Here is a 72,089-nt window from a genome sequence, read left to right on the forward strand (position 1 = left end):
TGGGTTCTAAACAGAAACAACACAGTGAGTATGAGACTGTTAAGGAGCATGAGAAGGCTGCAGACGAAGTGATTAAAATCGTACAACAGCAAGCCTTCCCCCAGGAGATAAAAATGCTTCAGGGTAAAAAGGACCTTCCAAACTCAAGCTCTCTTTTCCGTCTCAACCCTATCTGGTCTGAAGGACTTCTCTGTGTTGGTGGGAGATTAAAAGAGTCATCGCTCTGTCACAAAGTCAAGCACACAGTCATCCTACCGAATAAGAGCCACATCAGCAAGCTGATCGTGTCTCATTTCCACGCTAAAACGTGCCATTAGGGTCGAAGCCAGACTTTAATGGAGCTTCGGGCCAATGGATTCTGGGTAATTGGTGGGAGCAAGTTGGTTGCCAAGCTTATACACACTTGTGTGCTTTGCAGAAAACTGCGACGGCCGACAGAAAGACAACAAATGGCCGAGCTTCCCGCAGAACGTGTCGAAGCTTCAGCACCTTTCACGCACAGCGGCATGGATTGTTTCGGTTCTTTCATTGTAAAGAGAGCTCGCAAAGAATACAAAAGATACGCCTTAATTTTCACATGTCTGTACTCTAGAGCTGTTCATATTGAAATGCTCGAAGATTTGTCAACAGACTCATTCATCAACTCATTGAGATGCTTCATCAGCCTGAGAGGAGCTGTTCAACAACTTCGCTGTGACCAAAGTTCTAACTTTGTTGGCACCGGGAATGAGCTCAAGGAAGCACTTAAACAGTGTGATACTAAGCTACTGGAAATCTTCCTGACTTAGAAGCAGTGCGAATTTGTCTTCAATGCTCCCTCTGACAGTCCTGCAGGTGGTGTCTGGGAACGCCAGATCAGAACTGTTCGAAATGTGCTGAATGCCACCTTCGCACAGTGCCCAGGTCGACTTGATGATGCCTCCCTCAGAACACTGCTATATGAGGCCATGGCTATTGTTAACAGCCGTCCATTAACAGTGGATGGAATCAATGATCCTCAGGCACTGGAGCCTATAACACCGAATCACCTCATTATGATGAAATCTAAAGTTGCTCTTCCTCCTCCTGGAGTATTTGTCAAGGAGGACCTGTATGCGACAAAGAGGTGGAGAAGAGTTCAGTATCTCATTGAACAGTTTTGGAGCCACTGGAAAAGGGAGTATCTGCTAAACATATCCTTGAGACAGAAATGGCACTCACCTCAACGCAACCTCCAAGTAAATGACATTGTCATTTATAAGGATGACAACCTCCCAAGAAATCAGTGGCAACTTGGACAGGTGATTGAGACCGATCAAAGTAGTGATGGCTTGGTTCATCGAGTAAAAGTTTAAGTTGGGGAGAAGAAATCTCATAAAAAACAAGATCCTTCCTCCAAGCCCTCCGTTATTGAGAGACCAATCAAAAAATTGGTGCTCCTTCTAGAGAACTAACTATAAGAAAGCGATTGATAACACTGCACAAACTGCTCTGTGGTACACCTCTGATAGCTTAAATTCAGGCTGTTCATTATTTATTTATTTTCCAAAAAATTTTAGCTATGTGAGTCAAGAAATCCTGCACAATTCATTTACCCTTTGTATGTTTGTTCATTCATTGTACTAGGATTTGGTGGGAGTGTAAATGTCTTATATCCTAAAGCAATAATTTTTTCTACACAGTTTATATATATATATATATATATATATATATATATATATATATATTATTTTATTTATATTTTTTTTAAAGACATTATAGTTCGACAGTGTCACCTTATCTGTTCAGGCTTTTATTTTGAAAAAGCGCTGTTCTTCTTCTTTGGAAAGTTTGGATGTTTTTTATGCCGCTAAAACTTCCGGTTATACTCTCTGCACAATGTGCTTGCGCTTCGTCGGAAGAACAAACTCCAAACTGTGATTGTGTGTCGAGTAGAGAGCATGGTAGCTGATGGTGTAAACTCTTTGAATTAGCGCCCTTGGAGAAGCGGAATGAGGTATGAAGGAAAATGTGTGGAGTTTGTATTATCAAAAAGAGATTTGAGAGAATGTCAATGCTTAATTTGTTTATGGGTTTATTGCACATTTCATTAATATAAAAGCATATTCTTTCTGTGAACATTTATAATATAATGTATTTCAACTAAAAGAAGCATTTGATATTTCATTTGTCATAAAGGCTTAAAAGCATATTTCATATTGGTTATCTGTTGAAATTATTTGTATTGTTTGGAAACATGATTCATATGTGAACATAATGTATGTGCAATTTATTTGTGAAGCTACATAAAAGTATTTGTATTTATTCTGTAGTTTTCACGGTGTTGATGTTGCATGGTGCTCGTTGAGAAGAAGAAATAAAATGACACCCGTTTGAAACTCTCTGCGTCTTGATATCCAAGGGGCCGCTACACTCTGTGCACTACCTTTGTTGCAGGATATTCTTATAAACCGCTACAGACACTTGTGAGACACCAGACACTTGTGAGACACCTTCAATATATGTAGCTAAGCCCTGCCCACAATTCACACCTTAAGGAAGCCTGAAACTACTTTTGATTAATTACCTGAGAACAAATTGCTTTAGACCTACTTCAATCACACTGCACTCAACACTACCAAACAGCAAAAACTAGGTACAGTATACAGTATGAACTAATTGTGTTTTCAAAAACATTACAAAAATTAAAAACCTACCTTACCAGTGAAGAAGAATCCAATTTAGAAAACTAAAGCACACTAAAGTTTGAGCTAGATCCACCTTCAATATATGTAGCTAAGCCCTGCCCACAATTCACACCTTAAGGAAGCCTGAAACTACTCTTGATTAATTACCTGAGAACAAATTGCTTTAGACCTACTTCAATCACACTGCAATCAACACTACTGTACCAAACAGCAAAAACTAGGTACAGTATACAGTATGAACTAATTGTGTTTTCAAAAACAGTACAAAAGTTAAAAACCTACCTTACTAGTGAAGAAAAATCCAATTTAGAAAACTAAAGCACACTAAAGTTTGGACTAGATCCACCTTCAATATATGTAGCTAAGCCCTGCCCACAATTCACACCTTAAGGAAGCCTGATACTACTCTTGATTAATTACCTGAGAACAAATTGCTTTAAATCTACTTCAATCACACTGCAATCAACACTACCAAACAGCAAAAACTAGGTACAGTATACAGTATGAACTAATTGTGTTTTCAAAAACAGTACAAAAGTTAAAAACCTACCTTACCAGTGGAGAAGAATCCAATTTAGAAAACTAAAGCACACTGTATGTAACATCATAGGTTACATGGCCTATTCTATGTTGTACATTTTCCCCTAGGTGCAGCGACTGGAGTCCAGTCCCTGGAGACTGCAAAGCAATGTGATGATTCAGGGGCGCAAGCCTGTAGTCTATGAAGAGTGGCCATGCTAGTGAGCCATAGCTTTTTCATTTGATTCTCCCACATAGCATCTCTCTTCAAGAAACAGTTTGTGACCTCTCTCTCCAGCTTTTCTAGGGCCTCTTGGAAGTAGTCCTCCAACTCTGCTAAGTTAGCATCCATGGCCTGTCGAAAATTGGTTTTCATGTTTAACGAACAGTTAATGGATTCTTTGAAATCATGCCTTAACGTGCCCACTTTTTCTGAAAGAGCCAATAAATCCACCTTACACTGATTTACCTCTGTCTGCTACTGTCTGATATTAGACACATGATCAACAACATCATCAACAGAAGGTCTATCAGATATATACAGTGACCTAATTAAGGACGTTATCTCTGCTGCAGGATTATGGTGAGTCAAAAAAGAACCTGCTAAATTTACAGGATCATCTTCCTGTACATAACTGGTAACAAATGAGTCGGGCCTAATGGCACCACTAGCATTAGCGTTATTGTTAGTATCAGTGATGGTAGCGTCCATCCTGCTCTACAAACACACACAACACCGGAAAATACACAAAAAAAAGATTCCCTGTATGTACATACGATGTATGTAACGATTAGATTTGTTATTAATCGAGTAACACTAAATCAAGTTCTTTTATCTATCTTCTGGTATGATAATAGGCCTAGCAGAGCAAGAAAAGACAAACAACAACAATGACAACAATTAACCAAAATCCGAAGTGTAATATTTTGTAATATTTACAAAATAGATGCAACTACAAAAAAATGTATATGTGTGTGTGTGTGTGTGTGTGGATAGATGGAGTAAAATGTTTAGAGTCCGGGTTATTTATGAACGTTATTTTATGAATACAGGATAAAGCTGTATAGAAGATGAGTGAGTGAGTTTATTTAATAGACATTCAAACTATCAGGGCCCGGTTTCTTGAAAGCTTCTTATCGCTAAGTAGTTCTTAAGTTGTTCCTTAACCTCTCTCTTAATGTTATGGCGCATTTCCCGAAACGTTCTTACGCTAAGTATCTCTTAGGTAGTCACACATTCGTAAGGTTGGTCTGGACCAACCTTAACTCATTCTTAGCGTAGTTTCGGCTTAAGACGCTAGTCGCCACCACTGAGCAGCAGTCTTTATAAATCAGCGGTGTATGGAAGCACATTATGGCACGTTATCATACATACATATTATACTTTAGACCTGTTTATGAATTTTATTTTATTTAATATCAGAACTAATAGAGAGACTTTTAATTATCCTATTTCATAATGTGACTAATGCTTTAAAATTGGCGATCACTTTTAATATTGAACAGGTGGCAAATAATTTGGCAGTGATACAGCGTGTTGTTGTGTTAAACTGAAGACGACACCGTCCGCAGAGCCGTGTGGTTCATGAACATCTTTCCTTTAGGGAAAACTTCAGCCCTTTTTATATTTTGCCTGAGGTGGATATTTAAAAAAAAAAAAATTCGCCTTCCAAGGCAACAGATTATGGAGCTTCTTGACTTGCTCAGACCTGCACTTGCCAGGCCAACGCGTCATACTTAGGCTCTACGTCCCGATGTCCAGCTGCTTGCTGCTTTTTGTTTAAAATGTTTCATTGATCATTAACCATCATTTATGACTGGATGGACTTTTCTTTTGACACGTTTTATTTTATGATGAAATTTGATTTAGTTAAATGAGAAAATAAACATGGGAGTTTCAAACCCCGCATCCTTTCATTTTTCTGAGTGATTATAATGCTTTATACCCCTATCTCACCTATGCGGCCGTAAGTATGGTTCATCGTGATTCAGAGCGAGTTTTTGCGCTGTGATTACGTTTCCATCTTTCTGTGTGATTAATTAAACATGTTTAATTAAACATGTTTATTTTTTTGGCAGTCCTCGTGGAAGCTCCCGGACCTTGCAGAACTTCGCGGAACGTTAAAGGAACATCGCGTGCAATCGCGGCAGCTCACGGTGCCTAACATCGCATCTCATCGTGTGTCAAGCCGCATACAGTAGGTGAGATAAGGGTATTAGGCACCGTAAGTCGCCTCTAGTGCCCGCCCGACGTTCCGCGAAGATCTGCAAGGTCCGCGAGCTTTCGCATGTTAAAGATGTTTATTTTATTTTTTTTGCACGGTTAAATGGAAACGTTATCATGGCACCAAAACTCGCGCTGAATCATAATGAACTGCACTTACAGCCACCGCGCGAAACCGTGTAGGTGAGATAGGGGTATTAACCTCCACTCTGTAATCTCATCGATTCATTCCATAGTGCGCTATAAAACCCCAACCACTGACATGCTTTACATTGTTACTAAAGCTGGTGAAGGGTGTTGTCAGCTGTTTGTCAATCAACTATGATTGTACTGTATATTCGGTTCGTTTCACCGCCACAAATTACATGAAAATATAAGCAACAGTTTGGTGATTTAATTTATATATTTGTCTATTATCCCATGCTATTGATAAGTTAACCCATGTCGAAATGACCATTATTAAAATAATTTAGTGCAATGTTTAATTTGCATAGTAAGTGCTGTCTTTCTTAATGCTGTCATGCAAAAGGAGTCAAAAATCGATTCCTGAGCAACTGATGTCAGCTAATTCAGGACCTTCACTGTAGACAGCGCCTTGTAACATCGGACGTAAGAGGCAGCGACTTAAGAAGACTCCTAAGAGACAGTTCGAGAAATACACTTAGAAAAGTTATCACTTAACGTAAGATATATTTAAGAGTCTTATTAGCGCGCGAATAGTGTGCGTTATCGAGAAACCGGGCCCTGATCCTTTTCATGTTTCCAGAGAATTAGACAGCTGATGAAGATGAAGAGATCAGACTCTGGAGCAATTTCTTAACTGTATCAGGAATGATGAACTATGCTGTGAATGTTGCTGTCACAGGTGAGTTACAGTGCCTCACAAAAGCATTCATCCATATTTTGTTATGTTACAACCAAAAACGTAAATGTATTTTCTTGGGATTTTATGTGATCAGTACACAGTGGCACATAATTGTGAAGTGGAAGGAAAATAATAAATGTTTTTCAGAATTCACCACATAACATCTGGGTACCGTTTCATGCACTTTGTTAAACAAAGTGTGTTTTTTTTTTCAGTACAGTCTAAAAAACTGGGAAGCCTGGGTTCCCTTGACTTTCAGGAGAAAAAGAAAAAAATACACATAAGTATATTGCAAGTTGCAAGTTACAATACAGGGAGCCAATGCAGTGTGGATAAGATAGGGGTGATGTGCTCGTATCTTCTGGTTCTAGTAAAGACTCGCTGCATTCTGGACTACCTGAAGCTTGTTTATGCACTGAGTTGAACAACCAGACAGTAAGGCGTTACAATAGTCCAGCCTAGCATGATAAAAGGTGGTGATAAAAGCATGATTTTTGCAGAAACTAACTAACTACAGTGAACCTCGCATTGCAAGAAACGCGGTATGTGAGCGTTCCGCAAGACAGAACTTTTAATAAATTTTGACTTGGAATACGAATAAATCTTGGTTTACAAGTACAGAGTATTATGTATCACTCATGCGCTTCTTGTATTGACGCCAAGCGTCATGTGATCACCACTGAGCCAACGGTTTTTCTCTCTCTTGAGCTGGGAAATTGTGGGTAATCATCTCCCCTGCTGGGTCTTAGTGTTCGTCTCTTACTGGTATAATCAACATCCGTGCACGCGTGTACTATTTACTACTATTTAACACTGTGACCACGTGTATGCGCGTAAAATATATTTTATTTTGTGTCTGTATCCATGTGTGTACAGCGTGCATGTAAAGCAAAAGCAAGTCTCATTAGAGATGTTAAAGATCCGTTTTCTCTCTCTGCTCAAGGCTCAGCCTGCTCTGTGTCTGTGTGCACGCGTCACTGGACACTGTGCTTCACACACACACACACACACAGACCCCTTCTACTTTCGCCTTCACAGACACACACTCTTTCTCTTGCTCTACACAGAAACACTAATTTGTTTTATTTTGACTTTACAGGAGTGATTCCGTTAGTGTGTCATTCAATCAAGTGTCATTAGAGAGATTTCTTGTTTATTTTTTTCGATAAAACAGTGTTTCCATTGTGTGCACACACGTTTGTGTGAAAAAAGTGGAGAAAGGGTAACTGTGTAAGACAAAAAGGGGTAGAAGGGGGAGAGTGGAGCATACGTTAGCTTCACACACACACACACACACACACACAAAAAGCGCCTGCGCACACAAACGGAAACACTTATGCGTCGGGATTTATTTTTACTTTTTTTAAAGGTAAGTGCAGGTTAATTTGTTTTATTTTTATGTTAGGGCCGTGGAATAATTTGAGTTTCCATTATTTCTTATGGGAAAATTAAATTTGGTTTACGATTGTTTTGGAATATGAGCTGCTTCCGGAACGAATTATGCTCGTAATCCAAGGTTCCACTGTAATTCTGCATCATTTAGTGACAATGTATTTTTTTCTCTTAGCAATATTTCTGAGATAAAAGAAAGCTATACTGGTAATATTATTTACATGAGCTTTAAATGACAGATCGGAATATATAATCACACTGAGGTCTTTTACATCCCTTTTACAGTGCATCCGGAAAGTATTTACAGCCCTTCACTTTTTCCATATTTTGCTATGTTACAGCCTTATTACAAGATAAATTAAATTCATTAAATTCATAAAATATGAGAAAATATGCTTGAATTTAAATGATCAGATTGTTCCTGATTAGTAAGCCATAAAAACTCCCTGAGATGGCAGTAGGAATAAACCTTGAGAGGAACCAGACTTAACAGGGAACCCATCCTCATTTGGGTGAAAACGGATAGCAGGATTGATCTGCAGTCATACTGTGTGAGACCGGAAGTTCCGTATAACAGGAGATCCATTAATATGGAGTCCAGTTCGTTATTGGAGGCTCAGGTAGACAGTAGGAAATTCCAGTCCTGAACTATCGCGTGACTGCAATCACTTCCTCAGAGAACAGCTGTTTGCATCAGCCGAGGTCAGGACCGTATTCATAGTAAAGTGGAACCGTCCCCAGTCACCACACATCCCAGGCAGACCACACAGGCCAACCATGTGACGAGATGTCCAACCAGAAGCGGGACACCAGGATGAGTCAGACAGGCTCAGGAGCAACATGTGTAGCTTGACAGAGAGAGAGAGGGCAAAACAATTATGCATTCATTTTATCAAACAAGCCACAACAATAAAAACAAAGCTGTTGCTGTTTACTTGAAAACAAAATCTACTCTAACACGATCATACTTGTAAGACTTGGCTTTAATAAATCTAACAGCATTTGCTTTTATTTCATAAACTGTTGATTTTCAAAGAATCTTGTCTAGTGTAGAAAATCCCAAAGAGATTGACAGCAGATTCACAGCAGCAATTCATCTTTAGCAGGTTAAAGTCTCACATCAAATACACCTTACTAACTACAAAACCTCCTCTTATGATTGTAATATTTCAATAACTTAGCTGAGATACTGTAAAGTTTTTAAAAAAGTGTAGTAGAAGAGAATTAAGCTTTTCTGTCGCCAGGAGAGTGTCAGTCAAACACACACACATTGCCTGTCAGAAAGGTCTCTGGTTTATTAACAGCAAAAGATGAGGTTTTTATATGTTTGACCAAACGCCTGTGCCATCGACATATGTTACTACAAAGAACATGAACCTTTGTAAATGCCCTGGTGAGATCCTGAAGAATCAAAAGAGAGGAAGATAGAGAGGTGTCCGTTCAGAGACAGATCACAAGATGTTGGCTCGAGTTAGGGGGAGAGGGGGAGGAGACAGAGGGAGATAGAAAGAGAGGGAGAGAGAGAGACATAAAGAGAGAATAGGAAGGTGAGCATGGGAGCGTTCACACCATTAAGAACGGATGCAAGAGGAGACAGGAAGATAGCAGCAGGAAAGATTTAACACGTTAATATCAAATCTATAAGGAAGAGAGCAAGAGAGTAATAACAACTCCTTTACATACTGTATATGTCTCAGCAAAACCTGATGAGATAAACCATCTGATGAGATTTAACCTTACTAAAGTTGAGCAATGTGTGCAGGACATAAGAAATTGAATGCTAATTAACTTCCTTCTGCTTAATCCAGATAAGACAGAAGTTCTAGTCATAGGACCGCATACAGTTAGAAGTAAGATTCTAGATCACTCTGTAACTTTAGATGGCCTTTCTGTTCCATTTAGTGCAACAGTAAAAGACCTCAGTGTGATTACAGATTCCAGCCTTTCATTTGAAGCACATGTAGATAATATTACCAGGATAGCATTCTTTCACCTCAGAAATATTGCCAAGATAAGAAATATATTGTCACCAAATGATGCAGAAAAACTAGTTCATGCTTTTATCACGTCTAGGTTGGGTTATTGTAATGCCTTACTGTCTGGTTGTTCAACAAGGTGCTTAAACAAGCTTCAATTAGTCCAGAATGCAGCAGCGAGAGTCCTCACTCGAAACAGAAGATACGAGCACATCACCCCTATCTTATCCACATTGCATTGGGTTCCTGTGAAATTTCGCATCGATTTTAAAATACTACTCTTGACGTATAAAGCATTAAATGGTCTCGCGCCACAGTATCTGAGTGAACTGCTAGTGTCTTACAATCCACCATGCCTACTTCGATCAAAGGATGCAGGCTGCTTGTCAGTACCGCGTATTATTAAAACCACAGCAGGGGGCAGAGCTTTTTCTTAAAAAGCCCCAAAGTTATGGAATAGTCTTTCAAAAAGTGTTTGGGACTCTGACTATTTATGTAAACCCAAGTGCGGGATAGTTTTTTCAATGCGCATGTGAGTATGTTTGGATTTGTTTTGCTTGTATACATGTATGAAGCCCGCCGATTAATAGTAGCAAGTTTGTTACACCAGCACTGTATCACCTGGGATGAAAAAGTGAGTTGGCTTGTCTGTAGGCAAAGGGAGAGAAGCAGAGACATTACCATGAACACTGTTCAGTTTTTCAATGAGTGCTTGCGTATAATCGGCAACAATCACGCCCAGATCACCTGTAAGGGAAACACCGGGGTTACCTTTTACCCAGGGGGTGGGGAATGGTCGTCCCATTATAATCTCAAATGGTGAAAGTTTGGTTGTAGAATTGGGTGTCATTCTAATTTCACACAGCACAGACAGTAACAGGTCAACCCAGTTCTTACCTGTATCCATCATGGCTTTGGTCAACCTATCTTTGATTGTTCTGTTCATCATTTCTACCACACCAGAACTTTGGGGATGGTAGGGGATGTGAAATTTTCAATCAATGCTTAAAAATTTACACAATTTTTGTGTCACTTTGGAGACAAAGGGCGTGCCATTATCACTGTCAATAGATGTTGGAATACCGTATCTAGGAATGATTTTTTACTATTTACTACGATTTTTTCTACTATTGTTGCATTTTCTTTTGAGCATGAAAATGCCTTTACCCATTTAGAAAATCTGTCCACAATTACAAGCATAAATTTAAGATTTCTGACAGGTGGCATGTGTGTAAAGTCAATTTGTAAACATTGAAATGGTGCAATAGGCATTGGCAAGGCATCATGTTTAACATGTTGTCCTTGTGTATTTGCACGAGCACAGATCAAACAAGAATCTAATAGAACAAGTGGAGCCTGTTTAATATTGGGAATGCAGAATCTGTCCTCAATCATACGGATTCCCCCTCGTTTTGCAACATGTAAAATACCATGAAAATGACGCACTAATAACGGGAGGACAAATGCTGGAAGAGCTATACAGCCAGTCTCATGCGGTATTAGCATATCGCTGACAGGTGAACCCTTACAGGAAGACCAAAAATGTACATCTTCGGGTGATGAATGGGTTTGCAAGAAGGCCATGTCAATGTCAGATGACAAACTTGGGACAGAGACATGGGACGTCAGAGAGAATACTGTATCCCTACAAACCTGTGGGGACAAAGGTGCTTAATTAGCGGCCCATTTGGCAACTTCATCAGCTAAACAATTACCTAAAACCTCTTCAGAGTCACCAGATGCATGTCCTTTGACCTTCACTATAGCTAATTGCGATGGGCGTAAACTAGCTTGTAAAAGATCAGTTACAAGAGTAGCATGTAAAATAGGCTTTCCATCAGCTGATTTAAAACCTTGCAAAGCCCAAGTCTTCCAAATTGTGTGTGACACCATAAGCATAATGTGAGTCCGTAAAGATAGTAACAGGTTGATTTTTTAAATAGGAGACATGCACGAGTAAGAGTGATAAGTTCAGCAGCTTGAGCTGAAAAAAGGCAACGAATAAGCTTCTAATACAATATTGGGCAGTTGACAGATAGAATAGCCGCAATATGTCACATTATCTTCGAACAAGAGCCATCAACATAAATATGCGTGCCATGCTCTAAAGGAATGGAAGATAAATCGGAGCATACTGCCGAGGTAGTGATGATCTCATGTAAACAGTCATGATCAGCCCAGTCTGGTTGGGTCTGATCAGGGCCACAGAGTGTCATGAGACGGTGTAAGAGTACAGCCAGAGTGTTGGGTGTTGATATTGGTTTAATAGTTAGATCATGTGTGGCACAAAGAATAGCTTCGTATCCTGAACGACATTGAGCTGTCATGTGCTGTGTTTGAATATTATTAAGGATTGTTGTAACTTGGTGAGATGAGTGTAATACTAAGGGGTAGGAGAGAACAATCTTTTCAGCATCCGTGACAATGAGAGCAGAGGCAGCCACAGCTCACAGACAAGCAGGAAGTCCTGATGCTACAGAATCCAGGGTTTTAGATAAGTATGCAAATGGTCGATAAGACCCGCCATGATCTTGGGGTAATGTTAATAATGTTGATAATGTTCTTTGTCCCTGGGCGATTGTGAATCCCAGATAGGAGACCTGCGGTAAGCAAAATTGAAGCTTAGTGAGTGAAGCCTTGAATCCAACATCAGCCAGATGTGTCAGCATGCGCAGTGAATGTTTGCGACATAAGTCCTAAGTTTTAGCTGAGAGGAGGATGTCACTGGCGTATAACAGAAGGCGGACTTTCTCGGGCAGGGTCAGGAAAGCCATGGCAACTCTTACAACAGAGAAGAACACAGCTGGAGAGTCTATGAACCCTTGAGGAACACGAGTCCAGGTCAGTTGTTGGTTCTTGAAGGTGAAAGCGAATATAGGCTGCGTCTGCTCACTGACAGGGACACTGAAAAAGGCAGAACACAAATCAACTACTGTACAATATGAATGACTTGGAGGTATTGATGTCAAAATGGATGGGACATCTAAAACAATAGGACTGGCAGGAATTACAAAATCATTAATTTTGCACAAATCTTGGGTAAATCTCCATCCTTTTCCACCTGCCTTTTGTATAGGATTAACAGGTGTATTGTATGGAGATTGGGTAGGAACTAGGACACCTTGTTGTATTAATGACAAAATCACTTTCTCAATACCTGTCTCTTTATCTTTTGAAAGAGGGTATTGTTTACAATACAAAGGTGTAGGTGTTTTAAGTTTAGCTGTGCATGGTGTTGTGCAAATTGTGCCCACTTCATTAGCATGAGTAGACCACAACCTTGGAGGTAGAGAAGACAAGAATCAACCTGTGGGATCACATCAGAGAACATAGTCAGATTATTAGGGGTCTTTAAAACGGTTTTGTCCTCTGTAAAAGATATACAACAGCCTAATTTAGACAGTACATCTCCTAGTAAATTGAACGCGATGAAGGTATCACAACAAATCGATGACGGAAATGGAAATTTGAATCATCTGGGCTAGTTACAGGAAGTCGAAAAGTTTTAGGGCATGAAATTGGGACCCCATCAATCCCTACAGAGCTGATAGTGGATGCTGAAACAGGGCCGCGGCACTGAGAACCCCTAAAAGAAGAGCATGTAGCTCCAGTATCTACCATGAAAGGATAAGGAGTACCATTGATATTTAACATTATAATGGGTAGGTTTTGTGGATCATTATTCAGTACCAAGTTTAACATACTTACTGTGGGGTTCCTGCTCTGTGGGCAGCCCTAGGGGCGAAATTTCCATTGTGTTTTAACAGGTGTAGGTCTGGTTGGGCCCATAGTACCTGATGGGGTGGTCTGATGCATTTGGTGAGCCTGTGAAGTAGAAGATACATACCCATTTTCCATATTGTTATTTTTTTTGTCTACAGTCATGTGCCCAATGTCCTTCTGCCATGCAATAATTGCATATTGTCTGTTTGCATTGCCGTTCCCAGTGCCCTAGTTTATTACAGCATTTGCACCTGGCATGTTGGCTTTTGGTGGATTGTTGTGAACCATAATCATAAACAGTGGCAAGAGTTTAATTAAAGTTTCCGCTGCAGTTGGCGATAAAGGCACCTGCAGCATCCAGATCAGGCACTATCCGTCCCAGGAGTTGTATGTCAGGTTCATTTCCGGTTCCTGCTAGAGAAATTTCGAGTGTTTTGGCAGAATTAGTGTTCATATTATTAACAAACATAGTTTGAAATAGCTGTGTGAAATGTGGAGGAATAATATTGTGGCAATGTGGGTGATGGGGTCGTCTCATTGGCTCACAGGTAGGTGATTTGTCACCCACGATAGCCTATCAGAATGGTTCCTGATAGTATTTAAGGCTGGAGTTATTTTACCTGGTATACATCACGACCAGGACCGCCCCTACAGTGTGCGCGTGGACAGAAGGTGTGTGTTTTGTTTGTAGCTATGTGGCTAATGGAAAGGTGGGCATACACATTAAAACGGCGATATTTCTTTTTCCCTTAGTGTGCAGAATGGCCAATTAGTATCCGGTTAAGTCAGACTGTCCACTCTTTGTCAAGTTGGTATATGCTCATTATGTGCTGTGCGTTTTGGCGTTGAGTAATGTTAACCAGTGTTTGTGTACTGCTTAGCCATGGAGTTTTCTCTTCGCATGCGTTCTCCTGCCTGGTATTTTGTTGCGAGCTGTGAGTAATGGTACAACTCGTGTGGCACAACAAATCGTCTTGGTAAGTGAGTTTCGTTTTTTTCTGGTTAATGGAAAAGATGTATTTTAGTAATAGTCCTTTTTCTTAGTGTGCTATGGATGTCTGACGTGGTGCCAGTAAATCGCAGAAGTACTAGCTCTCGGCATTGATGACAGACGGCGCTGCTGTTTTCTTCTCTGGTGTTTCTCCTACTGTTTTCTCCTCCGGTTGTTCTGTGTTTCTCTTTTTGTTTTTTGTTTATTTTCTTTGTAACTGTATAAGTGATTCGGAGTTGCCCTGCTACTATTCGAGGGCCTGGTTCTCTTTATCCGTTTCTTTATATTGTGTTTATTTTTGGTTAAATTGGATGTGTTTTTGTTTATGGTATTATTAAATGTTATTTGTGTTGGTTCACCTCGGGCACTGTTGGGCTGGGAGGCTAGCTACCTAGTACTGGTGGTAGTATAACTGTGTGGAGTTCAGTGCTGATTGTATTCCCGTTTCACTTTGGGTGAGTGTGTGTGGATGTGTGTGAAGTGCACTTTAGGGTCTGTACCTCATTTAGCCTGCCCCTGCCGCTGGGAAGCCTGTGCCTGAAATTTCGCTTGTTTTGTTCTTTTTTTTGTAAGTATTTTCTTTTTTTCTTTCTTTTTTGTGTGATGCCCGTGCACACCGCACACCTCTGCCTAGCATCCTGCTCGCCAACGTCCAGTCACTGGAGAAAAAGCTCGATGACCTCAGGGCCAGGGTACAGTTTCAGAGAGACATTCGGGACTGCAATCTCCTCTGCTTCATCGAGACATGGCTGAACTCAGCGGTGCCGGACCACGCCATCCAGCCGGTCGAGTTCTTCTCGGTTCACCGCATGGACAGGACACGGGACTCGGGGAAGTCAAGGGGAGGCGGCGTGTGTTTAATGGTGAACAGCAGCTGGTGCAACAGCGCGAGCGTTGCTGGTGCAATCAGCGCTGTTTATATTCCACCACAAGCGGACACGGACACTGCCTTATGCAAGCTGCATAAGACACCCACACAGCACCAGTGTCCTTTCGCCCCTGGTGGGGCAGGTGATATGCTGATAAAATTTCAGCACTATTAATGTCTCCCGCTACAATAAGCGCACTGTCCCGGTGTTGTGTCTGGTGCTGTGTGGGTGGGGATGACGCCGCCATCTTCCTCTTGCCAAAATACAAACAAAGGCTGAAACAGGAAGTTCCGGTTCAGAGGGAGGTCGCGCGCTGGACGGACCAATCGGTGGCCGCGTTGCAGGTCAGCGTGTTTACGGAAGCGGTTGTGGGATTCATCGGGAAACTAACGGATGATACCATGGAGAAAAAGACTATTAGAATGTTTCCCAACCAGAAGCCGTGGGTGGATAAAACGCACCGCTGCCTACAACACGGGACTTGTGTCGGGGGACATGGAACCGTACAAGGCTGCGTCATATAACGCCCGGAAGGCGGTGAAAGAGGTGAAGCAGTGCTAGGGGAGAAAACTAGAGTCACAGTTCCAACAGAGAGACTCTAGGAGCCTGTGGCAGGGACCAAGGACAATTACGGACTATAAAACACCAACATCCGGTATGACAAATGCGGACGTGACTCTGGCAGATGAGCTGAACACCTTCTATGCTCGCTTCGAGGCTGCAGCTAAAGATGCTAGCAATGCTAATGCTAGCGGCGCTAACAGCTGCAGACAGGAAGACACTGCCAGCACCGGAAACGCGCTTATCATCACTGAGCATGACGTGAGGAGAGCCTTCAAGAGAGTGAACACCAGGAAAGCAGCAGGACCAGACAGCATCTCAGGTCGTATTCTCAGAGCCTGCGCAGACCAGCTAGCACCTGTGTTCACTGAGATATTCAACATCTCTTCATCTTAGTCAGTGGTGCTTCAAAGAGTCCATCATTGTTCCTGTCCCGAAGAAACCTCATCCTGCTTCTCTAAATGACTATCGCCCTGTAGCCCTCACCTCAGTAGTGATGAAGTGCTTTGAACGCCTGGTCAGAGACTTCATCATTTCTTCACTACCCGACACACTGGACCCACTACAGTTTGCTTACCGTCCAAATCATTCTACAGACGATGCCATCTCTCATCTCCTCCACACATCACTTACTCACTTGGACACTAGAAGGGGGAATTATGTTAAAATGCTCTTCGTCGACTACAGCTCTGCATTTAATACCATAATTCCCTCCACACTCACCACCAAGCTGGAGCACCTGGGACTCAGCTCATCTATGTGTCAGTGGATCTCCAACTTCCTAACTGGCAAACCACAGGCAGTAAGGATGGGCGGACATGTCTCAGCCTCCATCACTCTCAGCATTGGAGCCCCCCAGGGGTCTTTGTAGTCATATGACTGTGTAGCCACTACCAGCTCCACCACCATCATTAAGTTTGCTGACGACACCGTCGTGGTGGGCCTGATCTCTGATAACAACGAGATGGCCTACCTGAAGGAGATTAGGAATCTGGAGAACTGGTGCCAGAGGAACAACCTCCTTCTAAACGTCAGTAAAACAAAGGAGTTGATAGTGGACTTCAGCACCAAGCAGGAGATGAACTACCAGACCCCCGTCATCAACGAGAGCCCAGTGGAGAGAGGGGACAGCTTCAAATACCTCGGTGTTCACATCACGCAGGACCTGCCATGGTGCAGTCACATCAACACTGTGGGGAAAGGCCCGACAGCGTCTCTACCACCTTAGACGCTTGAGAGACTTCCGACTGCCCTCCAAGGTGCTCAGGAACTTTTACTCCTGCACCATAGAAAGCATCCTGACGGGAAACATCTCAACCTGGTTCGGGAACAGCACCATGCAGGACAGACGAGCTCTACAGAGCTCCCTGACCTGCACTCCATCTACAGCAGGCGGTGCTGGACCAAGGCCAGGAAGATCGTGAAGGACCTCAGCCATCCCAACAATGGACTGTTCTCTCTGTTGAGGTCAGGAAAGCGATTCCGCTCCCTGAAGGACAACACAGAGAGACTAAGGAGGAGCTTCTTCCCGCAGGCAATACGGTCTCTCAATCACAATCACACCACCACACAGTACTGACCACCACATATGGTTTTTACACACACACTGGACATTCTGGACATTTGTTTACACTAGTGGCCACTGCACAACTACACTTCGTGGTCATCCAATCACAAGTCACTTTAAATAAATCACTTTAAGCATATTTGCACTGCATAAGTCACTTTAAATATGTGGATTGCACAACCATGGACATTACCATTCTTTTATTACCATTTATTCCGCTGCTCTTATTGTTCAACATTTCTTCATATATTCTCCATATATTTTCTATATTGTGTATTTTTGTGTACAGTTATTTTATTTTTAACTTTTATTTGTATATTTTTATTTTATTCTTTCCTAGTTAAATTTACCCTTCATTTTAATTTTTATATTTATTTCCTATTCCTATTCTTTTATTTTTAGGTCACGAGCAGTTGTCTAAGCATTTCACTGCATATCGTACTGTGTATGACTGTGTATGTGACAAATAAAATTTGAATTTGATGTTTATTTTTGTGAGTACAGAGTGCCCTGTTCAACCTATATTGTGCGTGATGGCGATTTGATACCTAGCATTGCATGCTATTGTGTTTTAAATTATTTATTGCAAACTAAAATAAAGTTTTAGACATTTGTACACGGGTCTCTCTCTGGGTCATTTAGCCTACGAACCTGTGTTCCTTACTTGGGTTATTTCCCCGGTTAACCTCGGGATGGCGTAATCGGTTTCAAAAATACTCTACATCCTTCCCCCTACGGTGGCCCAGAAGGGCAAATCATCTTTCCCGTACATGTGTGTGTTTTTTCCCTTGTAAGTGTGTTTTTTTTTCCCTTGAAAATGTCCGCTTTTTCCCTTATAAATGTCGTTTTTTTTCCCTTGAAAATGTCCGCTTTTTCCCTTATAAATGTCGTTTTTTTTCCCTTGAAAATGTCCGCTTTTTCCCTTATAAATGTCGTTTTTTCCCTTATAAATGTCGTTTTTTCCCTTATAAATGTCGTTTTTTTTCCCTTGAAAATGTCCACTTTTTCCCTTATAAATGTCGTTTTTTCCCTTATAAATGTCGTTTTTTTTTCCCTTGAAAATGTCCGCTTTTTCCCTTATAAATGTATTTTTTTCCCTTATAAATGTTTTTTTTCCATGAAAATGTCCGCTTTTTCCCTTATAAATGTCGTTTTTTCCCTTATAAATGTGTTTTTTTTTTCATTGAAAATGTCCGTTTTCCCCTTATAAATGTCGTTTTTTCCCTTATAAATGTGTTTTTTTTCCATTGAAAATGTGCGCTTTTTCTCGTGTAACTGTGCGCTTTTTCCCGTGTAAATGTCTGCTCTTTTTCGTTTGTGCGCAACTACTTCTTTCCCGTGTGAGAACTCTTTCTCCAGTATTTTGCAAGCTAAAAGCTAAAGCTAATGCGCAAAGGACTATGGGAGTGGGATCAAAACGCAACTGAACACGGAACCTTTCCGGATATCAGCTCCAGGACTCAACATCATGGAGTATACAGTGAATTATAGCGTGATAAAGTTATAATTTTCACTAAATTTTCAACTGCACACACTTACCAGGTAATGTTTAATATATAAAATTAATCAAATTTTACTGTTTTAGGCACTAATGATAACTTTGTAGCAGTGTTAATACTATTGGAGTGTTTGGGGGAAATGCTGAGCCGAGTGTAAATGGCAGTGATTAAAAGGAATATTATCTCATTTAGACCATTAAACACTGATGTAAACCATCAGCTCCATGGCATCTCTGTAGTATACATCCACATATGGATTTATAAGCAAGCTAATATCACTATGCTAACCGCTAGCGCTTAGCATGGGGAAACTAGCTTGTTTATTAATATATATTAGTTTAATAGTGTATTTGGACACATATACGTGATGTAAACAGTTAGCTCTATTGTTTTTGTAAAATGCCTGTCCAAATATGGATCTATAAGCAAGCTAATATCACTATGCTAACCGCTAACGCTTAGCATGGGGAAACTAGCTTGTTTATTAATATATATTAGTTTAATAGTGTATTTGGACACATATACGTGATGTAAACAGTTAGCTCTATTGTTTTTGTAAAATGCCTGTCCAAATATGAATCTATAAGCAAGCTAATATAATTATGCTAAGCGCTAGCTTACTAAAAGAGCTAAGATAGCAGCAACTATTGCTAATTATCCCTGAGCTGCTCCTGTTATGTGCTAAATGTTACAGATGGTTAACGAATTGTTGTATGTAGTTTATTGGAGCTCCTGAGTGCCATATAATGTATACTGCTGTATAATGTAGTGGTTTTATCATAGCTAGAGATCTTCTGAATAGTTAGTTATGTGCTTACACAATGTATGTAACAGTCAAGAAAAGGGGCTTTTGTTCAGGTTCTATCTATTCTAGTCATTAAAGTCATTAAATATATGTTTATACTCCTTATAATATGTATGATTGTGTGTTTTTCTTCTCACAGTGACCTGTGTGTAAATCATCAACTGCCTGTGTATCAGCTGATTTCTACACCAGCTTTACATCCTGAGCAGAAGGTGAGTGCTCTGAAGTATTTACCTCTCTTTTTAAGAACACCACTGAGCACATCTTAATCAGGGGACAGGGACACATTTCTCTTCATGAACATGTGTGTGTTAATGAATGGTGGAGATGGGGCCAAATTTTGCAGCAATCCTTAATAGCAAAACCAAATAATTGGTTTTAATACACAGCATTACTAAAAGCTTGCATTCTATGAAATTTTGTGTGCGTGCCTGCCTGCGTGTGTCAAACTGATGTCATATGATGTCAAACATCATGAAGTGATATTAACTTGCTTATAAACCCATTTGTGGATTTATATTACAGAGATGCCATGGAGCTGCATAGTAACACCATGAAGTCTTTTTACTAGACACTTATAATAACATGTCTTTATTTCTCCCCTGTTGTAGATTGTCGTGGAGAGGACGGACCCTTGATGCTCTGCCTTTTTGCACCAACAATACATACATGTATTTTATTAATTTGTAAATAAAGTCTTTAATATAATTTTATAGTTGAGTATTTATTTCTAGTTTGCTTATTATTTAGCAAAACAGTTAAAGTGCATGTAAAGCATTGCTGCAAATGACACTGAATAGAATCAGATGTTACTCCACTCTGTGTGAGGGTACAGGCTTATATACAGTATGTGATTTTAGCATCAATAATGTTTTTCTACTAACTAAAGCATGCTGCCTTGGAGATATCAGTGACATCTCTGTTTCAGTTCGAACAACATATTCCATAATTTCCATATTCCATAATTTATGAATACATTAATCCCATATGTTCAGCAGTTAAAACAGAGGTTCTTAAACAGGTGAGGTTCCCTTGTGAATGTATTATTTTTCCCTTGTTAGCGCATTATTTTTCCCTTGTTAGTGTATTATTTTTCCCTTGTAAGTGCATTATTTTTCCCTTGTTAGTGTATTATTTTCCCGTGTAAATGTATAATTTTTTTCCTTGTAAATATATAATTTTTTTATTGTGCTCTATGATTTTTTTCTGTGTATGACGTTTCCCTTGTGAATGTGTTTCCCCCCCAATAATTTTAAAACTTAAACACTTTTGCACAATATTCTAATTTTTTTAGATAAACGGCATTTCAAATGACAGACTCATTGTTTACATGTGTATTTTAATTATTGGTCAATTTATGATACTCTTATTCTTGAACATACATTCACTGTACATACAGTAGATATACGTTGCCACTATTCATAAGCCTACATATTTTCAAATAGTTGGTGTTTTTATGTAACCCATTGCATTAAGCTGTTAAACATGACACCCTGGTTATGTTTGCAGATCACACTTGAAGCATTCAGCTTGAAATTTATCATCTTTCCCATGAAACCTAAGGTCAGGTGAGATGGCTGGCAAATCAAGCAACAACATGGTCAGTGAAATAGTTGGTGGTAAAGTTTGACCTTGAGGGCCTACACTCCTTCTGGAAGGTGTAGATGATCATCTTCTGGACAACTTGTTAGGTCAGCAGTCTTCCCCATGATCGAAGTGAAATATTCTAATATTTTGACATACTAGATTTTTGATTTTCATGGATCATTTAATCATTAATCATTTAAATGAAAACAAAAGGTTTTACTTTTTGAATAACATAAAAATGTAATTTTGGAAATGCACTATAACTAAATGTATGCAGAGGCGTTTGTTTTACAGTTGAAGGAGTCCTTCGCTGTAAAATGTTTAAGAACCTCTGTTTTAACTGCTGAACATATGGGATTAATGTATTCATAAATATTATGGAATATGTTGTTCGAACTGAAACAGAGATGTCACTAATATCTCCAAGGCAGCATGCTTTAGTTAGTAGAAAAACATTATTGATGCTAAAATCACATACTGTATATAAGCCTGTACCCTCACACAGAGTGGAGTAACATCTGATTCTATTCAGTGTCATTTGCAGCAATGCTTTACATGCACTTTAACTGTTTTGCTAAATAATAAGCAAACTAGAAATAAATACTCAACTATAAAATTATATTAAAGACTTTATTTACAAATTAATAAAATACATGTATGTATTGTTGGTGCAAAAAGGCAGAGCATCAAGGGTCCGTCCTCTCCACGACAATCTACAACAGGGGAGAAATAAAGACATGTTATTATAAGTGTCTAGTAAAAAGACTTCATGGTGTTACTATGCAGCTCCATGGCATCTCTGTAATATAAATCCACATATGGGTTTATAAGCAAGTTAATATCACTACATGATGTTTGACATCATATGACATCAGTTTGACACATGCAGGCAGATACGCACACAAAATTTCATAGAATGCAAGCTTTTAGTAATGCTGTGTATTAAAACCAATTATTTGGTTTTGCTATTACATTTACATTTACATTTAGGCATTTGGCAGACGCTCTTATCCAGAGCGACTTACAAAAAAGTGCTTTAATGTTTACAACATTGGATACATACTTACACTGGGTTAACTAGGTTAATAACTAAGTACCATTAGTCCAACACAACTGAGTTTTTTTTTTTTTTTTTTTTTTTTTTTTTCGGAGGGAGGGGGGTTAGTCCAAGTACTGGAGAAACAGATGCGTCTTGAGTCGTCGTTTAAAGATAGTCAAAGTCTCTGATGTACGGACATCTAGAGGAAGTTCATTCCACCATCTAGGTGCCAGAACAGAAAAGAGCCTGGATGAATGCCGCCCTCGATCCCTGAGAGATGGTGGGATGAGGCGAGCAGTGCTGGAGGATCGGAGGCAACGTGGTGCAGTGCGTGGTGTAATTAGCGCAGAGAGGTAAGTGGGTGCTGGGCCATTTTTGGCTTTGTAGGCAAGCATCAGTGTTTTGAATTTGATGCGGGCAGCTACAGGAAGCCAGTGCAGGGAGCGGAGGAGTGGGGTGGTGTGGGAGAACTTGGGAAGGTTAAAAACGAGTCGTGCTGCTGCATTCTGGATCAGTTGCAGAGGACGAATCGTGGACAGAGGCAGGCCTGCCAGGAGTGAGTTGCAGTAGTCCAGTCTTGAAATAACAAGGGACTGAACAAGCACCTGAGTAGCCTGTGAAGAAAGAAATGGGCGAATTCTTCTGATATTGTAAAGAAGAAATCGACAAGAGCGAGTAAGGTTAGCGATGTGTGGGGAAAATGACAGATGATTGTCCACGGTTACCCCAAGATTGCGGGCGGTGGTTGAGGGAGTGATTTGGTTGTTGTCCATGGATATCACAAGGTCTTGACCTGGAGATGAGTCACAAGGGATAAACAACAGTTCGGTTTTACTGAGATTGAGCTTCAGCTGATGAGCAGCCATCCAAAATGAGATGTCTGCCAGACATGCTGAGATCCGGGTGGAAACCTGAGTGTCAGAGGGAGGAAAGGAGAGGACAAGTTGGGTGTCGTCTGCATAACAGTGGTATGAGGTGCTATTAAGGATTGCTGCAAAATTTGGCCCCATCTCCACCATTCATTAACACACACATGTTCATGAAGAGAAATGTGTCCCTGTCCCCTGATTAAGATGTGCTCAGTGGTGTTCTTGAAAAGAGAGGTAAATACTTCAGAGCACCCACCTTCTGCTCAGGATGTAAAGCTGGTGTAGAAATCAGCTGATACACAGGCAGTTGATGATTTACACACAGTTCACTGTGAGAAGAAAAACACACAATCATACATATTATAAGGAGTATAAACATATATTTAATGACTTTAATGACTAGAATAGATAGAACCTGAACAAAAGCCCCTTTTCTTGACTGTTACATACATTGTGTAAGCACATAACTAACTATTCAGAAGATCTCTAGCTATGATAAAACCACTACATTATACAGCAGTATACATTATATGGCACTCAGGAGCTCCAATAAACTACATACAACAATTCGTTAACCATCTGTAACATTTAGCACATAACAGGAGCAGCTCAGGGATAATTAGCAATAGTTGCTGCTATCTTAGCTCTTTTAGTAAGCTAGCGCTTAGCATAATTATATTAGCTTGCTTATAGATTCATATTTGGACAGGCATTTTACAAAAACAATAGAGCTAACTGTTTACATCACGTATATGTGTCCAAATACACTATTAAACTAATATATATTAATAAACAAGCTAGTTTCCCCATGCTAAGCGTTAGCGGTTAGCATAGTGATATTAGCTTGCTTATAGATCCATATTTGGACAGGCATTTTACAAAAACAATAGAGCTAACTGTTTACATCACGTATATGTGTCCAAATACACTATTAAACTAATATATATTAATAAACAAGCTAGTTTCCCCATGCTAAGCGCTAGCGGTTAGCATAGTGATATTAACTTGCTTATAAATCCATATGTGGATGTATACTACAGAGATGCCATGGAGCTGATGGTTTACATCAGTGTTTAATGGTCTAAATGAGATAATATTCCTTTTAATCACTGCCATTTACACTCGGCTCGGCATTTCCCCCAAACACTCCAATAGTATTAACACTGCTACAAAGTTATCATTAGTGCCTAAAACAGTAAAATCTGATTAATTTTATATATTAAACATTACCTGGTAAGTGTGTGCAGTTAAAAATTTAGTGAAAATTATAACGTTATCACGCTATAATTCACTGTATACTCCATGATGTTGAGTCCTGGAGCTGATATCCGGAAAGGTTCCGTGTTCAGTTGCGTTTTGATCCCACTCCCATAGTCCTTTGCGCATTAGCTTTAGCTTTTAGCTTGCAAAATACTGGAGAAAGAGTTCTCACACGGGAAAGAAGTAGTTGCGCACAAACGGAAAAGAGCAGACATTTACACGGGAAAAAGCGCACATTTTCAATGGAAAAAAAACACATTTATAAGGGAAAAAACGACATTTATAAGGGGAAAACGGACATTTTCAATGAAAAAAAAACACATTTATAAGGGAAAAAACGACATTTATTAGGGAAAAAGCGGACATTTTCAAGGAAAAAAAAAACACATTTATAAGGGAAAAAACGACATTTTCAAGGGAAAAAAATGACATTTATAAGGGAAAAAGCGGACATTTTCAAGGGAAAAAAAAACACACTTACAAGGGAAAAAACACACACATATACGGGAAAGATGATTTGCCCTTCTGGGCCACCGTATTCCCCCTCCCGCAGCGTTGCCACATTATGACCAGAGGGAAATCCTCCATGTTCAGACCATGCAGTTTTAAACCTATTAAAAAAGGCAGTTGCTGATTCACCTGGTTCCTGTCTAATAGATGTCACCCGGAGAGATCACATGAAGATTGATATTTCTTTACAAGAAAAGCTTTAAGTTCAGTGAACCTGTTATCAACATGTTTGTAATCTGCCCATAAATAATAAGTACTCCATGTGTCTCCATTAGCATCAACCTCATTATCTATAGGTATATCATGTTTGTGATGAAAAGAGGGTACGTCTTCTTGTAACGAGGAATCCGTCAACTCTGCTCTAATTAATCTCAGTCTCAGTTAATCAGGACCAATTAACTGTGAATAATGTGTTGTGCTTTTAAGTTGGTCATAAAATAAGTGAACATCAGATGGTTTAGGAAGGCTAGAAACAATGCTGTGGATATCAGAGTTGGAGGTGAAATATTCCATCTCTTTTCTCCGCATGTAACAAAGGGATGTGCATAATTATGTGTACTATCAGTGTTCTTTGGCCTTTGTTATCTGCCACATTAGAGGGAACACCTCTTGATTTTACCATACCATGGCCCCCACCTTGAGAGCTATGTGTCTCCGTGGTTAAAGAATAGCTAGGGGGTGCAGAGACAATAGGTGATTCCAACATAGTAGTGAGAACAGGAAAAGCATGTATGACTGGTTTGGAGTTGGGTGGGAGTTTACACTAATTAAAAGATCAGCAGTGATAATGTCAGCATTGTCAAATGAACCTTTTCTTGGATAATGTCTCCACTGAGAAAAACCCTCCGTCCATCATTAGGAGTAAGAGACTGTTTGGAACGACTATTACCCATTTTGTTAGTAAGTTACAGTTAGTAAACAAAGCTTATCGATGTAATTTTTTTTTTTTTACTTACGGGTAGTGTGACGTTTGAACAGAATGTATAAGTATATATTAAAAACTGAAGAAAACTGTAATTTATAAGTGTATTGTCAAAAATGTGCAATAGCTCCGCGTTCCTGAAAACATTATCAGGAATATGAATTCTATTTCAAATTCACACCTTTGGAGATTATTCCCACATATATTAAATACCAATATAGTGAATTAATAAGACATTCGGCCAATCTGCCCTGTTTCTGGGAACACTCTTAGAAAAAACGAGTACACATGCCTCTGCGTCAGAGAGACAATAAAAATCATGCACATCACATGTGTATAACTGCAACTGCACGCCGCTCCCTGTTCCAAAGAACACTCTAAGGAATATGGCTACTATAACCAATTAATTTATTTATTTTCTAACCACACACCTCTACGCCAGGGCCAGCTTATACACAAAGTGCACGCTACAAATGCCTCACTAAATTACAAATATTGTAATGTATGAATTATGTAAACAACAGAAGTTAAGCTATTTTAATTAATTAATAAATGTCTCACTTAATTTTTAAAATCAAATTTGCTGCTTAAGGAAAAAAAAATTGGTATGATGAAGTAAACATATTACTGACTAATTAAAAGTCATTGTCATATTTGTCATGGAAAGGTTGGAGGGGGGATGCAAACGAGAAGTATTTCATATAAAATACAACCAGATTATGCAACAAAAACACAAACTGTACAGCTATAAGCATTACATTGGTAAGTCATTGATATAACAACATTCAACAGCACTACTGACAGCAGACACAAGATGGAGCATTATAAACATGACATACTATATACTGTACTGGTGCTTATGACCATGTGATGTATAACATAAGCATGTGGTGTGCAGTGGGTGATGAGTGTAGTCTTGTGCTATTAGTCCAAATCCTACTTTTTCATACATTTGGTCCATTTATAGTTACAGTGGGGCAAAAAAAGTATTTAGTTAGCCACCAATTGTGCAAGTTCTCCCACTTAAAAAGATGAGAGAGGCCTGTAATTTTCATTATAGGTATACCTCAACTATGAGAGACAAAACAAGAAAAAAAATCCATAAAATCACATTGTAGGCTTTTTAAAGAATTTATTTACAGATTATGGTGGAAAATAAGTATTTGATTACCTACAAACAAGCAAGAATTCTGGCTTTCACAGACCTGTAACAACTTCTTTAAGATGCTCCTCTGTCCTCCACTCGTTACCTGTATTAATGGCATCTGTTATCAGTATAAAAGACACCTGTCTACAACCTCAAACAGTCACACTCCAAACTTCACTATGGCCAAGACCAAGGAGCTGTCAAAGGACACCAAAAACAAAATTATAGACCTGCACCAGGCTGGGAAGACTGAATCTGCAATCGGTAAGCAGCTTGGTGTGAGGAAATCAACAGTGGGAGCAAATATTAGAAAATGAAAGACACACAAGACCACTGATAATTGCCCTCAATCTAGGGCTCCACGCAAGATCTCACACCGTGGGGTCAAAATGATCACAAAAACTGTGAGCAAAATTCCCAGAACCACACAGGGAGACCTAGTGAATGACCTGCAGAGAGCTGGGACCAAAGTAACAAAGGCTACCATCAGTAACACACTGCGCCACCAGGGATTCAAATCCTGCAGTGCCAGACATGTCCCCCCTGTTTAAGCCAGTACATGTCCAGGCCCGTCTGAAGTTTGCTAGAGAACATTTGGATGATCCAGAAGAGGATTCGGAGAATATCATATGGTCAGATAACACTAAAATAGAACTTTGTGTTTAGACGAGAAAGAATGCTGAGCTGCATCCAAAGAACACCATACCTACTGTGAAGCATGGGGGTGAAAACATCATGCTTTAAAGCTGTTTTTCTGCAAAGGGACCAGGATGACTGATCTGGGTAAAGGAAAGAAGGAATTGGGCCATGAATCAAGAGATTTTGAGTGAAAACCTCCTTCCATCAGCAAGGGCATGGGAGATTAAACATGCCTGGGTCTTTCAGCATGACAATGATCCCAAACATACCACCCAGGCAATGAAGGAGTGGCTTTCAAGGTCCTGGAGTGGCCTAGTCAGTCTCCGGATCTCAATCCCATAAAAAATCTTTGGAGGGAATCGAAAGTCTGTGTTGCCCAGTGACAGCCCCAAAATATCACTGCTCTAGAGGAGATCTGCATGGAGGAATGGGCCAAAAGACCAGCAACAGTGTGTGAAACAGTGTGTGTGAAGACTTACAGAAAACGTTTGATCTCTGTCATTGCCAACAAAGGGTATATAACAAAATATTAAGATAAAATTTTGTTATTGACCAAATACATATTTTCCACCATAATTTGCAAATAAATTCTTAAAACTCCTACAATGTGATTTGATGGATTTTTTTCCTTATTTTGTCTCTCATAGTTGAGGTATACAAAAAAAGGTGTATTTACAATGTTTACAATAATGGGCAAAAACACACAGCCACGTTACAAGGGAAAAAAAGAAACAATCGGAGGAAAACTGTACAACAAGCCTCACAACATTTACCCAAAGGTCTCTATACAATAGTTTATCGTTTTGTTACAAGACAATCTCCAAATAGCAACACCAACAACAGCCTGCCTTCAGCTCTATGTCACCTCATTTTTAAAGGACGTGTAGGTCCAGGTTCACCCAACCACGGGGCACGTACCAGCACGTTCAATTAGGGCGGGGCCACCTAAGAAAAAGAGAAAGAAAGCATGCATGCAAAACAAGAGCTATGCATAGAGCACATACGTCTCAATGTAACACCCCCACCCATAAAAGTCAAAATCCCATTTTGACAGCAACAAACATAGACACATTTTTGGTTAAAACTTTGGACCACTAGAGACCATCGCATTAGCCTTTGATTTAAGTTAGCAATGCGTAGGAGGCAGACTAAGGGGTTGTGGTTTGTATAAACTATTATTGGTAGGTAACTACCACCAACATACAGTAGACCTCAAATTGCTGAAGAGAAAAGAGTAATCGCTAAGAATTGGTAAAATGTTGTTTTAGAAAACTTTTCCGAAAAGTAACACACAGGGTGGTCAATTTCTGCTTTGGCTTCTTGTAGTAGGACCGCACCTGCCCCTAACACACTAGCATCCACCTCAAGCCTAAATGGTCTGCAAAAATCAGGGGCAGAGAGAACTGGGGCACTACACAAGAGGTCCTTGGCAGCATTAAAGGAATTATCACAACACTCACAACTCCAAACGAAAGCTTTGGACACACTAAATGTCCAAAATCAACAGAGGAGAAATTTTTACAGAACGCACGGAAGTATCCAACCATACCCAGAAAGTGGCGCAGCTCTCTTTTTGACCTAGGAATGTAAAAATTCATAATTTCCTCCACTTTGGCATCAACAGGACGCACCTGACCCAGGCCAACCTGCTTACCCAGGTAAGTGACCACGGCTTTCCCAAATTCACATTTTTTTAGGTTCACTGTCAAAGACGCTTTTGCCAAACAAGCAAACACTTCATGTAGCGAGTTCATGTGATCACTCCACGAACTAGAATAAATAACAACATCATCAAGATATGCCTCACAATTTGCCACACCAGATAATACCTTTTGCATTAACCTTTGAAAGGTCGCTGGAGCGTTTTGCATCCCAAAGGCCATAACGGTGTATTAAAGGAAATTATCAGGTGTCACAAACGCGAAGATATCTGACGCACCATGTGTAATTGGCACCTGCCAGTACCCTTTTAATAAGTCTTATTTTGTTACAAAGGTGGAGGCACCAACATGATCAACACAGTCCTCCATCCTAGGCAATGGGAAACAGTCTGGCTTGGTGACACTATTTACCTTCCTGTAATCGGTGCAAAATCTAAAGGAACCATCTGGCTTTGGCACCAGGAGACAGGGTGAGCGCCACAGACTCGAACTGGGATCGCTAGACCATGCGCAAGCAGGTACTGTACTTCTATCCTCATTTCTTCTCTCTTCTGGGGATTAACACGATAAGGATGTTGTTTTATTAGTGAAGAGTTTACAATTTCGACACCATGCAACAAAACGTTGGTTTGACTGGGGCTGTCTGAAAAGAGAGAAGAGAACTTTTGAATAAGAGAGATAACATCTGTATATTGAGACTGTGGAAGATAGGACAAATGGTCTTCTATATTTTCCAATATTTTAGAATTGGACAGTCTAGTGGTGGACATAATTTCAGGAGCAACCAGTCCATCATCATCAGACTCAACAGCAAAGGATAAAGGAGAAACTGTGACTACAGGCGCCACATCCACAGCAGACTTAACAGACGTTGTCCTACTTATGTAAGCTTTTAGCATGTTAACATGACAAATGCGCTTTTTTTTTTCTACGCTCAGGAGTACGGATTTGGTCATTTGTCTCACTCAACTTCTTTTCCACTACATAGGGTCCTGAGAACCTAGCCTGCAATGCCGAATTTGGAAGTGGAAGAAGGACTAACACCAAATCTCCTGGCTGAAAATTTCATGCTACACTATTTTTGTCAAAACATTCTTTCATTTAAACTTGTTTTGAAGCCAAATTTGATTTTGCAATTTTTCACACATGATGTAAGCATTGACGCATTTGAGCTACATAATCACACACAGTCACAGGCATTTTTTCTTTCAATAATAAATGTTCCTTTCACAGTTTCAGAGGCCCACGCACAGTATGCCCAAAGACTAATTCGGCCGGACTAAACCCCAATGATTCCTGCACTGTCTCACGGACCGCAAACATCAACATAGGCAGCCCTTCATCCCAGTTTTTTCCTGTTTCCATACAAAATGCACGCAGCATGGACTTGAGAGTCTGGTGAAATCTTTCAAGCATACCCTGCGACTCCGGATGAAATGCACTGGAAAGCTGATGCTTAACGGCCAGTTCACGAAGAACCTGGGAGAACAGTTTGGAGGTAAAATTAAAACCTTGGTCTGTTTGGATAATCTTTGGTAATCCAAATATAGAGCAGGATTTAATGATTTCTTTTACCACTACTTTAGTCTTTATACTGCGCATTGGGATGGCCTCTGGAAAACGAGTGGTAGCACACATAAGAGTGAGTTTGGCCAAAAAAGGATTGGAGGACACGATCATAAGTTTTCCGAATTCCCAAACACCGCTGAAAACTGAGGAGACAGGTCACTTTTCACATCTGTTATGGGACTGTTAACAACAATCGGAAGAGGGAAAACTATACCACCCGCTAGGTCGTTTCCCAAGATAATATCCACATCTTCCACAGGGAGTTCAGGGCAAATTCCAACACACACTTCACCCGTAACTATATCTGTTTGAAGGTGGACATTGTGGAGGGGAACCCTGACACAACCTGCTCCTATGCCACGCAAAATTACATCAGCACCCGTGTAGGTTTTCTGTGACAAAGGGTTCTTTCTGTGTCTGCCACCCACCCCTGCAACATAAAGGGTTTATATCCTGCAGTGTTCTGACTAGGTAAAACATGTTTTGTCAATGTTTGTACAAAACCTACATTTTTAGAATCAGCTGACGCATTCTTTTTCTTCCAGGCTTCGCAATCTGAAATAAGATGTTTAGCATTAAGGCAATAGAAACAGACCCTGCCTCCTCCTGTGCAATATTGAGAACCTCTATAAACTCCTCCACTTCCAGGTCTCACACTACCTGCTGACCCTTTTACCTGCCCTTCAACCCCATGGACAGGAAACTTATCACATCTCACTGTAGAAGAAAAAACAGTTCGGTGTGTCAATACAAATTCGTCGACCAGCACAGCGGCTGCTGAAAGGGACGTGACTTTCTGTTCGTTTAAATGTACAACTAGATTTTCAGGCACACAGTTCTTAAAGCCTTCTAATAAAACTAACTCTTTTGAAGCTTCAAAAGTAGTCATTTTATTTTCAGCACACAATTTTCCAAAAGAGTTTGTTTTTCTCTGGCGAATTCTACAAAAGTTTGTTTGTCTGCTTTCTTATGGGCTCTAAATTTTTGTCTATACACCCCCGGCACTAACTCATAAGCACCAAGAACAGTCTGTTTAACCACATCGCAATCTAGACTCTATCGTCAACGCCGAAAAAAACATCCTGCGCTTTGCCAGTTAGTTTACATTGCAGAAGAAGAGCCCACATCGCTCTTGGCCACTGCAATGTAGCTGCAACAAGTTCAAAAGCTGTAAAATAGCAATCAAATTCAGTTTCTCGAAAAGGAGGATTTATATAAATTAATGTGCTTGCTCACATCAAAGTCAGGCGAAGAAATAGCTGCTGGAGCAAGAACGGGACTAGAAGAGACTGGCGTAGGCCCTGTAGGTAACTGAGCAAACGAGCTCTCTGGCGCACTCTCAGTCGGGTGAAGCCGGTCGTGATCTCGCCAAAAACGTTCCCTATCCATTTCAAGCTCTAGCTTCCTTAAACGAAGCCTTTTTGTCTCGGTTTCTTCCTGTTTTATTTCCAACTGTATTTCTTTTGTTCTTAGAAATAACAGCTGGTCCGAATTGGGTAATAATGAAGTACTACTGGGTGGTGCAATTATTGGATACCTGGAAGGTGCGGGCAAATGGCACAGATGGCGGCTTCTCGTCGACCTCCGTCGGCTTAGAAGTGCTTATATTCACGGCACACACCCCGGACTCATCAGGCAAAATCCGCTGCATAATCAATTCTTTGTGCAACAAGTCTTTAACCTCCTTCTTAGAAGCATTATGTGGTACAACAATTTTAAAAAATCCTGCAATTTTGAACAAATCATCCTTACGACAGCGATTAAACTGTTTCGTGCTAGGAGCGAGTGTAAAGGCGATTAAATCAAAATCCATAATACTTTTACTATTTGCAAATTTTTCACACACCAAAAAGAAAGTAGCCAAACAAATAATAAGCTGGAATAACTTACTCACTGTACAACCACCAAAAAGGGTTCATGGATGAGAAATAATCCGTTTTGTGGACTAAGTAAAAGACGAGCCCCCACTTTATGTTACGTCCCAGGTCTCGGGTCTAGGAGTAACCTAAATAATAAATAATGGTCTTTACACTGCAACCTTTAATTTTTAGTAAATTTTTTTTTTTTTTTTTTTTTTTGCCATAATAGGAAGTTAATTAACTTAAATAACAAACAAAAAAATTGAAGCTAACTTTTACAACAAAACTTAATACCCTAAAAGAAAAAGCCAAACAAAAATACAGGGACTAAACTAACTCCCTGACTATTTGAAAAACAGGAGAAAACGAGATTTTCAAAAGAAAATGGCGCCCAACCCCTACAGCGTTAGTACAAAAAAAAGGTCTATTTAAAGTGTTTACAATAACGGGCAAAAACACAGCCATGTTACAAGGGGAAAAAAGAAACAATCGGAGCAAAACTGTACAACAAGACTCACAAAATTTACCCAAAGGTCTTTATACAATAGTTTATCGTTTCGTTACAACACAATCTCGAAACACCAACAACAGCCCGCCCCCAGCTCTCTGTCACCTCATTTTTAAAGGACATGCAGGTCCAGGTTCACCCAACCACGGGGCACGTACCAGCACGTTCAATTAGGGCGGGCCACCTGAGAAAAAGAGAGAGAAAGAAGAGCTATGCATAGAGCACATACGTCTCAACGTAACACTATGTTGAAAATTACAGGCCTCTCTCATCTTTTAAAGTGGGAGAACTTGCACAATTGGTGGCTGACTAAATCCTTTTTTACCCCACTGTATATTTATTGCCTGCTTTTCTAAATTATACAGTATTAAAGTTTTTTTAAAAGAAGTTGTTGTGGTGCAAGAGTCTGACTATAACAAAATGACACTGGATAATTTTTTTAGAAATAACAAATAAATAAATCAAACAATCTTAACTCAACAAGAAAGCCACCATATGAAAAATTATACAGTTTAAAAAAGGTTTTGCTTTGAAAAAAAACAACAAAGTTGTGGTCAGAGCACTTCCGCTCTCCTGCATCTAAAACACAGCTGAAGTGTTTCCTGACTGAAGTAGGGTGAGATCAGAGCTCCGATGATCATGTGCTCCAGCCTCAGCATGAAAACTCTACTTTGGTTCTGTGAGTAAAGATACTGATTACCCTTTTACTTCATTTATCTTCTTGAACATATTAGTGGATTCAAAATTGTTGATGTATGTAATGATTTCTTTTTTCTTTCTTTCGTTTTTTTTTTTTTTTTTTGCTAGATCTCCTTGTGTGCTGTGAAGCTGCAGAGAGTTTCACAAAGAAGTTGGTAGATTTGGGGCAGAATGTGACTCTAAAGTGTGAGGTGTCTGTAAAAAATGTGTACTGGTTCCTGATGAAGCCGTCAGAACCTCCAGTGTTTATATTACGCTCTTACTCAAGTAAATCGCTGACTGCAGAATACAGTAACACATCATTCAGCAAAAGATTCTCACTGCAAAACAACAGCACTTTATTAGTACACAATATCAGTACTAATGAATTAGGAGTGTATTATTGTAGTCAAACTCAAAATGCTTCACTTCACAACAGCAGCAGGGGAATCAGACTTTACATCCAGAATAACACCGCCGGTGAGTTTATTTAATGTTAAAATATGTCACTATTCATTAATAACCACTTTGCCCATGTTTTTTTTAAAGAAACTTTAGTTTTATATTTTTATTCTAATATAAAAATGAAAAAGGTTTAATCTTTCTTCTGTTTTTTTGTAGTTCTAAAAGTATAGAAGGCCAGTTGGTTGTTCTCAAAGTAATATCTGTGATTTATAATTATGATTTATTTTCATAACTCAAACCCCAGTTGTTATATACAATATATTTGTATCTTATATGAATACTCAGGTGACTGCAATAACTACTGCCTTTCCATAGGGGAAAAAAAGAAATCTCTACAGTTCCAGTAAATCTTAATATTATTTCATTCTTAATATTATTTGAATAATAAGCCTAATGCAAATAAAATCTGTACTCAAGAAATTGTCCATCTAAAGTGGTACCTGAGTAATAGGCCTTTTTTAACCTTTGTCCGTGTCTAATTTAAAACAATCTACACAAAGAAAACTGTGCTGATGTTTAATAATGAAATCCAAATTTTCTGATATGTTTACTGTTTTAGAGAATCTGAATAAATCTGACTGGCTTTTCTCGATTCTCATCGTATTAGTAATTCTGACTTGTGCTCTGGCTGTTGTAGCTACAGGTGAGTTTTATTTACTGTATATTCTGCTGTTAATCAATGAGAACATATTGAGAGTATACTTCTGCTCAACTGAAAATACAAATCTGTTATTCTGAGAGCTCGAATAAACTTTGTGTTGTCCATAGAAACGACATGAGAAGACTAAGTGGGTTTCAATACATTCAAAACAATTTTTAAATAAAATAGTGATGTATTTACCTAGTCGTAGATTATTTACTATGGACAGTGGTGTCAAAAGTATTCACATTCATTACTTGAGTAGAAGTATAGATACTAGGGTTTAAAAAGACTTCTTTAGAAGTTGAAGTATCAGCTCAAGCTTTTTACTCAAGTAAAAGTATAAAAGTACTGGTTTCAAAACTACTTAAAGTATAAAAGTAAAAGTAACGTGAGGGGGGAAAAGCATTAAGGATAAAAGCTTGGGCTGTGCTATATATATCATTCCTGTTCCCTTCCTGGTGCTGTTACCTCCCCGCTGGTGCCTGATTGTGACATTTCGCTCGAATCTTGAGTCTCTATCACGGACATCTTCGTCTACTTATCACAAACTTATCAACCGAAAATGCTATTTTATTCAAACGTCCTTGCTGGAGTGTGTGACGTGACGTCATGTGCAGACGCGATGGATCGCGTACCAACCAATAGGGTGTCGGAATGGTATGGTTTTACTCCTCATCCAACCACAATCAAATTCGCTCCATCCGGATGGCACGATTTATCCGGATGTTTTTTTGTTTGTTTGTTTTTTTAATGAAATAAAATAGGAGTATTTGTACTTTGTTACTTGACACCTCTGACTATGGAGAATAAACATTATGTATGCAGTAACTGTGTAGTTCTGTGTAATGATATTCTGTCATTGTACTGTACTGTATGCAGTTTCAATTATATTAAATAAAGTGCTTTTGGCCTGCTAGAGAGGCAAAAGGGTCTAAATTACCTACAAATAAGCTGTTTTTTGACCATAAATAATACAGTTTGATGATTTAATCTAGTAATACACTGCCTGATCTAAAAAGTCACCACTTTAATGGTCAAATTATTAGCCTACAAATGTCAAAATTATTAGTGAAGTAGATTTTAAACTACTGAAAATACTGTCCAACCTGTCCGTCCTTAAAACTTGTACTGTAAGGGTGGTAAGACTATTCCAAAGTAATGGGCGTGTCAGGGTAAGAAGGAAAGCACATGAAGCGATGCTCCCATCATGCATAGTGTCCACTGTACAAGCCTCTGGAGACAGTGTTATGATCTGGGGTTGATCAGTTACTCAGGTCTAGACTCAGTAACGTTATGGGGCAATAAAACGAAGTCAGCTGACCACCTGAATGTACTGAACCACCAGGTTATCACATTTATGGAGTTTTTCTTGAGTAATCATTTTTACACATGAATTGGACCTCATGTTGTTAGTTGGAATCAAAGTTAAAGGGAGTCAATAAAATCAACTTTTTGTTCAGGCAAAAACTTCTCTATATAAATACTTCTCATTTCAAAATGCAAAAACTATATAATACATGTATTATTAGTAGTAGTAATTAAAACATAGGTTTCATTCATATGTATAAAAGATAGATTAGTAAAGTCCTGCCTATAGCTGGCCTTAATTTTGACTTATATTTTAGTTTTTACAGTTTGTTACAGAAGACGTCCAAAAACTCAAGCACAGCCTCCAGTCCCTTGTACACAGCCGCATCAAGACATTGGTGACCCTGTGGTAGGGGAACTGAATCTTCTTTACAATTTTTGTACAATTCTTTAAATTCTTTCAGTTATTTTGTTATTTATTTATTTCTACATTAATTAAAATTATTTTAGAAACTTTCATCCGCCTTCATGTGCTCAAGTTCAGTTGATTTTCAGCTGATTAATTAAATATGATTTTGAAGTGAATCTGAAACTCTTCTGCAAAGAGTTTCAGATCTAGAAGTAAGTCTGTTGACTTGATTTTTATCAGTTTATTCTAATCATTGTGATACGGAGATAAAGTTGTTTTGTGAGGTATTGTAGATGTGGGCACGGTGCCTGTTTGCAGTGAAGTCGGAAAGTCCCACGTGTGAAAGCTGCATCATGTTATGCAGACTGAAACGTGTTAATGTGTGAGAAAGTGATGCAAGTTGGTAAAATCTGTTAAACTCTATAGTACTGTATGTTATAGAAATGCCTCGGCTCTTACATGCCCTGGTGCACTGGCACTCAAAATGCAAATACAAATATATCCTCATATTCTTAGACCAAAAATGTGCATTTATAATTGGCAAACTTTTTACAGTTTTGCATTTAAACATAAAAAAGCATCTCAAAATTCAAAAAACATCAAAAAAAGCAGACGGAGGATCAGGATCTTACCTGGAGTGCACCGGCTACTGTGTATTTCAGTTCCTTACCGTAATTAATATTACTAAAAAAGAAACTTGGACTTTTAACTGTAAAAATTAAGAGATTACAAAATATGTAATTCTAATGGACCTATTATCACTGGATATCTACTTAATAAAAATATACTTTATACAATGTTTACAGGATAACAACCTAATAAAGAGGTTATTGTAAATAATAATAATAATATTATTAATATATATTTTTTTACAAAACTTATTTAATGATTTGTGCAAATGCTATTCTAGTATGTAATCTAATGGACTTCTGTTTAAGTAACTATTCATATAAAAATACAAAATACAGCAGTTATAGCCATTAAAATAAAGTGTATTATTACCGAAATAAAGAATATATATATTTAAAAATCACAGAATTGTCAGATAGCACATTATCATTCCTGAGCTGTTGTGTATGTACACGCAGCACTGTGCTAAAGCTACGATATACCACCGTACACACCATCGTAAATCTGTCCTTGGTTTCTCAGTACGGTGCAAAAAATATGATGCATTTGGTTGAAAAGTCTGTACGTGTGGTTGAGACTTTTGACATGACTCTCACATTTCTGTTTCAGTACACTGAGGTGCAGCACACGGTGTCGACCAGACCCATCAAAAGAAGTGACCTCAACAGCACATACGCTCTTCTAAGGCTCCCGAACCCGTGACCTGGAGTGACCCTCCAAAACTCACGCATTTCTGCTTCTACTAATACTTAATGGACAGCTCGCAAATGAGTCGTGTGTTTAGTTACATGAATTAATGCCGTTTGAGTTGTAAATTTAAACTCACATTGTTCAGTTCACATGCAGAGATGATTTAAAAGACTCGTATGACTGAATTGAGTCGCTGAATCTTTGCAAGGGGTGGGGACAGGTTGTTGTCGTCTCACTGGATGAGAACTTCCCCATAATGCACTGGCAATGTTTCAGTTTAAACATCTATGCTGCGTTCTGACTTATCTCGGCAGTGTGGGAAGCTGGAATTTACATCATTTCCGACCTCAAACGTGCCAGCTTACTAAAATATATCTAACATACAGTATATCTCTCTCTGTAAACCATCCAGTCAGTGTTATAGATTTAACAAGCCAATATATATCTATATCTTGGCTGATCTAAAGCAAATACTTGTACATTGTGTACAGTGTGACTCATTAAATGTAACATGCTGTTTGTTTACTGATGAGCAGAGATTTTGTTTTACTCTAACTTGCTGAACTCTGGAATGAGGAGGACGCCTCAAGGTTACAAGCAGGGATTACAGGAGTGTTTTCCAGTCTGCCTAATGAAAACATTAAAGAAATTATAGAGTTATAACTAAAGAGTTATGATTTTTAGTAAAATGCAGCAATTTGCTGGTAAATTAAAAAAAGGGTACAATGAAATAAAGCACTTTAAACTAGCTTTAGCACGTCTGCTTTGTTGTCATGTGGAGGTTTGAAAAGTTTCTACTAACTTTGAAACTTTACATTTAGGCATTTGGCAGACGCTCTTATCCAGAGCGACTTACATTTTAAATTTTTTTTCTCTCATTACACATCTGAGCAGGTGAGGGTTAAGGGCCTTGCTCAAGGGCCCAACAGTAGCAACTTGGTGGTTGTGGGGTTTGAACCTAGGACCTTCCGAACCGTAGTCCAATGCTTTAACCACTGAGCTACCCCTGGCCCTAGTTCTGTTTTCTTTATTGATACAGCACACCATGAAAAAGATAAACTTAAGAAAAAAAAAGAAAAGGCTCCCTGGTGTCTAATGAGTGTATGTACTGTACCTACATATTGATGTGTACTGACTAAACACCGGTTTCAGGCAGCCATTTTGGAAGCCAACTTGTGTATATCTGTATATATACAGTACTCAGCAAAAAAAAGAAACATCCTTTTTTCAGGACTGTGTATTTCAACAATAATTTTGCAAAAATCCAAATAACTTTACAGATCTTCATTGTAAAGGGTTTAAACAATGTTTTCCATGCATGTTCAATTAACTATAATCAATTAATTAACATGCACCTGTGGAATGGTTGTTAAGATCTTAACAGCTTACAGAAAGTAGGCATTTAAGGTCACAGTTCTAAAAACGCAGGACACTAAAGAGACTTGTCTACCGACTGAAAAACACCCAAAGAAAGATGCCCAGGGTCCCTGTTCATCTGCGTGAACGTGCATTAGGCATGCTGCAGGGAGGCATGAAGACTGCTGATGTGGCTAGGGCAATAAATTGCCATGTCCGCACTGAAAGTAAAAACAGTTGAAAGTCAGAGTACGTTTCTTTTTTTGCTGAGTATACATGTATATTTTTTTTCACAGTTTGGTATCATTTCAAGCAGCAAAGCAAATGTAGGCAATTAATTCATTACTTGCTTACAGAAGCATTGTAGTTTTTTTTTTAAGCCCCACCTTAGCCACAACTCTAACATAAAATCTTTGTACATTAGCATTTCGAACTAGGATTCCCTAGAATAAGTCTTGTTTATGCAAAAGATTAGGAAATTAGTGTAGACTTGAACACAACTTATTACAATATTTATAAATGAGAATTCCTTTCAAACTTGTCTGTGATAATTGTATTAAAAATCTCGTAGTTTTTTTTTTGCCTCGTGCTTGACTCATTCTGAGATGACTTACTTTTTTTTCCTTATCTGTGGTTTGGCACTTTTAGAGCTGGGTAAGACTATGATATAAAGTCACGCTGGCCTTAGAGGAAGTGGCAGGAAGAGCGTTGCTACAGTATGTGTGACTCTGCGGCTAAAGTGCATCAAGTCTCTTTTTTGCATGAATTTGAATACAGCTCCTTGTTTATACTGAGCACATTTTAACTTAATGCACTGTTTTGTAAAGACTTCATGATGTCATTATGAGGTGGTCATGTGGTGTCCAAACTGAGAGTGTGTATGCGTTTGGGTCCAAGTGTTCAATCTGTAAGAACACACTGCTCTGGACTCGTATTAATGGGGAGCAATTGATAAGAGTTTAAAGGTTTCATCCTCACACATGGTGGCTGGAGGAAAAGCCTCATCTCTGGCACCTGATATTATCAGCAGCAGCATGTGTGTGTGTGTGTGTGTGTGTGTGTGTAAGAGATAGTGATGTGGCTTTGACACTACAGTGACACTGTTCTCAGTTACCAAGGTTCCTTTGTTGAGAATAAACACCTCATGTAACCCGGACAGAAGACTTTATTTGGCAGTAAGTGAACTTTGCTCAGAGTCAAATCTTCACCTAAAACTCAACCTCAGTTCAAGTTGCAGGCGAACGTACCAGCAAAGGAGAGGGAAAAAAAACACTCATCACACTCACTACAAATTTATATTATATTTTTCAATACACAGTACCAAATAAAATCAATCTCCTACTTCCGCATGCAGATTGCGCCCCCTATACTTTAGGATCATTTATTATGGTCCAGTGTTTCAGGACTTGAACACAAAAACAACACGATATACACAATAATCACTTGGATGCGATGGATTGATGGATGGAATAGACAAAGCTACACACACACACAGACACTGCTGGGTGAGTTAGTCCATGTGGATCTCCTGTAGATGATGCTGTCGTAGCCCGGGTCCATGTTTCACAGGTTGTACGAGATGACGATGTTGAAGACTACGGCGTATTCGAAGTTGTACTTGTAGGCAAAGTTGTAGGGGCTTCCTGGGTTACTCTGGAAACAAACAAGTCAATCAAAAGAGCGTTAATCATGAACAAGGGGCGGTCTTAAAAAAGTTATGTCTCCAGAAATTAGTATGTTTATGAACATTTATTCTTGTTTAAAAAAAAAAATATTGGTGCACCCGGTTGAAAGAATTGAAGTGCGCCTTCTTCACGAAAACATGCCAGCTCATTTTGCTCACGAAACTTGTGGGCGACTTAAGGTACAAATTCTGCTCATCCCCTGTACTCCTTCGGCCTTGCACCCAGTGACTTCTTCCTCTTCCATCACTTGAAGTGAAATAATGAAATAAAGCACTTAATCTAGCTTCAGCACGCCTGCTTTGTCATCATGCAGAGGATTGAAAAGCTACTAATACAAGACCGCATCATGAAAACGAAAATAACTAAAGGAAAAAAGGCTCCCTGGTGTCTGAGGACTGCATGTACCTACATACTGATATGAGGTAAATAAACACTGAAACGCAGGTGTTTGACGATGAGGTGATTAACGAGGTGAAACTTTTCCTGAAGAGCCAAAAAGAAGGCTTCTTCAAAGACCATCTCCACCAGCGCATCCATCGTTTTAAAAAGAGTTTTAAGGAGATGTAGAGAAGGACTAAACTTACGACCAACGTTCATTTCCATTTCCAAATCAGAAATGTGCATTAATTTGTTTATAAGCCTTCATAAACTCATCTTAAAGCTGTAAATACTGGGCGACTGGATGTGAACGCACAGTTTAGAAACACTAAAATCAGGTTCTCATGCTGCTGCACCGACTGCGTGTAGGAAAGCTTGCTCCTACGTGGTCTACGTGTGACTGCGTGGTCTTGTTAGGTTACTGCTGCAACGAACATACTTTGAACACACCTCTGAGTGCAACCAAGCATTTGTTTCTGAATTTAAAACAGAAATGCGGTCAGCTTTGCTGCAAAGAGAAACAACGGTGCTGGTTTGTGTGCAATGCGAACCTTCTCTGTGGGTTAGCGTGTTCTGACCGTACGGTCCTATTTACAGCTAACTCTCCACTTCCTGACAGCCATCAATGTTTCCAAGCTCTGGGAACCACCTGAAGCTTCACCTGCTCGGCTCCGCACACCTCGTCCTCCGTCATGCCTCTGCAGGTGACTTAAAGTTGGTTGTACTTTTGAGCATTGGACACATGGGTGAAGCTTGAAAACAGACTAGACTATAAAACATGGACGCCTTAAATAGTTTTATATAATAATTAATTAATTTACTAATTAAACTTGTAGCGCGGCCACATAAAGGGGCATTTTAAATAGCAGGGAAAGGATTAAGGAGCTAATGCTGCTCACCTGCACAAGGAAATATGCCCTATCTGGTTTTAATTGTCCCAAAAGACCAGTGTTGGTCCCAGGGTTAAGCGATCGCAGCGCGAGAGAACCCGGAAGCGGCGTCGGGTCACATGTGCCGGTATAAAGCCGAAACCGGCAAGCGACCCGACACGGAGAGATGAAGACAGCGCGCTGCATGTGGAATAAAGACAGAGAGATTGTTGGTGGTTTGCCGCGAATTACTTTCCCTTGGACTCACTACAATACCCATCTCATTCCGTTTCCTCGAGCTCCCGGATTTACCATCATATACCGGTGAGGCCGAGCCATCTCTCCCGCTTATCATTTCACACACTGCAATATCATTGACTCTGAACTATCATACACACACCCGCATACGACACAGACACACTGTTTATATTTGTATATGTTTTTTATATATTGGTTTGCGGTGCACCCTGTATGTTTTGTTTTATTGGTTTGTTTTGTATAATGCACTTTGGTCTGGTTTAGTAATTGTTTTGTGTCGCGTCTTATATTGTCCCGCCTCGGTTGCGCAATACTGGAAGTGCTGTTTACAAGCCCATATTTTGATTCTCGACCCCGTAGCATAGTAACTAGTGGTTTAATTAAATCCAAATGCTACAAACTAATTGAGGACAAATCTTAAATTATTTCAGTTTGCATCCTACACAGTGACCTAGCTCAGAGTACAAAGAGTTTTGTGATTCACTGACTAAAACATGTCCACTTGTGAGTTTGCTAAAGATTGAGTTCAAACACATTCGTTATGACCAAAGATGACGTATTGGCGCTCTTGGATGTGTTCGATCAGGTGTTAAATGTTTGTCTATTTGAAATCTGAACTCCGACGTTAAATCTGTCTCCCCTGCTTACCGTCAGGATCTTAGCAGAGGTTTTTTTAACTGAACGGTCTTTAATTGTGTTACGAGAGGAACGTGTATTAAAGACACGCTGTGCCGCATGCGAGATGCCCTGAGGTCAGTGAGTCGTGTGAGCCGTGCTGTTTGGTGGTGTAGCAGTGAGTCCCACTGTGACTAAACCACACCAAATAGGCTTCCGGAATGGTTACTATGGTGGTGAGCGGAGGTCTTCTGAATGAATGCTCAGATACACCAAGAAAGACTTCTTATGGTTACTGTACAGCTACATGAGCAGTTGATCGGCACAACTAAATCGACTGGTTCACAAAAGGGTCGGGCAACAGTTTTTTAATGTTCAGTCATTTAACTATAAAAAATAAACGAAACAAAAATTTCACGCAACTGTGGTTTTGCATTTTAGAACCATAGAACCAGTGTATCTCCTTCACTTTTACTGGCACCTGGAAATAAGGTGATAAACAAGGTCAATATGTCACTTTTCCACCTCTCCCGCACTGGGGAAAAGAAATAATCCCTAGGACTGGCTGTGTGTGTTTTTTTTTTTTTTTTTCGAGGAAGGTTGTGTTTATTTTACCCAGTGTGATGGAGGTTTTGGTTTACTAGACTGTTGTGGTTCATTTAGGAGTCACACAAGATTCTAAATAAATTAAGTAAAAAAAAAAAAGAAATTGCACAGCCTCGCATTATCTTCATGTTTTGGGTGCATGTGTTGCAGAAATACTTGTGGAATAGTTCCCAGTGAATGTTAAAGAGAATTTTAGTTTGAAATGCCCGTCTCTAGTGCAGAACTCTGGCACTGCAAGTGTAACGATTTTCTATCTGGTTCAACCACAAACTCTTACAGGGTAAAAAGGGGAGACCCATGTTCATTTGCTCGTTATAGAATAACACACTTTATAACTTAATATACATAGCAATGTGATTTTTAATAATAGTTTATTTAAAATTCAAAGTATGCATTTGTAACTGCAGTGACTTTAATAACAGAGTTAAAAAAAAAATAAAAAAAAACTACACAAAAAACAACAAAAGAAAAACCCTGCATGCAGGCATGCATGTATCTTAGCAAAGTCAAATAGGTCACGGTAGATAAAGTTCAAACATGTGCCTGAGGGACGTCATGTGGTTTTTTTATGAACTAAAGGGAGAAAAGAAAAAAAAAAAAAAAAAAAAAAAACCCACACACACCTCACATTACTTTAACGTTTTATTTTTATTTAACTGAGATGAGTTCTTCCAAATCAAGATTTAAAAACCCACACACTTACAATCTGCTTAACCTCCAAGATATAGAGAGTCTTCCTGGTGAGCGGTGTCTCGAAAGACTTCACCGTCACCACCTCCACCACCGCGTTGCTGCCGTAAACCCTGAAGACATCAGCGAACTAGAAGACATGATGGACAGGAAGAAAGGGGTTGATGAAGTAGAATGGAAAGTACAAAATTAGTAATACTAGTTAGTTTTCTACAACAATTGCATATTACTACTACTACTATTATTATTACTCATTTCTATTTAAAAATAACACTTTGCTCCTTTGTTAATGTTTACGCAAGCATCGTTTGTCAGTTTCTATACTGAAATTAATTCCCACAACCAAGCACATGAAAATCAGTCAAGATGCTTCTTCATGTAAAACATAGTTTATTTATTGTTCAAATAAATGGCAATTGGTCATTATAACATTTCACACTTTGCAAATTACATTGTCAATTTAAATAAATAAAAAAAAGAAAGAAAAAAGGCTCTATTTCAGACGTGTCAAATTACTGGGCTGTATTCAAGCAAAGAAAACTAAGGAAACTTGAAATGACCGGAACTGCGTTAAGAACCCTTCAACACGATATCAAAACCTGGATAGATGAACCATTAACTTTGTGAAAGAAATGCGATTGTAAGTTTAACCATCTAACTTGAAGTTAGATGGTTAAAAAAAAAAATTAAATCAACATTTCCATAAACACACAGTGTGATGAGAACTCACAGGATTGGGACTAAACATAAGAAAACCACTTATTAGTGAGACTCATCAGAAAAAAGGCTTCAGTTTGCTAGAGAGCATAAAGACAGGACTGAGATTGTCCAGACTGAGCCTATTCCAGAGTGATGGGCGTGTCAGGGTAAGATGGGAAGGACATGAAGCGATGCTCCCATCATGCATAGATTCCACTGTACAAGCCTTTGGAGACAGTGTTATAATCTGGGGTTGCTTCAGTTACTCAGGTCTAGACTCAGTAACTGTAACGTAAGTCAGCTGACCACCTGAATGTACTGAATCACCAGGTTATCACATCTATGAAGGTTTACTTCCCTGATTCCCTGACGATCGTATTCCAGGTTAGAGATTGTGAAAGAGTGATTCTGAGAACACAAGGAATCATTTTCACACATAAACTGAAAACACTGTGTGTGTGTGTGTGTGTGTGTGTGATCAAAGCTAAAGATGACTTTAATGAAATATATAGAATGTAAATTATTTTTAGGGGTCAGTCAGTGTACATTCATAGTATTATGAAGGAACTGTGGTTGTGCATTGGTGTACAATGTTAGATGAGCGTAAGAAGACCTGAGGTGTTGGCCACCTCCCTGCCCAACTTGTAGTCCTACGAGAGCAACCCTGCCTCACTCAGAAACTAAAATCAGGTCATCAACAAAGTCAATGAACCCACACGGTGACATGAAAAATAAGAACTGCAAGCGAGCGATAGAAAACCTATTGCTCAAACGTTGCTCACCCTCCTACACATTCCAAACTTCCTGCCCACATCACCCGTATCTAAACCTACTTTTGTTCGCACAGTTTCCAAAATTAAACAATCCATACTGTGACACATTTCTAGCAAAAATAACAGACACTTTACTGCCGGCTACTAAATCTTCTCATAACTATCTCCTAATAATTATAGTTATTGCAATATTGAACTATTAAATTCTACAGTTACTTGCTTGGTACATGCTGTATAAATCACTATTTCCCTTTTACTTTAGTATGTTATTTACATGTACCACCTCTACATAAGTATAAGTCAGGTGGAGACTGAATATTTTTTACACTCTGACAACTTTTAAAATGTGCTTGTGGCAAACTTGACGGTGTACACGTGCAGGTTTAGGATCCATCGTGAAACCACACGCAGCAGGATCTGAGAACTGAGAGTGTGTGGTGTGGTTTATCACCTTCTGCAGCGCAGCTACCAGAATCTCTCGGGCATCCCGGAACTGAGGCGAGTCTGCGCCGTAGCGCCGAGCCAGCTCCTCCATACCGGCCAGCTCCAGAGAGAACAGGTCAGGGGCCTGGTCCTTAGCCAAGTGCTTGTGTCTCATCAGCTACAGAGAGAGAGAGAGTATGAGTGAGTTAGAGCACATGAATGAGACAAGAGACACAATTTTGGATTTAAGAAAGAGAGGGAGTAGAGAAAAAGTAAGAAAGAAACAGACAACCACAAAGAGAGATATACAGATGGAGAAATAAACAGAAAGAAATAAAAACAGTGAAAGAAAGGGGGGAGGGTGCACATGTGAGAGAAAATGGCAAAAAAAAAAACAGTAAGAAGGAGAGATAGTGAGGGGTAAAAAATGAGTGTGACAGATACTGTAAAAAAAGAGATTTGGGAAGAAAAATACAATAAGTAAGTACGGACAGAGAAAGAGAGAAAAAGAGAATTATAAATATGAAGAAAGAAAGAAGATGGGGAAAAAAGAAAAGTGCAAGACAGAATTAGACAGATGAAAAAACTATAGAAAGAGAGAGGCAGATGAAAAGAACATGACAGACAGAAAGTGAGAGAGAGGGGTGTAAAAGTGTTTAATCGCTGTATCAGTTCATGTCTCTGATGTTCACGTACCAGAGCAGAAATATCATGCAGCACCTGAACCTCAGGCAGGAAGAGCAGGTCGGCCTGAAGACGAGCGAGACGCAGAGAGACAAATTTATTATGATTTATGCACACATCACATCACTGTACAACAAAAACACTCAGAATGCAATCTGATGTTTAAACACTGATCAAAATACCATTAGACAGTACTATGCAAAAATCTACGATGGTCTCAACGATGAGCGGGTCCAAGCACCACACAACCCGTGTTCTATTTGAACATGTCAAGAACTCAGAAAACCCATCACCGACTGGCTGCACCACCTAACCTGTGGGCCTTTCGAGCAAGCCTAGACCTCTAAAAGGCCCAGATGCTGAGGTCACTGAATATAATGGCTGAACCGTTAGAGATATTAAAAATCCCTTAGAAATTTTAGAAAGTCTTGATCATATTGGTGTGGTATTGGGGCAATCGAATAAATACTGTAGAAGAACTATATCACAATACACTGGGTGCATTTTGCAAACAACGCAAAATAACTGACTTTCCGTTGAGAAGAGCTCATGAAAGGCATGACAAAATTTGCTCAGCCCAATGAGATCTAAACGAGTACCAAATTTTACACGTATACGTGAAAGTGTGTATTAACCAATTTTTGCCAGAAGTATAAGGTCTTATCAGGGCAGACCCATTTGAGATAGCAAAAGTCCCTCTGCAATTGTGCATTTTCAATGTTTTGAGATCACATAGGCCTGCCTGATTTGTTGGCGATCATTTAAATCCCCTTGGAGGAGTACATCAAAATCCAATGAGAGCGTTTTGCAAACGACCCAAAATAACAGACTTCCTGTTGAGTAGAACCCATGACATGCATAGCAAAAAATGTTCAGCTCAATGAGCTCTAAATGTGTAAGACAACCAAACAGCTTTATGACAACCAATGAGAATTCAAAGTGGCACATTTCACAGAGACCCTGTCTGTCCTCATCCTCCTAAACCTATTAGCTGTATTTAACACAATGAACTATAAGATTCTCCTGCCTCTTCTTCCAAGCCCTGGAAGCCTGTGGGCACACAATAGCAATGGTTTGCGTCCTACATAGAGATAGGTTGTATGAGGTGAAAGGGAGGGTATTTCACCTGCACCCACATAAACTATGTTAAGACCTCCAAAAAGCCCCAGATGCTGATGACACCCAATATGATGTCACACATCATTAATCTTTTTTGGCATAATAAGGAATCATCACGGCTGACCTGTTAGAGATATTAAAAGTCCCCGTGCAAATTTGCATCCTCAATGTCTTGAGATCACATTGGCCCAGTTATGTGGCGATGCAGTGGGTGCATTTTGCAAACGAACTAACTTGCAGTTGCTTTGAGCGCATGCCATGTAATGCGAAAGTTGTTAAGCTCAATGAACCCTAAATGTGTACAGGGTTTTGCATGTGTACGTGGAAGTATATATGAGCAATGCAGTAAAAAATATCATGTGAGCTCAGACATCCCACTGGCAGCGGATTCCAACCTGTCTGCAAGCAACGATGACCAGCTCAAGCACCTGCGCATCACCACCCAGGCGCAACATACAACTTGTGTGCCTTTTGAGCATGTTAAGCCACTCAAGCATCCTAATGGCAGCAGATTCCAACCTGTCTGCCGACCCCCAAAAATCCCAGAATGCTTGAAGAAAAAAATATATACAGTCAAGCCTGAGATTAATCACACCCCTGACAAATTCTGACTTAAAGTTACTTTTATTCAACCAGCAAGTTGACACAGACATCTCCCAAAAGACAAGACGATGTACAAGATGCATCACTGTAAAAAAATATATATATTTCTTTTTAAATCAGCTTTTATTTACATTTGAACAAAAAGTGGCATGTCTAAAATTATGCATACTCATTGTAAACTGTCAGTCTATGGGAAAATCCAAAGTTCGGATTACACTGAATCATTGGGAACAGCTGTTTTAATCAATTCAACAGGTGAAAAACAGAAGCCTGCTGCTGTTCGTTTGTGGACATGGCTATGACAAAGGAGCTCACTAAGGACCTTCGGCTGCGCATTGTGGCTGCTTACAAGTCAGGAAAGGTCTATAAGATTATTTCTAAATGTTTTAAACATCCAGTAGCAACAGTGCCATGTATTACTAAAAAATACATTCCGCACTGTGAAAAATCTCAGACAATGTGGTAGGAAGCCAAAAGTGACACCTGTGCTGGCCAGGAGGATAGTGAGGGAAGAAAAATCCAAGAATCACCACCAAGGCCACCCTGATGAATGAGGGATCTGATGGTGGCAACATCTCAAGGCGAACAGTCCAACGGAAACTGCACACTGCTGGGTTTCACAGACGCAGAGCAAGGAGGACACCACTTCTCCAGATAAGGCACACAAAAGCCTACTTGGCCTTTGCAAATGCTCATTTGGACAAAGCAGACCACTTCTGGTCTTCTGTTCAGATGAAACAAAAGTTGAATTGTTTGGCCATAATGATGTAGCCTTCATTTGGCTTAAAAAAGGGAAAAGCCATCAACCCTAAGAACACCACTCCCACTGACAAACATGGTGGTGGGAACCTAATGTTTTGGAGGTGTTTTTCAGCCGGTGGACTAGGAAACCTAATCACAGTAAACGGCACTAGGAAAAAGGAGCAATACATCAACATTCTCAACATCATCATCTGGCAGTCTGCAGAGAAACTTGACATTGGGCACCAGTTTTGCAACATTAACAGTTTGCAGTGGCCCAGCCAGAGTCCTAAGTTAACTCCAATTGAGAATCTGTGGAGGGAGCTAAAGATCAGGGTGATGGCAAGGAGCCCCTTTAACCTGAAAGGATTGGAGCTCATCACTAAAGATGAATTGGCAAAAATACAGCCGAGACCTGCCAAAAGCTGATCAGCAATTATAGGATGCGTTTGATTGCTGTTATAATCAATAAAGGCTTTTCTATCATTTATTGAGAAAAGTATGAATGATTTTGGACATGCCAATTTTTGTTCAAATGTAAATAAAAGATGTGTAATAATTTTTTCCACAATGATGCCTCTTGTACATCGTCTTATTATTTTCTGGGAGACGCCTGTATCATTTCTAATCATCAAAAAACTTGCTGGTTGAATAAAAGTAACTTTAAGTCAGAATTTGCCAGGGATATGAATAATTTTGAGCTTGACTGACCCAGGCCTTCCGCATGGCAGGCGAAACACCTACCACTGAGCCACCAGTGTGCAAGTAACTTGTACTGTAACAGTACTGTATGTAATTATATAAAATACATAAAAGAAACAAGTAGACACATGTATAGGTCTTTTCTTTAGATACAGAGATGTATTTTTTTTCGTATTATGCTGAAGCAAGCGTACTAAATTTAATATGAACACTAATGCAGTTTGTGTATGGACGCGAGAGTGTGTCAGAGTGTGCGCGTTACCTTGTTGATGCGGCTCAGTGAGTTAAGCAGGAATAAAGGCAGAACCGATTGACAAGCTCAAACACTGTGTTGGCCACGCCCATCATGTACAGCCCCTACACACAGAAATAACTATTATGAATCTGTAATAAATATTTCCATTTTCATTCCTGTATGCGAGTTTTTATAATAAATTGGCTCGGCATCATCTAGAACACTCGTCCCGAACGTCTAAACAGCAATTACGCAGGACAAGTGATTTAAGAATTTAAAGGCCAACTGTGGTAAAAGTTTAGGCTTGATTGTCTCTATAAGAACTGCTTTAACCCCGCGGTAACAGAGTCTGAACAGACACAATGAAGCGAGAATCAGCCTCAGCAACAACACTAAAGACACAAAGTGGGTGGCAAAAACACTAACTTCAACAAAAGAAAATTAACCTTTAAACCTATACATGTGTGTAGGTGTCTGAATCCGCTGATCATTTTTAGAAGTGAAAAATTGCATCACGTCACCACATAGTCAGCAGGTCGGTTTCACACCAATATTAAATTTCCTGTTTCGGCACTACGTTGCATAATTCAGTTCCTCTTTTTTATTTTAAGGGAAAGAAAAAAAAAGGTGTGAGGTTGAAAGGTAAGTAGATTACAGAGACAGTGTATTTGTTAAATCATGGGGGCAAATTGCTGCACCACAGAAGTGCTTTCAGCAAACAGAGTGTGGATGGAGTTGGCCACACTGTCCAGAGTGAACGGCACCGACTGGGACACGACACAGAGAGAAAGATGAGGAAGACACATAAGAAAAAAAAAATTGCATGACATGAAACCATGCTGAGCCTTGTGACTGTGAAATAAAAGTTTAATTTTAAAACTGTGCAAAGTTAAAAATTACTGCAGAGGAAGTCTTCGAGAGAGAGGAACCTTTAAAGACAGGCTTTAACTAAGAATAAACTAACACCTCTATCTGACTGTGTATCTGTCGTTTCACTTCTACAGTCACGTTAATCTAATAAAACAAAATTAAAACAAAACCCTGGTGAGCTGCGACTGCTTTCTACACTTATGTGAGAATTAAAGTGCTCTCGTTCTCCAGTGGATAAGAGGTGATATTAGAGAGAAGATCCAAACTGTCGACACCACGAACGACGATCAGGGTGTTGGCACGAGGACGCTGGAACAGGGAACCTACTGCTAAGCCAACTAAAACCAAAAATAAAGATTACTTAACATAAATAAGCGCTCCATATCCAGCGTACCTCACGGACAGAAAAGCCCATGGTGAGAGAGCCATGAGGCCTGGGATTTTCTCTCCACCTAGTGGCCAATTTCCAGACCTGAAGTTCACATACTGGGGGCTACGCAGCACCATCAGCTGGTCTCCAAAAACACCTGCATGAAGGGAAAAAAAAAAAAAATCATACACAAGTGCTCCTTCCCCATCACAGTTTTATGGATTGTCTACATCATCACATGCCTTAATAACATGTTTAAGTAACTCTGTACTGGTCAGGATAATGATAAATGGCAAGAAACAAATTGCTCAAATGCTTTAAATGCAAACTATTTGGAATCTGATTTGGAAAAGGAGAGAAATATCGACTTTTATAGTACTTTAAAGTGGTTTCTTTGAGGTCTTTAAACTAATTAGGATTTTAATAATTTGCTCACCTGTGGTTTAATTATCTGTAGCTAATTAAAATACAATTTAAAAAAATTTATAAAAGTATTTATTTGATTGAAAGCTTACTTTCCGAACTAACTTCCTTATTTGAAATCATTAAATCTTAATTTTTTTAAGATTTTTTTTTTTTTTTTTTTTTGCTTTCTGCATGACTTCCCACAAATATTGTGTACCTTTAATATATCACTCGAGTATCTAATTAAAGTTACAAGAGGGCCCCTTAAGGACCAAATGCACTTTTTATGAACAATTTTTACAAATAAAGTACATTAACGAATACGGCCATGACATGACTAGGCCTAGACTAGACTAATATAAAAAGATATTTAGGTTTAAATCTTGTCACATTAACCTCTCTCTCTCTTTATCTGTTCTACTTCAACAAGAAAATGTCTAACACTGACAGCACAGCAAGTCACTAATTACATGTTAAGCATTTTTAATCAATTTAATACAACACCAGAAGGTTCATAAGAGTAAAAAAAAAAAAAAAAAGCCTCATGAGCAGGCATGACTGAAGGCACGTCACGTGACCAGGGCAGTCACGGGACACTGCATCCATTTAATTAAATTTGACCCTTAAACGCTTAAATTGTGCACTTAGTCCATTTTTTTTTCATTATTGCTATATTAATTTGAACATTGTACATTTTTCAAGATGGTCAGTTTCGTAAAAGTATTAAAAAAAACAACAACACACGAATATTTAACATATTTATCTTAGAGTATTAGCATCCCATGCTAATCGGGAATTCTCACCTAATTTACACACAGCTATGACGCTTTTTATACACTATATATACACATATAAACACTCCATACCGAGTGAACGAAGTACCGTAGACGAATAAATAAAGTTTTTAAACATTTTACCTGCTAAAACCACAAGAGTAACGAAAACTCGCGCGACGTTCATCATCGCGATAACACTTCCAGATCCAGAGTAAACTGACCCTCTGCGTAATGACGTCGAATGTTACGCAGTACGTGCCGACGTCGAGGAGTAAAAGTTAGCAATGTCGGCACCTAGTGGACAGACCGTGGTACTTACTGAAAGCTTTAATCTTGAGTTTTGATGGTGAAAAATCAGCATCGAATTTTCTAAGGTCGGGTTTGCAATTCAGTTCATAAATTTGTTTATACCTACAAATTCTTAAACTGTTCCCTCAGTTTGACCAAACTCAAAGTTTGTTTCTTGGTAGGAGCTGATCATGTGCGGTTCGTTCAGCCAAAGAGTTTATCCACAAGAACTCCCCAGTCCACATCTGTAGATGTCTGTGGAATGTTCCGAATAATTCATACCTTGAGTTTGCAAATGTCCTTGATGCAAACATATGGGTGAGAGATATTATATAGATGTAAGGACACTTGTTATGTATAGTATTAGTAATTTTATCTTGTACATCCATATAATGTGTCATAAAATGCACAGATGTTACAGCAGTGTTACAATGTAAAAGTAGATCCTTTTATAGATTAAAATGAATTTCGTATTGCTGTTTTCTGTTCTCGATGCTTACATGGTATGAAAAAATGTTCTTAGCGGGGTACACCCTGGACAGGGTGCAAATCCATAGGGCACACACATACATACACACACTCACTCATTCACACACTACGGGCAATTTGGGAAAGCCAATTAGCCTAATCTTTATGTCTTTGGACTGTGGAAGGAAACTGGAGTACCTGGAGAAAACCCACCAAACAAAGGGAGAACATGCAAACTCCATGCACAGAGACAGGAATTGAGCCTGGCCAGGAATCGAACCCGGACCCTGGAGGTGCAAGGCGACAATGCTAACCACTACACCACCATTTGTGGTCTTCTGTGTCATATAATTCAGGCCGGGTGTATATAACATCTAGCCAACCGTGGGGTACAAGGCAGTCCTCTAAAGGACGAATCAGGTGGCTGTTACAAGTGTCTTTGGTGCAATCCAGATCTTCCTGTACACAGGAAATCACAAAGAGTAAATCACTACTCGGTGTATTGTTTGTACTACTTTGTGAGGACCAAATGTCTGCACGAAAACAGTAAAATGAAGCAAGTTTGACAAGACAGCATCTTTTATATTAGACTAAAAACAATACTCTATTTACTACGGCACTTCACTACACTCTCCTTAAGCCTTACAATCACAGAAACCCATCTTAATTTGACAATTCTTATAGTTTGGGATCAGTAAGATTGTTAATGTTTTTTAAAGACGTTTCTTATCCTCATCATGGCTGCATTTATTTGATAATGGTCATAAGTACATAAAATAATCAGTCCAGTCATCAGTGTCACATGATCCTTCAGAAATCATTCTAGAGTTATTACTGTTGGAAACAGTTGTCCTGCTTTTTTTTTTTAGAACCTGTGACACTTCTTTAATGAATAAAAAGTAAAAAAAAAAAAAGAGAGAAAAAAAGAAAAAAGGATAGCAGCATTTACTTAAATATTAATACTTTTATTCAGCAAGGATGTGTAAAATTGATTAAAAAAAAGGGACAGTAAGAGAGAGACTTACCTTGTTACAACATTTTTTAAATAAATGCTCTCATTTTGAACTTTTTATTCATAAAAAAATGAATCACAAAAAATATTAAGCAGTGAAATAGTTTCTAACGTTAATAATAAATCATTATATTAGAATGATTTCTGAAGGATCATGTGATCAGGCCCAGAGGGGTTGAGCCCCTGCCTTCACCTGTGATCACTGAAATGCAAAAGTGCCCTTTTGGACTGATATACTGTAGGTGCCACTGGCAAGGGAGAGTGTACAGAGTGTAGTGAAGAGCCATAATATAATAATGAGTTAAATTAACTCATTAAATAAAAGTCATGAGTAAAATTTTCTGGTGAGTTTAACATTCTTTACTATAATTGTTAACATGTCTTTGTGGGGTCCGACTGAAGAATTATGAATTTTTGAAATTTATTATAAATAAATTTCATTTTACCATCTTTGTGGGAACATCTGGACCCCACAAAATAGTATGAACTAGAATGTTTGTAAGACATATGTGTGTGTATGTTTATGAGACAGACAGAGAGAGAGAGAGGATTCACTCTTTACCTGGATTAAGCCCAGGAATAACATAAGGTCCTTGTTCAAAAAGTTGCCTTCATCTTTAATTTGGTGGAAATATTTAAGTCAAAGATTCAATTCTCTTGTTTTACATGCAAAAGCTGGGGAAATGTATTTTGAATTATCTTTACTGAAGGATCTCCTTGGGTTCACTGTGTACTTGACCTGTTATAAAATGAGCAGTGGGAATATTCACAGATAATTCTATTGTATTTCCATTCGTGTTGGTGAAGATGTCTTATCTTTTTAAAAAGATGTTTATGATTGTATTTCATGAAGAGATTTCAGGAAGTGATCACCCTTTTCATCCTTTTGTCACCAGGTTTAATAATAGCTACATTTTAATAAATAGGTTTTAATTACAGGTTGAATTAATTAAAGAAAAGAAAAGAAGACTTCTGGGTTTATTGGGGTAACTTTGGTTTTAAATACATTTTGTAAATTGTACATTTTAATATAAATCGTCTTGTTAAGTGGACAGAACTTTTGTTCCTTTAAGAATCTGGAAAATCTATATTGTGATCAGAATCGTCCTTTCAAATTCTAGCATCTCATTTTAAATAGATTTTAGGATTTAAAATACAATGCTGTTTTGTTAAATAGGAGGTAAAATGAGAATTAGCATCATGTCAATAAATGTTCCATGGACATGCTCAATTCTGATTGGTCAGGAAGTCCTGGAGAAGTTGTTTTACAATTCAGTCGGCTTGCTAACATTACAATGTACTGGCTCGACGGAAAACACCACACAGATTCAGTGTAATATTTTAAAGCGTTTATTGAATAGACATTAATTGAATCAACTAAAAAGAACAAATATTTAGTTATATCACATAACAATTAAATATCTCCATGCATTCTCTGGGATTTTTAGACGTGATGAAGGTGATGATGATGGTAATGACGATGTTAAATGGAAGTGCAGGCTCAGGAGTTTACACAACATGTAAGTTCACATCCAAGCAGTCTCACAAGCACAAGATACTGATTTTGGTTCTGTCTTACTTGGATGAATTAAACATGTCGCATCAGAGTTCAGGATGCGCAACGTACTGTGGGAAGAATCGTAATCTTTCCTGTTCTGTTAAAGTGTATTCTGTCTGGTAAGGAGGCGTTGATTAATTTTCAATAACAGCAGCTCGGACAGTGGTGTTATATCAATGCACTTGTTCTATTACATTACCGTTTCCATAGTAACAGCTGTATCACATGGAAGAGTGTACAGTTGGTTACAGAAGGTTTTTTGTAAGATGTTTATTTAAACATTGCAGAAGGAGTCTCCAGTGTCAGAGCTAATGCTGCAACTATAAGATTTCCAACATTAGGATTGTGGTTTCTCATTAACAAGACAGGAAAATAATCACACAGGAATGGTTTTCACTTTCTAATGGTAATGTCGACTCTAAAGCTTTTTTTCTCTTGGAGGAGGGGAGGAGTGTAAGGATTTCTTGAATTTTGGTAGAACCCTTTTGTCTACTCAGTGCTCTGCCTGTATTCTGCTGTCCCGCCTGGCCAGGGATCCCCTCAATGAAACACACAAGTCAGTGCTCAGTGTGATGTTCAAAGTTTATTGTGGGAGACAGGAGTGTATATACGCACTCACAAAGAACCAAAAACACGTGGGTGCAGGAGCGTTCACATCTGGTCTGGAATGTTTATAAAAGATAAAGTGAAGAAAAACAGAAACTTGGGTGGGCTTTCCCGGTTTTCCCGGTGGGCCGCTAGCCAGTGTGGGCCGGCCCAGTCAGTAAGCAAATATATAAAAAATGATGAAAACCATAATATTGCATCTTTTTCCTACTCATATTGATAAGTGCGTCGATCGAACGGGCGCCGCCAACAAAGAGCGTGTTGTCAATATTAATTAGACACCTTCACTTTTATTTTACGGAGGGAGAGATATTGATCCTTTCTCGATGCAGCAAATTTCTTTGAGCAAATTAATAGTTTTAATGAATGAAAAAGAGGAAGAAGAAAAGGTGGAGCTTAAAATTACATGAAAATTAAAAAAAAGCTTTAGAGGTAAATGCTGTGAAATGCTTTAAATGAACAGATCCTGGATCATTAAAGTGGAGATTCATTTTTAAAACCACTTACTAGTATAAAAATATAACACAAACAAAAACGAAAATAAAAAAGTATCACTGAACATATTTTGGGTCATATTTGTAAAACAAAGAAACAAAGGAAAGAACAATAAGTTCATTAATCAAATTGTTCAGATCAGTGTAAAGTTAGTAAGTGCCATAATGCCACCTGGCACAGTTTCATCCCAGTGGAACAATCTGACTACATGTGCAGTGCCATGAAAAAGTATTTGCCCCTCTCCTCTTTTTTTTTTGCATATTTGTTACACTTGTATGGGTGGAATTTCACCTAAACACTTTGTGAGAAAAAGACAAATTAACCTTTTTTTTGTGAGATATTATGAACATTTCGCAGGGGGTATCATCGTGATGCAGTGTAAGATACACCACTCATCAGTGTGAGATACACCACTCATCAGTGTGAGATACACCACTCATCAGTGTAAGCTGTAAGTGCAGCAGGTCAGTGATGATGACCCAGTGCCTGCTGAAAATGACCAACACCAACCCCCTGATCTACCAGAGCCGAGTGAAAAGGATGGCAATCAAACTGAACAGGTAATCTGGAATAAAATCAGGAGCAGCATTAACTCGTACTAACTCTTCTTAACTCGTGCTAGTTATTATTATGGTAGTCAATATTAATTCAAAATAATGTTTCTCAGCATTGACTCCAAAATAATTAAAATAAGTAACTAGTTTACTAGTGTGAGCTAATGCTGCTCCTGATTTTATTTCAGCTTACCTGTTCAGTTTTATTGCCATTCCTTTTACATATAATATAAATATAATTATATATAGATAAAATATTGTCTTTATAGATTTATATGTTTTGTCTTGATGTTTCCTTTGTTTTACTAATATGACCCAGTATAGGTATAAGGATTAATTTCTGTATTGTGTTGTATTTTTATACTTGTAACTGGTGTTGAAAATGTATCTCTACATTAATGAGCCAATGTATTATGATGTGGGCTGCTGTGGGTCAGGACGTCCAGGGCCACTTTTTGGTCCCAGTCCGCCCCTGTTGGTGTCTTTTGGTTTCAGGAATAGTACTGTAGTTCTGAGCAGAACCCTAGAATGATTTCCAAACATAAGAAAGCAAGTTAGAATATTTGGAACATTTAATTATCTGATTTCTGAAGTTAAAGACCATTTTAAAAAGTGTATAAAAGTACTAAAGTATATAACAAGTAATAGTTTTGTGTTTGTAATACACACATAGCCAGCTCTTTAACGTTTCATTTTGCAGAATATTCTAAAGTTGCACAATAAAGGTATTTAAAGCTGCATAATATTAAAAGGTTTTGTGAAGAACACTACAACATGGATTTGCACTCAGTTCAGTTGGAATTGTTTTGAAAGATAAACACAGTTAATTTTCTTAATGAGCCCTAAAGGTTCTTAGATTCTACAACATTTCTCTAGCTAGACTATTTAAATGCCATGTTTCAAACCTGTAGACCCTTGATCTGTGTATACAAAACACAAATGTAAATAATGTGCAACAAAATATAAAAAAAATAATGTCTAAATATAATTACATCCTGATTTCTCTGATTTCCCATAATTCCACACACAGCTGTACAAGGTAATGAGCAAAACAAGAGGATATGAATAAGGCATTACCATTTAAAGGCGTTGCTTCTTAATTAAGATCCCGCCTGATGGAATTCAAGGGCCTCGTTCTAACCACTCTAAACACTCTCCAGTCCACTTCAGTCTGGCCAGGTCATCTTCAGCTACATTTCTGTCACCAGACACTGAAGCACATAAAACAAAACAATTAAATTAATGGATTTAGCCATGACTGTTATTCTGTAACTGGAGACTCCTTTAAATTTTGTTACTGAGATCTTTACAGTATTAATGTTTTTTTTATTTTTAATAACAGTTGAGTTTGTTTAGTCTTTACTATACTAAAAATCCCTGTGAAGTAGCTAGGGTTACTACCATACTAATGCTAACAATGCTTCTGTAGCTAATACGTAATAAATTCATTAATAAAAAAATCATCTAACCCCTTCTGTAAAATGTCAACAGTAAAGGTATTCCAGGGGTTTCAGAATGTCTGGAGCAAATCCAAATCCAACTTGCCAAGGTTGAGAAGAGCGATCTGCATGTTGTCATCCTCCACCTGGCAAATGCGTTTGGCTCAGGTCCCCACAGCACATTTGGACGGCCTTCAACAGTTTTGATCAAGATCTATTTCCAAGATCTGCGATTCTGCTTTACAATACCTGACTTTATCACCACATGGCAGAGACTTGAAATAGGGGACATGGCGGGTTGCACATTTATTGTCCACTAGTTTTCACCATGGCAATGGAAGCAATCACACTGGAGTTGAATTTAAATTCCAAAGTGCAGACTTTTAGCTTTAATGTGAGACAACTAACTCGGGTAAACGATGTAGAAATTACTGCACTTCCATACGGCTCCTCCCTTCTTAAGAAACCAAAAGGAATTGGACAGTTGAATGCTCAGCCATTTGATGAGCAGTAGTGTTTTAGATATTAGGGTTAGTAAAATCAAGTAAGTCTTAAAAAGGCAGAACACAGATATGAACACCAAAAGGCCACTGAAAAAACAACTCTGGTGGACAACAGAAGAACAACTACAACGTTATTTGGTTGTTAGCATGGTCCATGAGGGGAAAAACACAAATTAACAAAAAGAAGAGTCAGGCTGTTCCTGTATGGGATTTACCACTCTGCTGACTATTGTGGCTTGTTTTCAATTTCGATAATTACGGCTTACAGCTCATGAAAATCAGAAATCCAGTATCTTCAAATTGAATATTTGCTAAGATCAATCAAAAGATTATTTACAATATAGAAATGTCTACCTTTTAAAAAGCATGCTCATTAACACACTCAACACTTGGTCAGGGATACTTTAGCATAAATTCAAATCTGAATGGCCTGAATCACATTCAAAACACAGCAGAACGCGCTTTTCTAAATAGCATTTAGCAAAAGTCTAAATGCTATTTATTTTCAATATTTAAGTTTGACTCCAGTATACTGAGGTGAACAACAATAAATAATCAATAAATCTGTCAAAATGTTAATGGATTTTCCTTTTTAAAACATTTAAAATATCGAATTAGCTAGTCTGAGCGTTATCTACACTACCTGATGATGAATATGTAGTGCAATACGTCACAGAGGCGTTTCCAGAGGATTGGTTCTTGCCAACGTGTCATGCAGCAGTGGTTAATATGTCACAAAACTCTCGACTCTCATTAATAGGTATAATAATGTTAATATGTATGTGGAGCTGATACACACACTGAGCTTGGGGTCTCTTCAGAAGACTAAGCTGTAGAGTAGAGTGCATGCCAGCAGGACCGTTAACAGACCGTCTGCTCGTCTCTTGCCGGAACTCCCTGTTGTTTTTCGTCCCTCTGTTGGACACGAACACAAGCCATTTTAAATAACTTGCTCACAGTTCGTGAATAAAAAACCCTTTATCATTTATGACCATGGAGAGAAAAAAACAAGAAAAATTATAATAAAAAATACATCTGAATTGGTTGAACAACTTGCCAGGGATTTGACTCATGAACTGAAGAATGATAGAAGAGAAATGAGACACAAAAAAATCTGATTTAGAAATAGACTGGTTAGTTGATTTGTGTGACACTTCAGAAGTTTTCCAAAAAATATGTCCTTCATTAGACAATCAGATTGCAGCAACAGAGCATCAACTTTCTTTTGTTCCACATTCAAGTCCCGTAGGTGATGTACTATATATATATGTACTGTAGATATGTAAATTTGATGTATATGCATGGTATACGGTCTTATGCAATAGTTTAGACACCCCTTGATAAATAACAGATTTTGGTGATTTTTCTATTGAAAAGATGTTAACACAGTCTTCTCTTGGAAATGGAAAAAATCCACAATATTTTCAGCAAACATTGATCCATAGTTACTTCTTGTGCCATAAATTGAACAAAGATAAAAATTAAAACCATATTATGGCACTGTGCAAAAGTCTGGGCACCCTAAGAGTTCCAAAGTCTCAGATTCTTTTTACAAGGTTTCAGACCATAATCAGCTCATTAGGTCTGATGTATGGCAACAGCTGTCATTAGTAAATGCCAATTTCAAAGCTTTACAAATACTTTGACTCTTTAAACCTTGTGCACACGCGTGCAGACACTCAATAACCATGGGTTCCTCTAAGCAGCTGTGTAAGACTCTGAAAATGAACCTTATTGATGCCCACAATGTAGAAGAAGGTTAGAAGAAGAAAGCAAAGCGTTGTCAGCCTGCAGTTTCCATAGTGAGAAATGTAATTAAGAGATGGCAGTTCAGGGAACTGTGGAGGTCAAGATGAGACCTGGAAGACCAAAAAAAACTCTCAGAGAGAACTGCTCATATGCTGGTCAGAAAGAAAAATCAAAACCCTAATTTGACTGCAAAAAAACTGCATTTGCATCTGCAAACCAGCCTGATGCATTTTGGAAACAAGTGCTGTGGATGTTAAAATGGAACTCTTTGGCCACATGGAACTTTTTGGAGAAAAAAAGGAGCAGCATTTCATGAAAAGAACACCATGCCAACTATAAAGCATGGGGATGGATCTACTTTAATGGATTTACCACTAAATACCAGCAAATTCTGGAAGTTGAAGGTGAAAAGAGAATGGCTTCTACAACAGGACAACGATCTTAAACATACCTAGAAATCCACTACGGAATACCTCAAGAGACGCAAGCTGAAGGTTTTGGAATGGCCATTACAGTCTTCTGATTTAAACATAATTGAAAATTTGTGGGTAGATCTTAAAAACGCTGTGCATGCAAGACGACCAAAGAATATTACAGAACTAGAAGCCTTTTTCACCTCAGAAATATTGCCAAGATAAGAAATATACTGTTGCTAAACGATGCAGAAAAACTAGTTCATGCTTTTATCACCTCTAGGTTGGACTACTGTAATGCCTTACTGTCTGTTTGTACAACTAGGTGCATAAACAAGCTTCAGCTAGTCCAGAGTGCAGCGGCAAGAGTCCTCACTAGAACCAGAAGATACTAGCACATCACCCCTATCTTATCTTCACTGCATTGGCTCCCTTTAAATTTTCACATTTATTTTAAAAAAACTACTATTGACGTATAAAGCATTTAATGGTCTCGCGCCCAGTATCTAAGTGAACTGCTAGTGTCTTATGATTCGCCACGCCTACTTCGATCAAAGGATGCAGGCTGCTTGTCAGTACCGCGTATTATAAAAACTACAGCAGGGGGCGGAACTTTCTCTTACTAATCCCAAAGGTTATGGAATAGTCTTTAATTAATGTTCAGGACTCTGACACAGTCTCAGTGTTTAAGTCCAGGCTAAAAAAACTATTTATTTATCCAAGAATTTTTGTAAATAGATTTGCTTTTAGTTATGATGTCATAGTTAGTCCTGCCAGAGTTCCTGCTTGCACTCTGCACTAAATATACATTCAATTTTTACATTGGGTGACCATATTTAACTGTTATCTCTCCATCTCTTATGCTCTGTCTCTTCTCCTCTCTCTCTTCCTATTATCCTCCCCCTGTCTCTGTCTGTCGAGCTATACATGTCTCTCCTGAACTGCCAGTGATCCAAACCCCCTCTGGACCCTGGACCTGTCTGACTCTTCCTGGTGTCCTGCTTCTGGTTGGAGATCTCGTTGAATGGACGCCCAGTGTGGTCTGTCTGAAATGCTTGTGGTGACTGGGAACGGTCCTGTCCTCAGCTGATACAGACAGCTGTTCTCTTAGGACTCATGACTGCAGTTGCTTGATAGTTCAGGACTGGAGTTTCCAAAGTCTACCTCAGCCTCCAATGACGAACGGGGATCCATATTAACTTAAACACATCTCCTGTTATACTGAACTTCCAGTCTCACACAGTATGATGCAGATCAATCCCTGCTATTCATTATCACCCGAATGAGGATAAGTTGAGTCTGGTTCCTCTCAAGGTTTCTTCCTACTGCCTTCTCAGGGAGTTTTTCCTTGCCACTGTCGCCGTCGTCCTCAGCTTGTTCATCAGAGACAATCTTATCCTTTTAATTCATACACAATCACATTTCATACAAACTTTCATACAATTCTTTTGATTCTCTTAAGCTGCTTTGTGACAATGTCAATTGTTAAAAGTGATATACAAATAAAATTAAATTGAACTTAAAGAGAGTCACACACATAAAACGTCCAAAGAATATGATCAAGCTAAAGCCGTTCTGCCAGAAAAAAATGGGCTCCTAAACTATTTCCATACTTGGTCTGATCCAGAGCTACAGAAAGCACTTGGTTGAGGTTATTGCTGCCAAGGGGACGGGGTCAACCAGTTATTAATTCCAAGGGTTCACTTACTTTTTCCACTATCATTTTGAGGGTTGATTGAGTGTGTTTAATAAAGACATCAGGATCAGATTTTTTTTGTATTATTTTAAGCACATTAAATTTGTCAAGTACAGTGGAACCTTGGATTGCAAGCATAAATTGATCCGGAAGCATGCTTGTATATCAAAACCCTCGTATATGAAAGTGAATTTCCCCATAAGAAATGAAGGAAACTCTGCTGATTTGTTCCACAATCCAATAAAAATAATTTACACAAAATATAAACTGAAAATAAAACTGCACTTTCCCTTTGAAAAAAGTAAAAACAAATCCAGACAGATATGTGTTTCCTGATCTGGACGAGAGGTGGAATGACTCCCTCCCCCTTCCCTAATCTCGTTTTACAGAGTAGCCCTTCCTCCTCTCTTATTTGAGGGAGCAACTGTGTGGGACGACTTTCACGCATACTCACATTAATAGAAACACTGCTGTATCTAAAAACTTCTTTAACAAAATATCTTTTCAATAACACTCGAGGGCACACACACACACTAATGGAATCACTGCTGTAAAGTAAAAATATTACAAATTGTGCTGCACATTATCTTTGAAAAGAACCGTGACAGCACAGTGTTTCCGTTATTGTGTGTGAATGCGGGAGGAGGTGGGAGGGGACTAATGACACGCACATGTGCGAACACACTAATGGAATCACTGCTTTCTTACAGAGAGAGAAACTGGATCTTTAACAAGGAACTTCTCTAATGACACTTGCTTTTGCTTTAATGGACGATTTTCAAACACACGTACAAACATAAAAAAAAAAATGCTTTACTCATGCACACACTTGCTCACAGTGTTATAGTAAACAGTAACTATGCGAGTGGCGCACGGATGGAGACCAAACATGGGAGACAATTACAGAAAATTCCGCAGCGTGAGAAGAAGGAGGGAACCTTAGGCTCAATTGTGATCAGGTGACGCTCTGCATCAAAAGAAGAAGCTCATGTGTGCGACGTGATACTCGATAATACTCGGTTATCAAGACTTGCTCGTTTATCAAAGTCATAATTTATTAAAAACTGTTGCACGTCCTGTGGAACACTCGCAAACCGGGTTACTCGCAATCCGAGGTTTGACTGTACTAACATGACTTATATGAAGATCAGACCACATTTTATGACAAATTTATGCAGAAAATCATGAAATTTTAAAAGGTTCACGTACCTTTTTCTTCCCACTGTATGTGTAAATGTCTGTAGCAAATCATCTTTTTTGTATAATGACTGAATCATGTTAATTGTCATGGCAAAAACCTTGTCTATAGAAAAATGTTCATGCTTAAGTTTAGGAACACCAACCATACACACCTGTGACAGTTAGTTCTACTTCCACTGCCCTGTATGTGGACTTGCAGGTGTACGTTTCTTCATCAGACTTCATCACGTTACTCAACATGATGGAGAAATTCCCCTTTTCAATTTCTGATGAGGAAATGTTTACTCTGCCTCTGAAGGCTGGATTCTGTTCATCACAATCAGCTTTACCACCAATGATGTCACACACACTTTGAGCTTTGTATTGCCAATTCACCTCCACTGGCTTCTGTGTAATCGAACACGGTAACATCACTGTTTGTCCGATAACACCTTCAACACAACACTCTGCACCAACACTAAAAGACCAAAAATAAATAATATAAAAACAAATGTGTGCATCAGAGTACATCAACAATATATAGCAGACCTTCATGCACTTTTCCAGTATGCCTAAATTTACATTATTTGCTCGAGCCATTTTAGCTTGAAGCGGAAGGAGATCAAATGTAAATACTTTTACAAAACTGTTCCACTAAATACCAGCAAATTCTACACCATATAATACACAAAGATATACAGAAATATTACAGAACTAGAAGACTTTTGCAAGGAAGAATTTTTAGCTTTGTTCAATTTATGAAATAAAAAGTAACTATGCATCAATGTTTGCTAAAAAATATTTTGCATTTTTTCCATTTCCAAGAGAGACTGTGTTAACATCATTTTAATTAAAAAAATCACCAGAATCTGTTATTAGCCTAGACTTTTGCATAAGACTGTATACCAGGGCTTCTCAAACTTATTATTCAAAGGTCTGAATCTAATTTTTATTTAAGGTCAAAGGTCCGGAATGGTTGTTGATAAGCAAATGACTTGCTCACAAGTTACAAGCAACGTACATTCACATTTAAGGCGTCTGAGACAAAATACATTCAAACACAGTGGGGAAAAAACACCACTATTTGACTGTTTGTATCAGATACTTAAACTACAGCAACTTTGACTTTAAAGCAACTTGCATTAACGCATGTCAGAGAGATTTAAAATGCGGCAAATAAGTTATGTGCAAAAAAAATGGCACTGCCTGCAAATTTTTGCTTGTGTAAGAAGAGTTTAGTCCTGATCCTGCAAGTTCTCATTACATTGTGTGTGTGTGTGTGTGTGTGTTGGGGGAATGTTCTTACTTCCACTTTCTCTAATAATAGCTAAGGTTTTTACTAGTTTTTTTGCAAGCGTTTAAGTGATGTCCCATACAGTAACTCTCATGCATGATGTTTGTATGAACCACATTTTTCTACCCTGTTAGGATAGTGCTGAACAATCAACTCTGAACCATCATTGTGTTTCAGAAACATCTTTTTTACAAACACAGGATAAATTTTCCCAAATGTCTGTGTAAGAAATGTTGACGTTAAAACACATTAAATCACTGAAGAAATTATCCAATCTAAGTGAAATTGCTCATTTAAATCCTGCCTCTGCCAGGAGGTTAAAACTTTTGAATTTTGACCTAAACTTAATTCTTGATGATTAAAGAAAGACAAACTTGATGCTTTGTGGTGACCTGTTCAGTCTCTGGATTGGAGCCGTACAGGGAAACCTGTGGTCTGAAATCACAAGCAGCCTCCTGATGCACAAACCAGAGATTACAAAGGAGCTGATAATGGAGGTGTGGAGCAAGATCCTCTAGAAACATCTTTAACAGTGTTAAACATTACAGAGACTGGCCCAGGAGAGGAGTCACTATGAAGTAATTGTAGAAATGCTTATCAAGTTGAAATCTGAGCCTGTACAAAACAAAACAAAACAAAAAACTTTCTTCTAAATTTCTAACTGATGTATTTTTAGTTTTTTTATTTTTATTAATTTGTGTTTATTTTAATAAGGGAATTTGTAATCGACACTGAAAATACACACATTTTCAATAAAAGGACTAATAAATACTACAGGGGCAAGGAAAAGTATGTGAGCCTTTTGGAATTTCATGGTTTTCTGCATTAATTTGTCATAAACGGTGATCTGATCTTCATCTAAGTCAAGAGTATTAACAAATATAATGTGTCTAAAATAATACCAAGAAAAAATATTTCACATCTTTATTGAAAACATTAATAAGAACCTCATAGTGCTAGTGGAAAAAGTGTGTGAATCCTTTAATTAATGAAAAAAAAAAGCTAACTGAAGTCAGGAGTTAGCATATCTTTTTAAGTATTCTTAAGAAAATTACTCTGTGGACTCTTTGACTGATAAAAACAACTCAAACGTTTTGAGATTGCTTTGCACAAAAATAATACAGTAATGTGAGCCATGCCTCACCTAAAAGAGCTTTTAGAGGATCAGAGGGATAATTGTGAATTTTCATAAAGCTGGAAAGGGTAACAAAGTGATTTCAAAGACTTCAATTCAATTTATTTTATTTGTATAGCGCCTTAAAAAATTGTTATTGTCGCAAAGCAGCTTTACACATTTAAAAGAATTATTTAAGTTTGTATGAAATGTGAATGTGTATGAGTCAAAATGGTCAGATAGTCCCTGATAAGCAAGCGGAATTTATAAAGAAAAAAACGATATAAATTCACCAGTCTACAGTTAGGTTAATAGAGACACTTTGGGACTGTGGCTACTCTACCAAAAAGTGGGCAACCAGTCAAAATATCCCAAAGAGCACATCGGAGAGGTAAAGAAACTGCCTGAGTGACAGCCAAAGATTTGGAGGCATCATTGGAACTGTCATACACACTCGCGGCGCGACCGGCACTAGGACCCGGAAGTAGTACGGTCACGAACCAGGAAGCTTAAACGGAATCAAGATGGCGCTTCACATTGCTCAGTCATTGAGTTCGCCCATGTCGGTTCAGATCGTCCGCCTGCCATTTCGTGAGTACTCACTTTCTTGGGTTTACTTTCTGATTCGAGTGTGTGTTTATAGGACGCGGGTTAAATTTGTGTTTTTCCCTTGCTCCCCTTCTGTTAGAGTCCTTAGACTAATTCGCGTGGTTATCCTGCCTACTCGCTTGCTTCCACGTTTGGGTTTACCATACACGCTACAAAGGGCTAACCGCTAATCGCTAAGTCTTCTGATCACCCCGGGTTAGTTCACAACAGAATGACTGAGCCACGACCGGTAACCCCAGTGACCCTTCCACCTCTGCGATGTGGTGAATCGGCACGCGGAGTTGATCGACAAGCTAACCGCCGGATCGACTCTTCGCCGGAGCGTCCAAGTGAGGTGGCAGAGCTTCACCAGGAGAACATGGCCCTCCGTGAGGCTGTCGCTGACGCGGCTAGCCCGGCCTCCCGTCGCGGCGGTTGCAGCTCCGCCCCCCTCTCTCCCCCTCCAACTCCTCCTCTCTCCTGTATAAATGAGATGGCACGGACGGGAGATGTACTGTTTTTCTAACTGCATTAGATCTGGTGTTCGAGTTTAATTCCACCAAATACTCCACCGATCAATTGCGCATTGCACTCCTTGTTTCGTTGCTCCTACTACGCGGGACTGGCTTCCATGATCAAAGACGAGCTAGCCTGGCGAGAGCTTCCCGCCACGCTGGAGGGACTGATTCAGCTCGCCCTCTGGATCGACAAACGCCTCCTCTCTCGCCTAAAGCCAGCCCCGAGAACCCTGTCGCCAGCACCCACCTTCGACTTCACCACCCCACGACCATCGCCCTCAGCCACTTACACCACCCATGGACATGTCGGTTCTCCACCTCATGCCATGGTTAACACCGGAGCAACGGCGGGGGGAACCCATGCAATTAGGACGCGCCTCCCTGACCGCTGCAGAACAAGAACGGCGCATCAGAGAGGGGCTCTGTGCTTATTGTGGGTCAGCGGAGCATCACAGAGCCATATGTCCTCGTCGCCAGGGAAACGCCCAAGCCCGCTGAGCGATGGAAGCAGCTCCACCTCTCTGCCACAACACCTAGCGTCTCTCGTCTCACGGTCCAGGAACACCTCCAGTTTGGCCACCCACGGGTCAGAAGTACTGCGTTCAACGACTCCGGTGCCGCAGGTAACTTCATTGACTCTTCTTATGCCAAATAACTAGGAGTGGAGTTTGAAGCGTTATCCCAGCCTGTTTCGAATCACATCAGTCGACGGTCGGCCTCTCAGCCCTATCACCACCCAGACTCAAGCCACCACCCTCATCATTGACCAGCACACCGAATCCATCCAGTTCCACCTCACATCCATCTCATCACCACCTATCATACTCGGAGACCCTTGGCTCCTACAACATGACCCTCTGATCTCCTGGATCCAACACTGGATCTTACAATGTGGGCCGACCTGTCCCGAACTCTGCCTGCGGGCTCCGGCTGGGACGTGCTCTAGGGAGTCCGAGGCCCCCGACGTTGACACCAACGCCATCCCCGCCACATATCGGGACCTGGCTGAAGCCTTCTGTAAGAGACGCGTTACTCACCTACCTCCTCATCGCCCTTACGACCTGGCAATAGATCTTCAGCTGGGTTCTGTCCCTCCCCGCGGCCATCTCTACTCTCTGTCCACCTCCGAAACGCAGGCGATGGAGGAGTATGTGTCTTCCGCTCTCCGTCATGGCACCATCCGGCCCTCCTCATCACCTGCCGCTGCAGGATTCTTATTTGTGAAAAAAAAAGCCGGCGACCTACTTCCATGTGTCGATTATCGGGGGCTCAACAACATAACTATTAAGAATCGACACCCCTTGCCTCTTACCAACTCGGCCCTGGACGCCCTCTCTGGTGCCACCATTTTTACAAAGTTGGCCCTCTGGAGCGCCTACAACTTGGTGCGTATCAGAGAGGGCGATGAGTGGAAAACGATCTTCAAGACCCTCAAGCAACTTCAACGTTTTCTCGGGTTTGCGAACTTCTATCGTCGCTTTATCCAGGGTTACAGTACAGTTGCGGCCCCTTTAACCGCTCTGACATGACCATCCTCTCATCACTTTCAACTCAACCCTACTGCCATCTCCGCCTTCCAGGAGCTCTGCCGTCGATTCACCACCGCACCCATTCTCCTTCATCCAGATGCAAATCAACCATTCGTTGTGGAGGTGGACGCCTCAGATGTGGGCGCCGGGGCTTTTCTATAACAACGAGGTCCAGATCAGAAGCTGCACCCTTGTAGCTTCTTCTCCGAAAAAATTTGACCCCACTTAGCAGTGATGTGGGGTAGGGGACCGCAAACTGCTGGCCATAAAGAGGGCATTGGAAGAATGGCAACACTGGCTCCAGGACGCCAGAGAGCCATTTATCATCGGGACCGATCATCAAAACCTCATTACTATCCAAAATCTGAAGCAGTTGAACCCCAAACAGGTGGGGCCTGTTCTTTGAACATTACAATTTCCATCTGTCCTACCGACAGCATGAAGAGGATGCCCCCCGTTTCTCCAATACCATAATTCCCTCCACACTCACCACCAAGCTGAAGCACCTGGAACTCAGCTCATCTATGTGTCAGTGGGTCTCCAACTTCCTAACTGGCAGACTACAGGCAGTAAGGATGGGCGTTTATGTCTCAGCCTCCCTCACTCTCAGCACTGGAGCCCCCCAGGGCTGTGTTCTGAGCCCCCTGCTGTACTCTTTGTACACCTATGACTGCGTGGCCACTACCAATCCACCGCTATCATCAAGTTTGCTGAAGACACTGTTGTGGTGGGCCTGATCACGAACAACGATGAGTCGGCCTACCTAGAGGAGATTGGAAATCTGGAGAAATGGTGCAAGAGGAACAATCTCCTCCTAAACGTCAGCAGGACAGGAGCTGATTATGGACTTTTGAACAAAGCAGGAGAGGAACTACCAGACCCCAGTCTTTAACAGCAGCCAAGTGGAGAGAGTGGAGCTTTCGATACCTCGGTGTTCACATCACGCAGGACCTGTCATGGTCCTGTCACATCAACACCGTGGTGAAAAAGGCCCGGCAGCGTCTCTACCACCTCAGACGCTTGAGAGACTTTAGACTGCCCTCCAAGGTGCTCAGGAATTTCTACTCCTGCACCACAGAGAGTGTCCTGACGGGAAACATCACAACCTGGTTCGGGAACAGCACCATGCAGGACAGACGAGCTCTACAGAGGGTGGTGCGATCAGCTTAACGAATCATCAGCACCGAGCTCCCTGACCTGCACTCCATCTACAGCAAACGGTGCTGGACTAAGGCCAGGAAGATGGGGAAGGACCTCAGCCATCCCAACAATGGACTGTTCTCTCTGCACTTTAAGAAGTCACTTTATGCATATTTGCACACCACAGTCATTTTTACATTTCTTATTTGGACAAATTTCTATTTTCTTCTTTTATATTTCTATGTTATATCTATTGATATTTTGTTCTTATTTGTACAGTATATTTTTACTTTATTTTACTTTGCACAGTATATTTTACTATATAATTTCATTTTTCTACCATATTTTTTTTACTGCAGTATATCTTTATTTTTACTTGTACAGTATATTTTACCAGTTAACTTTATTTTCTACCGTATTTCCTTTATTCATATTTATTGCTTACGTTTAAGCTTTTAATTTATTTTAAGGTTACTGGTAGTCGAAAAAGCATTTTACTGCATATCGTACTGTGTATGACTGTGTACATGACAAATAAAATTTGAATTTGAATTTGATTTGATACTCGATGATGCTCGGTTATCAAGACTTGCTCGTTTATCAAAGTCATAATTTATTAAAAACTGTTGCACGTCCTGTGGAACACTCGTGAACCAGGTTACTCGCAATCCGAGGTTCGACTGTACTTACATGACTTATATGAAGATCAGACCACTTTTTACGACAAATTAATGCAGAAAATCATGAAATTTCAAAAGGTTCACATACCTTTTTCTTCCCACTGTATGTGTAAATGTCTGTAGCAAATCATCTTTTTTGTATAAGGACTAAATCATGTTAATTGACATGGCAAAAACCTTGTCTATAGAAAAAGGTTCATGCTTAAGTTTAGAAACACCAACCATACACACCTGTAACAGTTAGTTCTACTTCCACTGTATGGACGCCAGGGGACATGCAGGTGTACGTTCCTTTATCAGACTTCATCACGTTACTTAACATGATGGAGAAATTCCCCTTTTTAATTTCTGATGAGGAA

The 72,089-nt window shown here is 39.4% G+C and overlaps 3 long non-coding RNA genes and 1 pseudogene across 3 annotated transcripts; 1 reads left to right on the forward strand and 3 right to left on the reverse strand.

Annotated features, from left to right (window-relative positions):
• The first annotated feature begins 18,777 nt into the window (after nt 1–18,777).
• On the forward strand, nt 18,778–20,370 carry LOC128519433 (uncharacterized). Its single transcript, XR_008357851.1, has 3 exons — nt 18,778–18,895; nt 19,797–19,869; nt 20,269–20,370. It is a non-coding gene; the product is annotated as an uncharacterized LOC128519433 (long non-coding RNA).
• Nucleotides 20,371–21,855: 1,485 nt separating this feature from the next.
• Nucleotides 21,856–24,115, reverse strand: LOC128519362 (uncharacterized). The gene is made up of 2 exons (XR_008357845.1): nt 23,409–24,115; nt 21,856–21,957 (listed from the first exon to the last, which is right to left on the reverse strand). It is a non-coding gene; the product is annotated as an uncharacterized LOC128519362 (long non-coding RNA).
• A 16,504-nt stretch (nt 24,116–40,619) lies between these two features.
• LOC128518729 (renin receptor-like) lies at nt 40,620–50,596 on the reverse strand (annotated as a pseudogene).
• A 6,201-nt stretch (nt 50,597–56,797) lies between these two features.
• LOC128518893 (uncharacterized) lies at nt 56,798–66,892 on the reverse strand. Its single transcript, XR_008357785.1, has 4 exons — nt 66,554–66,892; nt 59,358–60,745; nt 58,966–59,099; nt 56,798–58,411 (listed from the first exon to the last, which is right to left on the reverse strand). It is a non-coding gene; the product is annotated as an uncharacterized LOC128518893 (long non-coding RNA).
• Nucleotides 66,893–72,089: the final 5,197 nt, after the last annotated feature.

This window comes from Clarias gariepinus, chromosome 3 (assembly GCF_024256425.1).
Source record: "Clarias gariepinus isolate MV-2021 ecotype Netherlands chromosome 3, CGAR_prim_01v2, whole genome shotgun sequence".
Taxonomy (NCBI): Eukaryota; Metazoa; Chordata; class Actinopteri; order Siluriformes; family Clariidae; genus Clarias; species Clarias gariepinus.